Below are 72,089 nucleotides of genomic sequence, written 5' to 3' on the forward strand. Positions count from 1 at the left end.
ACAGTTTCATTGTATGGATGGAACTGAAATATATTTTACTGAATGAAGTAACCCAAACCTAGAAAGACAAATGCCAAATGCCATATGTTTTCTCATAGTTGTGGAATGCTGTTGGTCAGGGGGCCCAGGGCACCCCCCAACAATATAGGCTATTGCCATTGTTCTTGGTTGCTTCCCAGAACTTGAATAGAAGAGCCTATTGCTGAAGACACTGTATATTTTGGACACAGGACTTGGAGAAATCGAGATGAAACTGACCTGGAAACCGTATGCAGGCTGCCATGGGAGAGAGGCAATTAACAATCCTACCTGGTTATAAACCTATAGGTTGTCACCTACAGGTTATAAAACTGTAACAGTGACCATCTGGCAAGGTGAGATATCCTCATAGCAGGTCAATATAGCAGAGAATTAGCGACTGTGGGGTGCTTGGCCCTAGTTTGTGTGTCTATGTTAGAATCTTTCTACCTAAGGCTTAGGGAGCACCTTGGAAGAGAGGGTGAAAGAGCTGTAAGATCCAGAGGACCCAGATGGCCAGTGAAAGACAGTGACTTTGAGACACAACAGGTTTGCCTACACAAGATCTGTATGTAACCACACCAGGCAACATGTCAACATGGATGGGGCAAATTTTACAAGACCAACTAGATAAAGACCCATAAGACACCCATAACTACTAGAGGTAATCAGTTAGGTTATATAGTCCCATGTGGTAGTTCTAAACACAAGAAAATATGCCAACATTGAGTAGGGGTGTGCTTGTGTGTGCATCACTAATAAGGATAATAAGTATAGACGATAAAGTCATAAACCCCAAGGATGTAGACAAAACACAGGAAAAGTTGGACAATAGACAGAGAGGGTTGGAAATGATGGAAATATAGTATGCTTATGTATGAAATCCACCCTCCAAAATCTCAAAGATATTAAAAATTTTCTGAAGATTTCAAGGTTACCCAAACTCTGACTATGAAACGTAGATGGATATTTGCCCAGGACTTACTCATAGTGCATTTTATGTTGTTCCAAGGTAGACCGGAGAGTCCACGATTCCTTCTCACTAATTCGGAAATCCACTGTCGCGTTCGCAGCGATATCATGGGCAGCATCTGGATACCAGAAGTCAAGCTACAGAGACAAGACCATTGTGAGATGTTGCTTGCTTGTCTGCCAAACATGTGTATATTTAAAATGCTGAGTGTGGCCATGCACACCTGTAACATCAGAAATTTGGGGGATTAAAAACAGGAGGACTTCTGGGGCTCGCTGGTTGCTGGGTTCGCTGAGAAATCCTTTCTCAAAGGAATAAGGTAAAGTGATAAGACATTTGATGATTTCTGTTTTCATATGGGTTTCTCTATGCTCCTCACACACAGGAGGGCATGCACTAAAGCACATATAGATACTACACACACACACTGACCATGTATTATGCACCATAAAGGGATGTAGGGTTCTGTGTAACTAATAAGCGAATGAGATTTTTTTTTTTTTTTGACAAATGTGTGTAAGAGCTGTTGAATATCACGTAGTGGGAAAATAATTTCTACTAATATTTTAGGACAATGCATTTATCAGAGCAAATAGAAGAGGCAACTTTTGGTTAATCTCTCTTCATGTCTATCATTTTGGATGTGAACAGGATTATTTAATAATTGATTTGGCCAAAGTTGGTTGTAATTCCGCTTTTACAACTTTCTGTCTCCATCCATGGATTTCTCTGTGAATTCTGGAACTCCTGGAGGGTTTGTGTCTGAAAAGAAGGTGAAGTTTATTAATCATGTCTTTTAATTTTACTATTTTAGTAACACATTCTTGATGAAACCACTGAAAATGATTATTTTTCAGTGTGCTTTAATGAAAAAATGTGGTTACTGGGCTTCCCTGGTGAGTACTGTGGACACAGTGAGATGAATCCACCTCATTATATACATCCTGAGATTTCATAAGTGATGGTTTTCTGTTTAATATGTGCCTGTAGCTGAACAAATTTCAACAAATTTGATGAATGAGCTCATAAGAAAATCATTCAGGTTAAAATAGTTTGAGGAGATTCCAGTTCTTGGGTTTCTTTAAAATTGCAGTCAATTCTGAAGCCAAGTGAAGTACAAATTCTCAGGCTGCCAGATACAAAGAAGGTGCCCAGTCTCCACTATCACACCATGACTGAGGCAGGTCCGGTCTTGGGTGTCTTTTAGTTGCACCACACTTTAACTCTTGGACAGACTATTATGGGACAGCATGAAGTTTTTATGAACCAACCAACTCATTTGTTCACTTTGCAACATTATAGCATAAGTTGAACACATCAGGAGTTAGTTTATCGGCTAGACTTCACAATAACTATCTGTGTTATAACAACAAAATGTGGAGAAAGAACTTCGAGCTCAAAGAACTGCTGTGAACGTTCATTAAGTAGCAGGCACAGAGGTCGGAGCCACAGAGGCGTCTCACTGGGAAGTTGTTAAGTGAAGATTTTGTGTGCCACACAAAGCCATACACAAGTATTTCCATCATGTTAGCCAACCGCAGAGGAAAGAGCAGGATGTCCTAAGAGAAAGAGCAAGGCAATTTCCTGCAGGAGATATTGGCCAATCAGAGTCTTACAGAAACAAGAAGACTCAGCCAGATAAAGAATTAGAAAATAACATGCCTCCTAAGAAGAGGTGGGAGATGTGATGTGTGCATCTCCAAGGCCAGGAAACAATAGAGGAGGGACTGGGGACTGAAGAGGTAGCCACGTGGCAATCCATGGAGGACTCTGCCCACTCCAGACCCCACAATAAATGCTTTATTTTCTTTTTTACAGAAGGCTGTAATATCCCTTACTGTGCCGACTTAGAGCTTCAGCTGCTGCTGCTGGAGAACAGCTAGTTGTCAGCTGCATGTCGACTAGTGAGCTTCTGTAACTTGCCTAAGGCCGCTGAGACAGAAGAGAACTAGGATTTGGACCCTCACATCTGCCTTGGTTGTAACCCTTGCACGCTGTCCTCACAGACATTTTTAAATGAGGAAGCTCAGTTGTCTGGTTGTAAGATTGCAGGGATCCTTTGGCTTTGTGGGAGGCGAGACTAAAACCCTAGACATGGGTGTGTTAGAAAAGGGATACTGAAACTGGTCCAGAGGCAGGATGGACTTGCCATCGGCAGCGCAGAGATGATGGTGCGGGTGTGAGGAAGACTTAGGAATTAGACTAGGCGGACCTTTTGAGTGGTTTGACTGAGCAGTGTGGCTAGAATGGAAGCCAAGCTTGGTTGTGGGTTTAAATCTGAAGTGTAACGTTGGAAGTTTCAGCTACTATGTTTTTACTTCAGGTTCTCTGTTTTAAAGGTGTTGCATTGTAAATCTGTTGGTTATTATGAAACAGGAGGAAGCTGACTGGGACAAAGTGCCCTGTGTAAAAGAAGCAGCTGAACCAATGATAGAACATGTTATCTTTTCTTTTTGGTTTTTAAGATACTGCTTTACAGTAAGAATCTCGTTTGAAAGTGTGTCCTCTCTTGGCAAGCGAACATCAGCCAGCACTTTACTTTCATCAGTTTGTACTTGAACAGAAGCAGTGGGTGTGGATGTTGGTGGTGGGGAGATTCAGAGTACAGACAGGAGGGAAAGCAGGCAATGAGAAAGGCGTGTTTCCGATTTGCTTAGAAGCTGTTGCTTGGAAAGCCATAAGGAAGAGCAGTGAACCATAGAAACAGAATTAAGTGAGGTGTTGGCTGCTGGCTGAGTTATCCCTGTCACTTTCACTTGCTTGTCAGCCTCTGGGAGCCTGGTGGGCACTGAATATAAAATAAAAGGGAATATCTTTTAGAGAATAAAAAAGAAAGCTATAATACCCCTCTGAATGCCTTACCTCAATGGTTTGGGTCAAGTCCTTCAAGATTCTTGCTTGCTTTTCATCCTGGAGCTTCACACGGAATACCTTTTCCCTTCAAGTAGACAAAATACAAAAACCAAAGAAACAAAAAAATCAGTGAATTGTAAAGATGTATTCCTTAATTCTCTTCTCACCTGGAGAATGGACCACAGGAAGGGAAATTTACCTGTCAAAGCGGACAGGAGCAATTGCAAGAGTGGTGGAGATGACACCCATAAGCAAAAAGAACCTCATGGCTCTTCTTTGGTTGACCTGACCCCTCTACTGGTTTTATACCTCAGCTTTTATCTCAAGGAACAGCTTATTTCCTCTGGGGTTCTGAGGGATGAACTGTCCACCCACCTCATGTTTTTACAGTTGGGGTGGGGGAGCAGGCATGTGATATCCAGGTTTCTCTCTATGCTCTCTCTCTGTCTGTCTCTTTTCTTTTTTGGTTCTTCAAGACAGGGTTTCTCTGTGAAGCCTTGGTTGTCCTGGGCTTGCTTGGTAGACCAAGTTGGCCTCAAACTCACAGCAATCCACCTACTTCTGCCTCTCTGAGTGCTGGGATTAAAGGCGTTCACCACCATGCCCAGCCTGTCTCTACTTTCTTAATAATAGGAAATATACATTTTGAAAAATATTTAGAAGAAAATTACTTTAGCAGGTAGTTTGTCCCCAGTGAAAGGATGGGTCTATTCACAGAGCTAGGACGGGAACTTAGTTCTGTTTGCACTGAAATACTAGCCTCCCAGTAATCTTGAATTAAACAGCAGACAGAATACATTCATATGTTTTAGATAGAAAAAATTATTAATATAGTTAATTTTTTATGTGTATGTGTGTGGAGTTTGTGCATGCCATGACTAATGTGTGGAGACAAGAGGACAACTTACATAGAGAACAGATCCTATCCTCCCATCATGGGGGTCCCTGAAGATTGGTGGCAAGTTGCTTTACCCACTAGTCCATTGCGCTGGCCTCTATATTATATTTTAAAACTTATATTTATGACCTCAAATGAATTTGGATAACTGCCGCAGAACTTTGGAGGATAGATTTAAGTAATGAAACTTTATAGAGCTGTGGCTATTTTCTTTTCTTTCTTTCTTTTGGGGGGTAGTGTGGGGGAACAAGTTATCACTATGTTCAAGTTTGGTTTCTGAGTTCAAGATTGGCCTTGAATTCAGAAACTCCCTGCCTCAGCCTTATCAGTTCAGGGATTGTAAGTGTGTGCTGTGATGGCAAGCCTGGTTACATATTATAATTATCAAAATAATGTTATGTCCTTATTATCTGAGTAATAATGGATACTCTATTCAAGACTTTCATGTATTCTCCCAAGAATCTTGTCTAAACTCTGAAGATAACAAAGACGAAGGTTTTTATAAAATACCATGTGTCTTCATCAGTTAAGGCTGCCAACACTAGAAACTCTCAGAGCAAAAGCTTTCTTCTGTTGCTTTTGCCTGAAGATGTGTTTGATAAGGGTAAACTGAACAGGACAGCTTGATTTTAGATTCAGACAGATACAGGTTCAGAACGGCTCCTCACCTTCAGCTGTGCCGTGGTGAGCAGTGTATTGTAAAGTAAGGGTGCTAAGAAGATGCTGATGAATGCTGCCGAGGGCTTACCTGACACAGTGTATGTAAGGGAATTAGCACCTGGAAAGAGGCTAGAGAGTAGGAGCTCACCTCTGTGTTCCACAAACAGAGACTTACGGCCGGCCACTGTCAGGGTGTAGAACTGATTGGTGGCACATGGATCAGGTGGTAGAGATCAAGTAGAGACAGTGACCCGTAGGGGTGAAAGCGCTCCCTGCCTTCATGTTGATGGCTCCTATGTCAAGAAACAGAATTATTTGTTTCTAAGCACTTTACCTTTGGGCTTTCAAGCTTCTAATTCACCACTGAAAATAATTTTATAAATTATAAGATAATAAAAAGAGAAAGCTCTTAATTCTGACAGTCTAAGGTATTTTCTTGAAGTTCTTTTTGTTTTTCTTTTCTGTTTTTTTTTTTAATTTTTGTTTGTTTGTTTTTGTATTATTTGTCTTAAAACTCTGACACCAAGCCTGATAGCATGGTTGGAGAGGACCAACTCACCTCATTTGTTCTGAGTGCCTGCTTTATTCCTTGTGTAAAGTTGGGAAAAGGCTTGATTTTCCTAGGGATCTAGATGATTTCAGGAGAGTGGTGACCTCATGATAGTATTCGGACAATAAACTATATCTTTGGACTTGGCAACATTCATTCCATGTTGATAACTTAGTGTTTCTGAATAATATCTTGACATGCCAAACATTCAGGGCCCTGAATAGTCAATTTACTTTTTGAAGCAGAAGACAATAGAATTAAAGGCTGTGCTGAATCTTTGTCTCTTATGGTTTAGCTAAAAACAAACAAACAAAAAATTACCAGTTATATTCTGGTTCCAACTGTGTAATCTCTGCATATCTAATGCCCAGCGCTATGTAGTCCTGTTTTGTAAATGAACCAAGGCTACCTGCTTTAGCCTTCAGGTCAATGAGGAGCGACTTTACGACTGTGGAAGATCTAGGCTGGAACAAAGCCTACAGCTTGCTGGCTCTCCTTTATGAGGAGGGATGTGAACCACCTTCTGGCAGCAGGAACCAATAGAGTGACTAATAATAACAATGATAAAAACAAAACAAAACAAAACTTTGTGGCAAGGTTTTTAGACAGAGTAGCAGGCCACTTGGTAAGTCAATTGTAAAACAATTCATCATTGTTCTACAGGGCTTCATTGGCTCAGGGACTTCCCGGGGTACCTATGACTTCCCTGTCCCTGTTTTTTTTTTTTTTTTTTTTTGGCTTTTAAAGACTTGTTTCACTTACTATTCCAGCAAACAGCCTTTTCTAGATACTTCATTTCGACCCACTAGTTACAGTGTCTGTTAGAGCCCTGCAGTAGCCTGCTGCACTATTGAGGGTCGCCTTTGACTTTTATTTACATCACCCCAGAATTTCTCGTATATCAAGGACAACTTACAATTGATGTCTATTTTTAATATTGGTAACAAAATTTAAATATCAAGATTTTTAGACCAAGAGGCACCTTTGGCACATTTTTTTTTTTTTTAAAGAAAAAAAGAAAGAATCTCTCAGTTCAAGTGATGATTCCCGAATCGCTTTGAAGACGATTGATGAGTTGCAGTGGTTGCAGAGCTGCCATCTTGTGGGAAATTGGGGCATCAGGCTGTTTTTGGCTTGATCGCTTCTTCCCAACCCCCAAATAACTGACTTCAAATGATTTTTGTATTAGAATATTGCTACATTTTAACATATTATGCTGATATTATATTGAATATTAAATCATATTTTTGGCATGTTTTTTCTATAAGATGCTTCCAAGTTACAGATTAGGTATATATCATTCCATTTGAACAATTGAACTTTTGATATACTAGCTCATTTTCTCCTCATTCCAGAAAATACCAATTCATGTGTGGTTTGTAAATCATAAAATGGCTTTTTTGACTCTTTTATTTGTCCAGCTGGTCTAGCCAGCGTCTTGTCTCACTTCCAATCCGCTTGCCACAATCTGCTGTTCCAAGAAGACATTGGAAATGTCGTTCAAAAACTCACCATCTTCCACGGTTTCCCATGGTTCTAGGACCATGCCCAAGCTGTAAGCATGGCGTGTTAGCTCTGCCTGTTGTGGTCCTTCTCTCCCTCCCCAAGCCTTCCCGTGCCCTCTTCAATAACTCGCTCAATTCCCTTTCACTGACTTTCTTCCATTACCATTTGATCGATCACAGGAAGTTCCGTTTTGTCACTTTGTACAGCGTATTGTGACTCATTTATTCATATCGTAACAAGTGTTAAAAGCCTTCTCCCATATCAGGAAGCACACTTCTTACAGAAGTGTTGTTTTTCAGAAGCTCAGAACTTATTTATTTAGCATAAAGCAAATAACTAATTATTTTATTAATTCTTATTATTTTATCATATATTACATATAATATATTTATTATAGAACACACTTATTATATTACATATAATCAACAAAATGTATTATTTATTTATTTATTTATTCATTTATTCATTTATTTATTTATTCACTCAAATCTTGGCCGGAGCCCCATCCCTCCTCACCTTCTGGTTGCACCCTCTCTCCCTCTCCGCAGCTCTCTGTACTATTCCTCAGAAAAGGGGAGACTCCCTTCCCATCCACCCCAGCCATACCAGGACTTTCTGTTTTTCCATTTGAAGTTGAGAATTGTTCTTCTGAGTTCTATAAAGAATTGTGTTGGTATTTTGATGGGAATTGCATTGAAACTTTTGGTAGGATGGCCATTTTTCTATGTTAATCCTACCAATCCGTAAGCATGGAAGATCTTTCCATCTTCTGATATCTTCTTCAATTTCTTTCATCAGAGACTTGTAGTTTTTTTTCATACAAGTCTTTGGCTTGCTTGATTAGAGTCACCCCAAGGTACTTTATGTCTTTGTGGCTATTGTGAAGAGTGTTGTTTCCCTAATTTCTTTCTCAGCCCATTTGTCTTTTGTAAACAGGAGGGCTACTGATTTTTTTGAGTTAATTTTGTATCCAGCCAGTTTGCTGAAGGTGTTTATCAGCTGTAGGAGTTCCCAGGTAGATTTTTTTGGGGTCACTCATGTATCCTATCACATCATCTGCAAATAGTGATACTTTGATGTCTTCTTTTCCAGTTTTTATCCCTTTGATCTCCTTTAGTTGTCTTATTGCTCTAGCTAGGGCTTCAAGCATTAAGTTGAAGAGATATAGAGAGAGTGGGCAGCCTTGCTATGTCCCTGATTTCAGTGGAATTGATTTAAATTTCTCTCCATTTAATTTGATGTTGGCTATAGGCTTCCTTTATATTGCCTTTACTATGTGTAGGTATGTGCCTTGTATCCTTGATCTCTCCAAGACTTTAAACATTAACAGGTGTTGGACTTTATCAAATGTTTTTTTTTTTCACATCTAAGGAGATGATTATGTGGTTTTTTTTCTTTCAGTTTGTTTATATGGTGGATTACATTGATGGATTTCCATATATTGAACCACTCCTGCATACCTGGGATGAAGCCTACTTGGTCATAGTGGATGATAGCTTTGATGTATTCTTGGATTCAGTTTGGAAGTATTTTATTGAATTTTTTTTTTTTTTTGGTGTCAATGTTCATAAGGGAAAGTGGTCTAAAATTTTCTTTCTTTGTTGGGTCTTTGTGAGTTTAGGCATCGAGGTGACTATGGCCTCATAGAATGGGTTTGGTAATGTTTCTTCTGTTTCTATGTTGTGGAATAGTTTGAAGATTATTGGTATTAGTTCTTTGAAGATCTTGTAGAACTCTACACTGAAACCATCTGGCCCTGGGCTTTTATTTTGGATGGGAGACTTGATGACTGCTTCTGTTTCCTTAGGGAACATAGGATTATTTAATTTATTTACCTGTTCTTGATTCAGCTTTGGTAAGTGGAATCTATCAAGAATATTGCCCATTTCATTTAGATTTTCAAATTTGATGGCATATAGTCTTTTGAAGTAAGACCTAATGATTGTTTGCATTTCCTCAGTGGTTGAGAAAGTGTCCTTGTCTGGTGGAGCATCTATTGGGTATATACCCAGGAGTTTTTACTCTTTTATTATATACTATACATATCTTATTATTTTATGATATATAATATATTCATTATATTGTATATTTATTACCTATAATACATAAAATATATTTATTGATATATTATTTTATTTATTATTTTAATTGATTACTTAGTCAATATCTGATTTATCTAATGGCCCATATCTATCTATCTATATATATATAGAATGAGAAAATGTGTAATTATTGTCTTTCATTGATCTGTCTTCAATTGCTTAGTGAAACCCTTGGCATACTGTAGATGCTTACTTATGTTACTCGAATGAGCTGAGATAAAACTTAAGCCAGGATGTCACTTGTTGCAGGGTATTTGATCACACTGTGAACCTTGAGTTTGTGTACTGGAAAACACCTTTTCCTAGTTGTGAGGTGGCTCAGCCCTAGCATACACCTTTAACCCAAAAACTTTCTGTTTATTGTAAATAAGTGGTTTTGTGTGGCTCAACTCTAGTACTCACCTTTTATTTAAGATTTTCTGTGAACAGGATTAACTAAAGTTGACCTTAGATCAAGAGCTGGAGCAAGAAGCCAGCTGACAGAGAGTAAATAGAAAGGAGGGACATTGAGTTGGGAGAAGGAGTAGGGACTTTTTCCTTCTAGGACATTAGCTGGGTAGGAAGGTCAGCTGGGTACTTTCTCTGCCTCTCTGAGCTAGTCAGCTTTTACACCTGTATCTGGTTCCTGAGTCTTACTGATAAATTCAAACATTTGGAATTTTGTATTTAAAACAGTCACCTTTTCAGTTGCACTATGTTTTACAATCATTACCTCCCACTGTATTTACCAGGGTTCTCTGCCAGTGTTGGCCAACCTCTGAAGGACCAGCTTCTCCACAGACCAGCATCTGCACACATCTGGCTTGCTCATTGTTCAGAGTCACTCTCCCTCCCAAAGCAGGCAATCTGCTTTCTTTTCCAATGATGATAGGATTTTATTAGGAATGTTTTTAGAGGATCGAGTGGGTTGATATGCCCAGAAAATTAAAAGAAAGATTATGATCTGGAAGCCTCTAAACAACAAACGAAGTCAAAACAGGCAAGAAATGAACAATAAGCATTTTGAAATAAGGTGATCTAGAGTCTTCATTAATATAGATGTTTTCGGACATAATTGGCTATGTACTTGACTGCAAGCATTGTCTCCTCACAAGTTTGGCGGATCTGAGACTCAGGAAGCAGAAAGCCATAGTAGCCTTTATCCCGGAGTTCAAAGGTGAAGGAATATTTGATTCCCTGATCATAAGCCCAGTCATCAGAGCCCCCCGCAGCGGGATCTGAAATTAGAAAACAACCGGAGAAAAACCTTTAAGTCGAGTAAGGAGGGTAAAATAAACCACCAGCTTCTGTTTCTAACTACAAATTTTTCACCGTGAAAAATATTACAGATAAGCTAACATTCTAGTCAATAGAAAAACAATTTACTTCAAAAAAAAAATAAGTCCAATTTTGCCCAAAAATTATTTTGTGAGAATGATTTCAGAAAGTATATTTTTAGTAATATGAAATTCTCGGTGCACTTATAAGGATGTAGTGGGAACATACTCTATGGATATCTCACTAAAGAATGGATGTCTCCCAGGAAAGCAGAGAAAACTGAGTACTAAGAGGACCGGACCCCAAGCTTGCAGAAACCTCAAAATCATGAAACTTGAAAGCTTGAGGGCACGGGTGCCCCTGTCTTCTTTTTCACTGTTAGAGATTGAACCTGGGGCCTTGTTCACATCAGGCAAACTCTTTCCTGAGCCACGCTACCCCTGGTCCCTTCTTTCTAGATATACAGGTTTTTGTTTTTTTTTTGAATTAATTGGTTTTGAATCCACGACTCACAGATTGTTGTAGCTCCTGGGCCATATGTGTACTTGGTGCCATGCAGAGAGGCAAGCTCCTTTGCTGCGCCTTTCACCAGGGCATTCTGAAGAAGAACCATCAGGAAGTGAATACATGAAAACCACCACGCCAAACAAACACACGTCCTGCACACTTGCTTAAAAACTAAAGACATTTATGCCGCAGTTGGGTTAATATTTTATGCTTTTCAATACCTATTGCAATTTTTCCAGCTGGGTCATATTAAAATTCATAAGTCTTGCGAGTGGAAGTTTCTTCAACGCCCCCTGCAAGCACTCACGCTGAACTTCTTTCTGTTTCATTGCTGCAGTGTTTAAGAGCAAAGCAAAAGCTAGGAAGTCCTAATGCTATGCACAGAGGCTGTTGATGTCACTGCACAAAAACAAAACATACCCGGAAAGGCAGACAAAACAACTATGACTTAGCAAGGTGGTAGGTAGAAAGACAAGACTGAGTCATTCCAGGATGGAGTGAATTAGGGCCGGAGCATTAGCAGATGAGCACAAAATGATTGTATAGCCAATGCAACTGCCTCTTTGAGGCAATGGCTCTGAGACGGATGCCAGCCTTTAAAGGGCTGTTATTTTATTGTTACTGTACTTTAAAGGAACATGTAGTTGGTGCCTTAGCCTCTGCTGTTCTTGTCCTTAGCTGCTCTCTCAAGTGGACATTCGTCTCCTTGCACAACTTTTAGGGTTACCTCATCACGTGTCTCCAATGTCTCCAACTTCTTCTTTTGGCAAAAAGACCCACTCTGAACCCACTGCAGCGGTCCACCTCAAGCCTTATCCCATAATCTCTCTGAGGTAGGAAACCCTGAAGGGATCTTTGTACCTCTCTTCCTCTCTCTACCTCTGTCTTTAGGCGCTCTTCTTTCTTCATTGGGATGCTCTTTCTTCTCTGCTTAAACAGAGAACTTCTTTCCTCTCTCAGGTTTACTTTCATGTTATCTCTCTTTTGCAGCAGCTCCCTTCAACCAGAATTCCCTCAGTCTATTGAAATCAATTGTCCCGGCACTTATTATTTTATATTATTTCTCTGCAGATTATGTGTGCTTTAAAAATTTTTGTTCTTTGTTCTCTTTCTATATATAGCTCAGGTTGGCTTTGAACTTGAGACTCTCATGCCATGGTCAGGCTATTCATTTCTATCCTTAGGATGTCACTCAGAATAGGTTGGCTGAGTGAGTCCTGTGCTGGGGCTCAGGGTCATTATAAATGAGTCATATCTGGGTTCACAGTTTCCAACTTCTCAAAAGTTGGATTGTGACCCCCTGAGAAGAGACTACAGATTGTATGGAGGTGGATAGTTATATCATGTATTTATGGCTGATGGCTGTCATATTTAGATTCTGGCTTTAATTACAAAAGAAGAAATCTATGGACCCTTTCTCCAATTCCACCTAAAGTTAATAATACACAGAAAAAAGTCATAATAAATATTCATCAGCTAAAATATATTTAAAATTCCAATTATCTTAATAAAATTTCTTGCAATCAGTATAGGACTTTCTTTTTTTAATTCAAATAATTTTGAAGCTTTGCTCTCAAGGGCCAACATGCCCTGTATCAATTATTTAGTTATCTTCCCAATCTCTTCCATCCACATTCACAGCCACAGGATTTTCTAGAAGAGTGGAATGCCATGTGGAACAGCACACTTTGTGGGACTCTTCCAAATAAGCTGAAGGACTGACCCCATTTGAGAACTGTAGATCAAAGTGTGAGTCGAACATTTTACAGTGTCAGGAAGTATTTATTAATATAAATAGGAAGGCAGAGGAGCCAAGGAACAACACAAAAGAGAGAAGAATTCACAACTCAAAACTCTAGTTAATGACACTTTCCTTTCTTTGGAAATTTCCACTTGAGGAACAGGCATCAAATAATGACTAACATGTACATAAACCTTCCTTTTAAAGAGTTCTTTAAGAGTTAGAAACAAAGTGCAGGCAGGCTAAAAGAAAACACAGGAGGGCCCGCATCCAGGCCTGGTCAGCTTGAGCTATGAAATCTGTCCGCTTATCCTTCTTTCCCACTTTTCTTAGCCTTTGAACAGTTCCAAAAGAAGTGTTGTTGGAGCTGGTTTACTGATTTCCAAGAGAAAGAGGAAGTTGAATATTCATCAGCCAAGATGAAGCTTTGCTTTCTGTAAAGGGCCAACATGTTCTGTATCAATCCTTTTCTATGAATTTCCTACCATATCTTATGCAGGGCTCACCTTTGTTTTCTTAAGAATGCTATAGCAAAAGACATCTAAAATGTCACACAAGAAAAAGCAGTGCACTATTCACAGGTCCCTGGGCTGCCAGGGCCCAGTTGAATGAATCAGTAGAGGTAGCTCTTCTCCTTCAATGACCTCTGCTCACAAGTAACAGGATAAAAAGCCCCCATTTCATGGCTGTGCACAAGGCACTCACTCAAATCTCCTGCACACAGCCAAAGGTGGCCCAGTGGGCTAATTGTCCAGAGTCAATTATTACAGTGTAGAAAAATAGGCCTCCAATCAAGCCTGAGGTATGAAATAATTCTAAAGAATTTAAATTAAAGACAAAAGTTTAGCTATCCCTGTGGTGATGGGAGAGTCAAATTATCTCTAACATGGGTTTACTTTCTCTTGCCCTGTGATAATCTTAAATTATACCATGGGACCAGGAAAAAATGTTACTCTCATAATTTTTGGTGTCTAAGGAGGTTCCAAGCTTCAAGTAGGCACCAAGGAGAAAGAATTTGGAACTGGAAAAAAAATCAATATGATTCTGAAGAAAAAGAGAATCCTGAGTGCAGTGAGGAAAGAAGTCAAAGAAACACCTGGTTTAGACCGCAGGGCCTGCTGCTTCCTCTAGAGCCCAGCAGTGATGCAGGGTAGAGGAACGCTGGCCCTGACACGAAGCAACTCTTTCCTTCAGTTAACCTGTATGTGCATTCCTCACTCTAATATTCAAGGAAAGCACCAAGTGGTTGAATTTGCAGCCCAGAGAATTTTTTGTTTGATTTAAATGGTGTTTCTCCCAAATATATTTTAAAAATAAACACATTATAACACAGAAAAAGGGCAATTTTTGGCAGTTGAGATTGGCAGAACACAATATATTATTTTTGAGGAGGATATAAGATCCTGTGAAAGGCAAGAGCCTTTGACCAAGAATGTGACTTTGCTCTTTGTTTAAAGCTGTTTCTCAATGTCTGCTCCTCTGGCATTGGCTGAATCATTCCGTGAGAGAGAGAGAGAGAGAGAGCGAGAGAGAGAGAGAGAGTGTGTGTGTGTGTGTGTGTGTGTGTGTATGTGTATGTGTGTGTGTTTATGTTTCCTGGTACACTGTAGGATGTTTATCAGCGTTCTCTGGCCTCCACCACGAGATGTCACTAAACTCCTATAGTATGTCAATTAAAATGTCTCACACCATTACCAAATGTCTTCTCTGGGCAGGAATGGGTAACAAAATTACTTCAAAGTGAAGCAAAATATCCAATTATAGCTAATGAAAATTTAGGAGAAAAGTTAAAAAGGAAGACAGATTTTAAAAGGTGTGTTTACTGATGACATTGGAGGTATGTCTTCAGTACCTTGGTTCTCCAAAAATGCCATTGTTAGCAGGACTTGTAAATTTACCAAAAATATTTGACTCCCAGTTAAGTGTAAATATAAGATAAACTAAGGACATTTTTCCCCAGTATGAGTCTACCTCATGAAGGATTTGAGACACAATTATAGAAAAAAAATAGAATTTTTAATGGAAATATAAATTAAATGAGAAGCCATGTAAACAGATTTACCACGTCACTGTCTCCAGTCTTCCACAAAATGTCCAGCTCACCACTCACCTTCTCTATCAAGAATTGTCCTTAGCTCTGTCTTTTAGTCTGATTTTTCTTGGTTTTATTCTATGCTTTCCATGTTCCATTCCTTCCTTGCTCATCGGAATCATGTCCATTCTTCAACTCTCAGAACAAATCATATCTCCTTTCTATTTTGCCTTTTCTTTTCCCTTTCTTCCTTCCTTTTTGCCTTCCTCCCTTCCTTTTTTTCTGACATATACTTAACTCTGGTTGTCTGAGTACTTACTGTTTAGATGAGGCTGGCCTTGAGCTCACATAGATCTCCACCTTCTTAGTGATGGAATGAAGGCATGCGTCACTGCTGCGTCCCCTTTCTTATTGAATGTCACACATGTGGCCATTTCCATCTCACGAATCCTTACAACTGTGAGCTCCCATTTAAGCACTTTTTGTTGCCTGCTTCTGAACTTCAGTCAGACCGTAAGTTCTCTTACATTTTTTTGGTTGTGAGCCTAGCCTTTAATGGCTGAGCCATCTCTCCATCCCAACCCTAAGTTCTCAACTGGTATGGGCCATAATTGTGGAAACTTAGTACATACTCAATAAAATGTCTCTTAAGTCATGGACTATCTAGGTCCAGGAGGAGAATTTCATCAAGCCAAGAAAGAAATCTTCTGAACTTTCTAATGGTGTAAAAGAAACAAACTTCTGTATTAAAATATATTTTATTGTTTCATTTTAAACCTATTGGTTTCTTTTTTTAAATTTGGAATGAGAAATTCTGAGAAAATACCTTAAGTGGATATTTTGTGCCCCAAGCTCTATATACCTTAGTGTATAAGAAACTTCTTGACTGTGGCACTGTAGCCCTGCTAGACTGGTCACGAGGCAGGGCTGTGATGACAGCTGTGATGGGGAAATGCAGTGCTGCGGCCGTCTACCTTCTAATCAATATTCCTTCTTTTTGAATGTTTACCTGTAAATGTGACCTTACATTGTGATCACATGCGTGAGCAAGGTGACAGGTTTCCTTCCTTCCTCCCTCCCTCCCTCCCTTCCTTCCTTCCTTCCTTCCTTCCTTCCTTCCTTCCTTCCTTCCTTCCTTTCTTTTCTTTTCTTTCTTTCTTCTCTTTCCTTTTCTTTTTTCTTCCTTCCTTCCTTTTTCTCTTTTCTTTTCCCTCCTCATCCTTCTCGAGACAAAGTCTCATTATGTAGCCCTGATTTGTACTGGAACTTGCTATATAGACCAGGCTGACCTTGAACTCACAGAGATCTGCTGCTTCTGACATCTAAGTGCTGGGATGAGGGGTGTGCCACCACACTCAGCTTGACAGGATTCTATTTTTGTAGCTCGGTAGCTAAAATTTTAATGAGGAGTAAGTGAATGACATGCCACTGAATTGGAAAGTGCTTTAAATCTGTGATCATATTCAATAGTTCTTCAGAGAACTATTATTATTATTTTTTTTTGGTGATTTTCATTTGTCTCCTCTTGGACAATGAATAAATACTCATCAAAAGAATAGTCAAGGATACAAGATTGTACTTTGAGAAGTCAACCATATCAGGCAATCTAAGTAAATCCTTTGTAATATCCAGGGTCAGATGGAATTACTAGTGAGATGCAAAACTTTTCTCATAAATTTCCTCAAAAAAGTTATTGGGGTACTATTTTAGAATGAATAGAAATATGAGAGTCTTACATTGGTCAGTATAATAAAGTTGAAGACCCAGACATAAATCCATGTACCTATGATCACTTGATTTCTTTTTGTTTATAAGTAAGTCAGGAATACACACCGAAAGTACTGTTAACAAATAGTGTTGGTCAAACCATTTGGCTGCATGTAGAAAAATCCAAGTAGATCCATACTTAACACTGTACAAAACTCAAGTCTAGCTGTATCAAAGAGCTCAACAGAAAACCAGATACATCAGGATAGAAGGAAAAGTAGAGAATAGCCTTGAATTCACTGGCACAGGGGAAGACTCTGAATAGAACATTGTTGTGCAGGTATTAGAATGAACAATTCATGAGTAGCCTCATGAAACGGAAAAGTTTTTGTCCATTAAAGGACACTATTAATAGGTCAAAGTGGCAGTCTACAGAAAGGAAAAAAGTTTATTTATTTATTTTTATCAATTTCACATTCGATAGAGGACTAATATACAAAATATATGAAGAACTCAAGAAACTAAATATCAAGAAAACAACCCTATTTAAAAATAGAATACGGGGGCGGGGCAAGATGGCAGCACCGGGAGGACTCTCATTCTGAGCAGCAGCACAGCAGGATTGGCACAGTGACCAGCAATCAGAACTTGCGGCCATAAAACACAAGTGATTGTGTTTCACAGGTGAGAGGATACCCCACGGTGGGGGATTCAATCAGCTTTAACTCACCCTACTAAACCACGGAAGAGATCCTGGTTCCGCCACATGCTTGGTCGCCAGCCCAGAGCTACTGGGCTGTCTGGTTACTGTCTCAGATTGAACTGTGGGCCCAGAACATCACAGATTGGATTTTCCAGTCGAGAGATAACCCCACGGAGCAGGAAACGATTGGGACCGACCTTAGGTCACCCAGACATCCCCTGGAAAAGACTCGGGTTCTGCGGGGGTCCCAGGAGCCAGCCTGGAGCCAGAGCTGGGGAACCAGGCGCCTGATTCGCTGCCTCATAGAACTGTGGCCCCCATGGCACCAGGGCACCAGAGACTGCATTTCACTGTCAGGTGCAAACCGACAGGGAGGGAAACGGCTGGTCTGATCTCAGAGCACTCAGCCGACACCCCCACCCCGAAAAGGTCTCGGGAAAATTATCCACTTTAGGCAGACGCCCAGGCTCCCAAAGGCCAGAAAGGCGGAGCCACGGGCTGGCGTCTGTGCCTGTGGGTCCTACTCACCACCCCAAACAGAACAGCGGTCCCCAAAGCAAAGACTGGGTGCCTCTGGCAGGAGGAAACCACCAGCGGGGGGGATCATCAGGTCTAACGCTCAGGACACCCAGCACCAAAAGACTTTCTGGATTCATGCAGACTCTTGGCTCTAGCTTTCTAATGCAGGCAGGAGCGCTGTGCTCAGCCGCCATTATTGAGTTCCCCTAGGGCACTGGGGCACACAGCTACATCCTCAGACCTACAAAAGCCAGAGAGCCATTATAGCAGCCCTCAGATACTGTGCCAAGGATCAACCAGTTATTCCTAGCTAGACTGTCAAAACTGTGGGAATCCCTGGTCCTTCAAGAGGGCTGCACCCACAGCGTCTGGACCAGAGCAGTGCCTGCAGCCGCCATCCCAGACAGGGACACACAGTTTCTGGTCCAGAGTGAGGCACCCAGCCTCCAGACCAGAGCAGCACCCCCAGGCACCAACTCAACCTAGGTGCACATTCTCCAGGCCCAGAGAGGAGCACTCAGCTTCTGGCCCAGAGACTTGCTTGGCGCACCTCTCACTTTCCCGGACAGAACTGTGCGCCCCAGGATAACAGACTGAGTTTCTCTGTTGGGAGAAAACCCCACAGCTAGGGAATCAGCAGGTTCTTCAAGAGGACTGTACCTGGAAAACTGTAACAGCAGCAGCTCACTAAATTTATAACGAGAAACCCATCAGTGGGGCAGCTGTCTTGAGAACTTCTATGGGTAAGAGGAGATCCCCCCTGCCTAACAAAGACCACAGCTACTCCTCAGGGTTATACACCTGAGATGAGCAGTGGCAATTCCTGAGAAACACTGGCCATACAGTGACCATAAGCAAAAAGCAGAGGAGGACTCCTTCAGGAAAAATCATCTTCCGGCCAAGGGGATTCTACCTACCTCAGGACTCCAGGAAGCACAGAAACTAAAAACCAACACCTAAAACAGCCCGATGGGTAGAGGTCAGCGTAGAAGCTCAACCAAAAAAAGACAGAACAATATGGCATCTCCAGAACCCAGCCATCCAGGGGCAAGCAGCCCTGGACAACGCAGCATAATAGAAAATCAAGAAGATGACCTTACATCTATGCTGATGAAGAGGATAATAGAGGAAACAAATACAATACGTAAAGAATTAGAGGAAGATAAAACCAAACAGATCATGGCTATCCGTGAAGAAATATGGGAAGATGCAGCCAAACAGCTTGCGACCTTCAGATAAGAAATAATTAATTCACTGAAAGAAATAAAAGAAACAGAGTTGAAGGAACTAAAAGAAAAAGAGGAAAATACAATCAGACAGGTGAAGGAAGTAAACAAAATGACTCAAGACCGGAAGATAGAACTGGAAAAATTAAAAAAAAATAAACACAAATGGAGGAAATAATGGAGAGGAAGAATTTAGGGAAGAAAACAGGAACTACAGAGGTAAGCATAACCAACAGACTACAAGAGATGGAAGAAGGAATCTCAAGTGTAGAAGATACAATGGAAGAAATCGATGTATCTGTCAAAGAAAATGTTAAATCCAAAAAATTCCTGACACAGACCATCCAAGAAATCCAAGACAATATGAAAAGACAAAACCTAAGAATAATAGGTATAGAGGAAAAAGAAGACTCCCTTCTCCAAGGTCCAGAAAATATTTTCAACAAAATCATTGAAGAAAATTTCCCCAAGTTAAAGGAGAAGCCAATAAGAATACATGAGGCCTACAGAACACCCAACAAATTTGACCAGAAAAGAAAATCCTCCCGCCACATAATAATCAAAACAGTAAGTATACAGAACAAAGAAAAAATACTAAAAGCTGCAAGGGGAAAAGGCCAAGTAACATATAATGGCAAACCCATCAGAATCACAACTGACTTTTCAACAGAGACTATGAAAGCCAGAAGGGCCTGGACAGATATCATGTAGACCCTAAGAGAACACAGATGTCAGCCCAGGCTACTATACCCTGCAAAACTCTCAGTCCTCATAGACGAAGAAAACAAGATATTCAATGACAAAAACAAATTTCAACAATACCTACACACAAATCCAGCATTACAGAAGACACTGGAAGGGAAAATACAACCCAAGAAAATTAGCTCCTGTCAAGAAAACACAGGAAATAATTAACCTTACTACACTAAAACAAAAAGCAACCAAGCACACAACCTTATGAACACAGCCAACATCAAAATCAAAGGATCTAACAGCCACTGGTCATTAATCTCTCTCAACATCAATGGACTCAACTCTCCAGTAAAAAGACACAGATTAACAGAATGGATACGTAAACAAAACCCAGCAATCTGTTGCATACAAGAAACACACCTAAGGCACAAAGATAGACATTACCTGAGGGTAAAAGGTTGGAAGACGACTTTCCAAGAAAATGGACCCAAGAAACAAGCAGGAGTAGCCATTCTAATATCTGATAAAATAGACTTTCAATCAAAATTAATAAAAAGAGATGGGGAAGGACACTTCATACCCATCAAGGGAAAATTCCACCAAGAAGACATCACAATCCTGAACATCTATGCCCTAAATACAAGAGCACCCACATTTGTAAAAGAAACATTGATAAAATTTAAACCACATATAGATCCCCACACATTAATAGTGGGAGACTTCAACATGCCACTCTCAACAAAGGACAGGTCAACAAAACAGAAATTAAACAAAAAAACAATGACTCTGACAGAGGTCATGAATCAAATGGACCTCACAGACATTTACAGAACATTACACCCAAACACAAAAGAATTTACCTTCTTCTCAGCACCTCATGGAACCTTCTCCAAAATAGACCATATAGTTGGTCACAAAGCAAGCCTCAACAGATACAAGAAGATTGAAATAATCCCTTGTATCCTGTCTGATCACCATGGAATAAAGCTGGACTTCAACAACAACAGAAATAGCAAAAAGCCTACACACACATGGAAACTGAACAACTTGTTATTAAATGACAGCTGGGTCAAGGAAGAAATAAAGAAAGAAATTAAAGTCTTCCTAGAACTCAATGAAAATGAAGACACAACATACCCAAACTTGTGGAACACAATGAAAGCAGTGCTAAGAGGAAAGTTCATAGCACTAAGTGCCTTCAAGAAGAAATTTGAGACAGCTCATTCAAGCAACTTAATGGCCCACTTAAAAACCCTAGAAAAAGAAGAATCAGACACACCAAAAAGGAGTAGACGGCTGGAAATAATCAAACTCAGGGCTGAAATCAATCAATTAGAAGCAAATAAAACAATTCAAAGGATCAATGAAACCAAGAGCTGGTTCTTTGAGAAAATCAACAAGATCGACAAACCCTTAGCCAAGCTAACTAAAAGGCAGAGAGACACCACCCAAATCAACAAAATCAGAAATGAAAAGGGGGACATAACTACAGACACTGAGGAAATCAAACAATCATTAGGACTTACTTCAAAAGTGTATATGCCACAAAATTTGAAAATCTAAATGAAATGGACAATTTTCTTGATCGATTTGACTTACCAAAGCTGAATCAGGACCAGGTAAATCAATTAAATAGTCCTATATCCCCCAAAGAAATAGAAGCAGTCATCAAAAGTCTCCCATCCAAAAAAAGCCCAGGACCAGATGGCTTCAGCGCAGAATTCTACCAGACCTTCAAAGAAGAGCTAACTCCAATTCTCTTCAAACTATTCCACAAAATAGAAACAGAAGGAACATTACCAAACTCATTCTATGAAGCCACAGTCACCTTGGTACCTAAACCTCACAAAGACTCAACAAAGAAAGAGAATTTCAGGCCAATCTCCCTTATGGACATTGATGCAAAATTACTTAACAAAATACTTGCAAACCAAATCCAAGAACACATCAAAGATATTATCCACTATGACCAAGTAGGCTTCATCCCAGGTATGCAGGGGTGGTTCAATATACGGAAATCCATCAATGTGATCCACCATATTAACAAACTGAAAGAAAAAAACCACATGATAATCTCCCTAGATGCTGAAAAAGCATTTGACAAAATCCAACATCCATTCATGTTTAAAGTATTGGAGAGATCAGGGATACAAGGCACATATCTAAACATAGTAAAGGCGATATACAGCAAGCCTATAGCCAACATCAAACTAAATGGAGAGAAACTTAAAGCAATCCCACTGAAATCAGGGACAAGACAAGGCTGCCCACTCTCTCCATATCTCTTCAACATAGTTCTGGAAGTCCTTGCTGGAGCAATAAGACAGTTGAAGGAGATCAAGGGGATAGAGATGGGAAAGGAAGAAGTCAAATTATCACTATTTGCAGATGATATGATAGTATACATGAGTGACCCCCAAAACTCTACCGGGAACTCCTACAGCTGATAAACACCTTCAGCGAAGTGGCCGGATACAAAATTAACTCAAAAAAATTAGTAGCACTCCTGTATACAAAAGACAAAAGGGCTGAGAAAGCAATTAGAGAAACAACACCATTCACAATAGCCACAAATGACATAAAGTTCCTTGGTGTAACCCTAACCAAGCAAGTCAAAGGCTTGTATGAAAAAAATTTCAAGTCTCTGAAGAAAGAATTAGAAGAAGATATAAGATAGAAAGATCTCCCATGCTCATGGCTTGGCAGGATTAACATAGTAAAAACAGCCATCTCACCAAAAGCAATCTACAGATTTAATGCAATTCCCATCAAATTGCCAACACAATTCTTTACAGACCTGGAAAGAAAAATTCTCAACTTTGTATGGAATAACAAGAAACAGAGAATTGCTAAAAGAATCCTCTACAATAAAAGATCTTCTGGAGGTATCTCCATCCCTGATCTCAAGCTGTACTATAGAGCAACAGTTATAAAAACTGCATGGTACTGGCATAGAAACAAAATGGTGTATCAATGGAACTGAACAGAAGACCCAGAAATAAACCCACATACTTATGGACACCTGATTTTTGACAAAGATGACAAAACCATACAATGGAAAAAAGATAGCATCTTCAACAGATGGTGCTGGTCCAACTGGATGTCTACATGTAGAAAAATGAAAATAGATCCATACTTATCACCCTGCACAAAACTGAAGTCCAAGTGGATCAAAGACCTCAACATAAAACCAGACACATTAAATTGGCTAGAAAAAAAAAGTGGGGAATACCCTAGAACTCATTGGTACAGGAGAAAACTTCCCGAACAGAACACCAACAGCACAGGCTCTAAGAGCAAAAATCAATAAATGGGACCTCATGAAATTGAAAAGCTTCTGTAAAGCAAAGGACACCGTCATCAAAACAAAGCGACTGCCTACAGATTGGGAAAGAATCATCACCAACCCTTTATCTGACAGAGGACTCATATCCAATATATATAAAGAACTAAACAAGCTGAAAAGCAACAAACCAAGTAATCCACTTAAAAAATGGGGAACAGAGCTAAAGAGAGAATTCTCTGTAGAGGAATATCGAATGGCAGAGAAGCACTTAAAGAAATGCTCAACGTCATTAGCCATTAGGGAAATGCAAATCAAAACAACCCTGAGATTTCACCTTACACCCATCAGAATGGCCAAGATCAAAACTCAAGTGACAACACATGCTGGAGAGGTTGTGGAGAAAGGGGAACCCTTCTCCACTGCTGGTGGGAATGTAAACTGGTTCAACCACTCTGGAAATCAATCTGGCGCTTTCTCAGACAACTAGGAATAGCGCTTCCTCAAGATCCAGCCATACCACTCCTAGGCATATACCCAAAAGAGGCTCAAGTACACAAAAAGGACATTTGCTCAACCATGTTTGTAGCAGTGTTATTTGTAATAGCCAGAAGCTGGAAACAGCCCAGATGTCCCTCAACTGAAAAATGGATGCAGAAACTGTGGTACATCTATACAATGGAGTATTACTCAGCAATGAAAAATAAGGAAATCATGAAATTTGCAGGTAAATGGTGGGACCTGGAAAGGATCATCCTGAGTGAGTTGTCCCAGAAACAAAAAGACACACATGGTATATACTCACTCATATAAACATACAACATAGAATAAACTCACTAAAATCTGTACATCTAAACAAACTAAGCAAAAGGGAGGACCCTAACTAAAATGTTCAATCCCCATCCTGAAAGGCAAAGAGGATGGACATCAGAAGAAAAAAAAGAGGAAACAACCTCGGAACCTGCTACAGAGGGGCTCTGAAAGCCAGAAGAAAACAGGAAACAACCTCGGAACCTGCCACAGAGGGCCTCTGAAAGCCTCTGCCGTGCAGACTGTCAAAGCAGATGCTGAGCCTAATGGCCAACCGATGGGCAGAGTGAATGGAATTTTATGTAAGAAGTGGGAAATAGTAAGAGCTGGAGAGGACAGGAACTCCACAAGGAAAGCAACAGAACAAGATAATTTGAACACAGGGAACTTCCCAGAGACTCATACTCCAACCAAGGACTATCTGTGGAGATAACCTAGAACCCTGACAATGCAGCCACTTCTGATGAGAACTGATAGACTAAGATCAGAAAGAAGGAGAGGCGGACCTCCCCTATCAGTGGACTTGGGAAGGAGCATGCATGTAGAAAGGGGTGGAGGGTGGGACCGGGAGGGGAGGAGGAAGGGGCTTATGGGGGGATACAAAATGAATAAAGTGTAATTAATAAAAGTTTAATAAAAAATTAAAAAAATAGAATACAGATCTAAACAGAAAAATTCTCAATAGAGAAAACTCAAATGATTAAGAAACACTTAAAGAAATGTTCAACATCCTTAGCCACCATATAAATGCAAATCAAAACTTCCTTGAGATTTTGTCTTCTTTTTTAAATTTTTTTATTATTATTAATTACACTTTATTCATTTTATACCCCCCATAAGCCCCTCCCTCCTCCCCTCCCGATCCCACCCTTCCTCACCTTTCTGCATGCATGCCCCTCCCCAAGTCCACTGATAGGGGAGGTCTTCCTCTCCTTCTTTCTGATCTTAAACTATCAGTTCTCATCAGAAGTGGCTGCATTGTCATCTTCTGTGGCCTGGTAAGGCTGCTCCCCCCTCAGGGGGAGGTGATCAAAGAGCAGGCCAATCAGATTATGTCAGAGGCAGTCCCTCTTCCCATTACTATGGAACCCACTTGGAAACTGAACTGCCATGGGCTACATCTGTGCAGGGGTTCTAGGTTCTACCTGTCAGAATGGCTAAGATCTAGAAAACAGGTGACAGCTCATGCTGTTGAGGATCTGGAGTAAGGGGAACACTCATCAATTGTGGTGAGAGTGCAAACTTGTGTAGACACTATGACAAACTGTGTGGAGGTTCCTTAGGAAGATGGAAGCTAATCTTCCTCAGAATCCAGCTATATATCTCCTATCATACACCAAAATGATGCTTCATCCTACCACAGACACTAGTTCAATTATGTTTATTGCCACTCTATTCATAATAGCCAGAAATTGGAAACAACCTAGATATCCCTTGACAGAAGAAGGGATAAAGAAAACGTAGTTCATTTACAATGGAGTATTACTCAGCCATTAAAAAAAAAAAACAAAAACCTGACATCATGAAATTTAAAGGTAGATGGATGGAACTAGAAAAAAATTATCCTGAGTGGAGAACCTCAGACCCATAAAGACACATACGGTATGAAATTGATTAGTTTTAGACATTAGCTCTCAAGTCAATGATAAATAAGCATCAATCCACAAAACCACAGAGATTATGTGTGGAGTGAGAGCATAGAGAGGACAAATAGGTCTTCCTAGGAAAAGGAAATAGAAGAGTTACGGGTGGATGGAGGAGGTGCTGGAATAATTTTTAATGCAGAAGGGTCTTTGTGTCTTAGACTGGCAGCTCTGGGTCCATTGTCTTTTTCTTTTTTTTTCTTCCTGGCTCAGTGTGTGTGGTGGGACAAGGTACTTAGCTCATATTCTTTTAGCATCTTGCTTTTCATTTTGAAGTAGTGTATTGTTACTGTTAACAATACACTTTTAGCATATTCTTTTAGCATATTCTAAACAATATTCTTTTAGCATCTTGCTTTTCATTTTGAAGTAGTGTATTGTTACTGTTAACTAGCCTGTGTGTGTCACCCAACGATTGTGACATTTTTCGTAACTGGTAAATACAGCCATATGTGGCTGTGCAGCCTGGCCACACTTGTCTCTTTCTCTGTCTCCCATGTGTGGGTGAAATGTGAGAGCTTTCTGTTTCCTGACTGCAAGACCAGTATTATTTTCCCATCCTGCCTCCCCCGACAGGATGGACTTTATCTTCTCTGGAACTGTAAAGCAAAATAAATTACCCTTTTCTTAACTTGCTTTTTGTCAGGGCATTTCATCACAGCAACAGAAAGTAACTAATACAATCATTACTGTGGTAAAGCTAAATGGAACTACTGTCATTTTGAATATTAGTAAAGAAATCACATTCAAAGGAGATTGTTCTCTGTATCAAAATTCCATTTCTTTCATCTAGTTTGTTCAGAATTAAGTTCCTTAATATATACTATATACGCATATACATGCAAACATAATACCCCACCCCCACACTTTCTACTCCTGAAACGAACATGAAATTGTTCTGACAACTGTTTTCAGTTTCAACACTGAAATCACCTCCTTTCCACTGCACCCACTCACCAATTCCTCGTGGTTCTCAGGCAGCTTGTAGTCATAGGAGTAAGGGTAGAGCATCATCTGGGAGTAGGAGTGGACTGTCAGATAGGCCTTGATGGAGGAGAGGTTTTTGCGGATAAAGTCTGCCAGGGCCTTTGTCTCTTTTTCAGACTCTGGGGCTGGTCCACAGTAAGTGTCAGAGCAGGGACTCCGAGAAGCTCCCACTTCTGCAAAAACATGTATCGCTTTTAGTGGCCAGTGGTCACCTACTGAAGTTCTCATGGGAGATGTTAGATGCGTCAGATTTTCAGGTTAGGAAGCTAAATAATACAAGCTATTTTCTCAGGAGTTTTTACAATTCATGATTCTTTATCTGTCTGACATCTCTCTATCTATGAATCTATGTATCATCTATGTATCTATGTATCTATCTATGTATCTATCTGTCTATCTATTTATCTATCTATCTATCTATCTATCTATCTATCTATCTATCTATCTATCTATCTATCTATCCTATCATTTATCTATATCTATATTCTGTCTTCTTATCTATCTATCTATGTACCTATCTATCATCTATCCATCTGTCTATGCATATATTACATTGGCATACACATGAAATCACCAATATCTATCATTGTACCTATCTATCTATGTACCTATCTATCATCTACCAATTTCTATCACAGGCCTTTAAAAACATCAGTATTTATGAAGACAAGTAGTATACCTGTGTTCTGGCTGGACTACTTATTAATCGTGACCATGAAAAAAAATCCTATGTTGCTGTAATCACTTAATTGCATCACGATTTTCTTTAAAAGACTACTTACTTAATATTGTGTCTAAGTGGTCATTATATTAGATCCTGTAGCTACATCACACACATGGATACATTGTCTCAAGTGTGTCAACTGCACAATTCTAGAATTTAATGTATCTAGGAACACAATACAGAGCTTTGCTCCATACAGTATCATATGAGTCAATAAACTTTTCTGTGCTTTGAGAAAGTTAGAATGCTAAAACATTATAGTTTTTCTGTTTTTTTAAAAGATATAATTTCCCTTTTACTTTCACTGTTATTTTATTGATATATGGAGTAGAAAGCATAGTGAAGAGGAAACACATGCCAGGTTAAAGACAATAGCCATCATCAAAATTAAGTGAACTTATTTTAATACATAACTGCTTGCCACAGAGACAGAACTTTGAGACAATCAAAAGGTCCATCTCCACTTTGCATTGAAACTTTATTTTCTGAAAATTACAGTGGTCCATGTACCTAGTTAGAACCTTTACAGTTCCAGGGCACTGGGTATTATAATTTTGCTATGTACCATGGTCACAGGCTGTGCTACTCAGCTAACTACTGGTCACAGTGATGATGTCAAACTTTCACCATCTGAATTCAGTAATTAATCTTAGCAATAATGCCGTGGCAGCAAGAGAGCATGACTGGGCAGAGGCTGTTAAGCACACTTGTTGTTTTCAATATTGACCTATTGTTTTCTTAGGCTACTTTACCCCTTACGCTTTTTAATGTTGTGCACAAAATGGTTAGCCAGTATTTACTCACCACACCAACCGGCGTTAAAATTTCTGTTGGGGTCTACACCCACGCAGGAACTTCCCGCCTTGGTGGAGCGGGTCTTTCTCCACATCCGGCTCTGAAAGTAGATTATACAGTTAGATCAAAACACACACACACACACACACACACACACACACACACACGAAGTAACAGTATGAATTTCACAAGTCCCTTTGAGCTCATGTACCTTAGTCCAGGTGTAGACATAGCCATCAATGTTGACCACAGGCAGAACATAAAAGTCCAGTTCATCAAGAAGCTGGGTCATGTGGATCTCTTTTCCATAGGTACGGGTGGCCTGTATGTGAGTGACAATGTGGGATTTCATGGGAGAATGAAATAGAACGAGGCACTCCTTCCAAACTGTTCAACAATGTGAAAATCACAAAAGATGAGGGAATGGGCCATTACTTGGTCTGGATGCATGTTGATTTTGGTAACAGAAGCAGGGTTCTTTGCCTCATGGCCAGCCTGCATTTAAATCCAACCTTTTTCTGGGCTTTCTTGGATAAAACATTGCAAATTAATACAGAAGTCCTTTGAAGAAAAGAAATTAGATTTCATATAATAAATTCTTATAGTTTAAGAACATATCAATGTAAGGTTTTATATTTAGAAAAGAGCTGTAAAAATAATACAGGGAGTTTCCAAATATTCTTTATTTAGCTTTCCCTAATGTTATCAGCTTTTGTAATCACAGTAGAGGTATTGAAGTAAAGACATTGACATGGAAACACTATTATAAACTAAACTTTAGACTTTATTTAGATTTCATCAGTGTTTCTACTAATATCCCTTTCTGGTTATAGGGCTTTCCTTGCCTCCCCCACTGTCTCTCTCTCTTTTGGGTCTCATGTTGCCCAGACTGCCTTAAACTTGCTATGTAATTGAACCTGTCCCTGAGTTTCTTAGACTTCTGTCTCTATTTTCCACACCCTGGAATTACAGGCGTGTACCCAAATAGACAGCTGTCATACTTCCTCAGTCTCTATTGGTGTATGTTAATTTTCAGTCTCTCCTCATCTTTTATGACTTTCACATCCTTGAAAAGCACTGGTCTAGTTGTTTGGTGGATGGCCTGAAGTTTGAACTTGTTTGTTTGTTTTGTTATTTCTTATGATTATGGGGAGATTATATACTTAGAGAAGGCTACAAAGGTGACCTGACTTACATGTTATTAGTATTTTATTTAATACTGGTGATATTATTCTTAAAAACTCAGTTAAAATAGTTTAAATTTTTTTTTCATTGTAAGTTTTCACTTTGGGAGTAATATATTTTGGATGGAACATACTTTATGGCTTTGAAAATATCTTGTATCTCCTTAAAATTTTATACACTAACTTCTGCACCCTTCAGTGAGTTTGCTAAAATCGTTATAACTGTGATACTCTAAGTGTGATTTTGTTCATTATTTGTGCCCATATTGCTGTAATTATCCTGTAAGAAATGGTTATTTCTTCTTCCTTTTTTTATGTATGAAGTATCTATTTGTATCAATATTACTGCATGGATATTTGAAAACTTGAACATTTCATTTCATCAAGAGAATTCAATGGTCAGCTGATGATTTATCTATACTTATTCAATTTTAAAGGACAGATTACTATTTTTGCTGTCAGTCAGTCCACCAAAGACACGTGAGAAAGTATAATTTAGTGAAATTGAAATAAAACCAATTTTTAACTTAAAAATGCATGTCTTACAAAGGTGTGTTGACAAATATTAAAACTAATTTCCCTCAACAGAAACTTGGAATTATGGTTTGTTTTTTTTTGTGCGTGTGTATGTATATTTTCTCATATTAGGAATTCCATGGAAAAGAATTAATTGAAATTAATACTTTCTATTTCTTTTACCAAAAATCATTCTGTCAACCCACCTCTCTCACAAACCACTGACAGAATGCAGGAGAAATCCACTCTCTTGCGTGGAAACCACAATCCATGAAGAAGGCAGGCTTATTAGGTTTAGCTTTGCCAACCTATTGTGAACAAAAGGAAAAGGAGAAATGTCATTTACTGCATGGCAATCAGGGGTTAACATCCTCTCCCTTTGGCCTCAATAGGTGAATCCTGACATCAGCTGGTGATGCCCAGTACTCAAACTGGGTTTGAGCTGAAATCTTGCACTATTATTAGGCTACATTGCCACAAGAAGCTTGATTCCCTGCTTACCTGTACCCTGAAGCACTTATATTCAGCCTGTTATTAGGAGACCCGACTACGATACTGGATGACTAATTGTAAGTGATTATGATCATCGCAAATTTTATAAACATTTTCCCCTCTCCACCTATTTCTCGTCTTTTCATTTTATTGCTGGAATTGCATGACAAAAGTAGCATTGAGGATGATGGAAACAAACTATTGGTGTTCCTTGTAATGTGGTCTGATAAATGAGAACAGCCTGACAGATGACTTCTCAACGAAAGCTTGCAACCCGCAACCATATTTGGATACCTCATTTGGGAGAGGGGACTTTCATCAGGTCGACCATCACCTAGAGTGCCTAGCAATGTGGTAAAATTTATAAGACTTCTCATATTTTACTGGATTTTCTTTTTGAATAAATCAAAAGTAATTATTTGAAAATGCATATAGAATCAAAGAATCCAAGGAATCTGAGCTATAGTTTTTTTTTTAGGGGATAAGCATGTCTGTGGAACAGATGCTAATGAATTCATTGATTCAGAATTCAGAATTCAGAATTCGTTGATTTAAAGAGCTCAGGCTACATTTAAAAATTGTTACCTTGAGGAGATACATGTTACGTCCTTCAAATGTGGTTCCAATGACTTTCAGAGAGACGAGGTTTGGATTCTTCGTGGCGACTTGTTGAACCCAAGCCTCTATCTACCAAAAGAAATTACTATTGGATTAATGTGATATTGTTGGTTCAGCCCAAACCTTCCCCAAAGTATCAGAACGAGGGGCGCCCCCTACCGTCTCCCACTTGTTGTACTTGGTGTAGCTGTGTCCACTGGCGCGGGTGTGGCTATCAAACTGGGCTTCCAGAACGTTTTTCACGTTGCTAATCAATACCCTGTGTGAGTGAAAACGGGTGTTTCTGAGTGTGAAACACATGAAGCCAAGAACCCCAGCTTTAGTAGATGCTGCAGCACCTCCTACTGACTTCTGACCTTTATTAAGGCTCTTCAAGCTGAGCTACTTAAGGGAGATTCCGGTATCAGTCAGAAACTGTGAGCCACTGAGGACACTGAGAGACATGAGACTCTTCCAGGGCCCATATTTCACATGCTTTAGTGACCCTAAACACAGAAATGGTTTTCTTTGATACTCAGGCATTTGCCCCAGGGCCTTGGGTATCCACACAATGGTACATATTTGAGGCATATTTATTTTATTTTGTTTTTTAAACCTCAAGTGTTTTCCTGTTTTTAGCACTGAACAAATGCCTCATGTCCCAGAGACCTACTCATTCCTAGCAATGTGCTATGAAAGTTGGCCACCGAGGGCCAGTCTTCAGGATTTTAGGAAAACAACTTGCTGGTTGAAAGTTCAGAAATATTAACAGTATTAAATATTTATTAGGCAAGTGACACTGGGTTTAAAGAACTAGTGTCTATCATGGGTAGGTGACTGCTCTCTGATCACTCTTGTCCCTGATAATGCAGCCTTGCCAGGCCATGGAGGAAGAGGATCCAAGCAGTCCTGATGAGATTTAACAAGCTATGGGCAGATGGCAATAGTGGAGAACTCCCCCTTTCAGTGAACTAGGGGGAGGGGATGGGGGAAGAGAGGGATGGAGCATGGTGCTGGGGGAGTTGAGGGAGGGGGCTTCAATCGGAATATATAATGAATAAACTGTAAAGAAAAAAATTTAAAAAGTTGAGTAAAATAAAAATAAATAAATAAAAACAACAAAAAAACCAAACTAGTGTCTTCTTTGCTGTTTGTCTAGCCTAATAATCTAATGATTTTATAGCAAGGCAATATTAAAACTGAAGAGAAAGAAGCTTAAAGTCCTGCTTATTCTTATAAATAAATTCAGTTGAACATTTCTACATTAGGGGTATGTGTGCTCATGTATTTATTTTTATTTCCCATTACTACTTTGAGTGCAAAGTATGCTGGGAAGGGAAAAAAAAGACCTCAATGTCCTTAATCACTGAATATTCCAGAACAAGGTCAGTTTGCAAAAACTTCTGTCATTCACAGTTAAGCCTTCCAGTGATTTTATCTGACACAAGAGAATAGTAGGCACCCGTAAAAATCTTCTTTCATTCTGTTAGACTTAAGGGCACCTATCAGGAACACCCTCTGAACCTCTCACGCAGTCCCCCTCCATTTGGTGAATTTGGGTATGAGCTTGTCCCTGTTTGTGGAAATGCAATAAGGTAATACTAAGTGACTTATGTGAGTTCTTAGCAAGTTCTTTCTTATGACTTAACTCTTAATATTTAAAAGATGAAAAAGAGCCAATGTTAGAGTTTTACCGAACAAAGAAATTTTTTCTTTGGAACAGTTATGAAAACATTTTTAGTGAGTTAGTCTCCTGCAATTCATCTCAAACTTAGTGCTTTAAAGCAAGATAGGTCTATCAGTATATAGTTCTGATGATGAAGAGTCCCACATAGGTCTCCCTGGGCTGAGAGAGAAATATCAATGTGGAAATGTTCTTGTCTGACCTACTACAGGAGAACCTGATCCTCACGAGCGTTTTGCAGCTCCTGAAGGCTTCCTGAATTCCTTGGCTAAGGCTGCCTCCTCCATCTCCAAAGCCAGCAATAACAAATTGAGTTCTTGCTTTCAGTCACTTGGGGATGAGGATGAGACCTTTGAGGGCCCATCCCATTTAGAAGGGCTTTCTTTGTATTCAGTGTCCAAACTAGAAGGCTAAAAATTTGAACAGGAAGTAGAAAGAATCATGAATTGGGAATAAAGAGGTCAAGGTAATGGTGTAGTTCAATGTATGTATGGAGTTGAGAAAAATCATGCACTGCCTGGCCTTAATTTCATGACTTGAGAATGGGGCCTTGATTAGAGGATACTCAATGTCCTTTTCAGTCCTGAGATGAAATAAAAGCCACCGTTCTTGGTCATTTACATAGACGCCTTCAAAACTAGATGCAAAAACTATTTACAACCTCTATAAACTAAGAAAACAGAGAGATACTAAACCCTGGGCTAGAAAAAAGATTGGGAAAATGATCTTCAAGATAATTAATAATAAAAAGCCATTGAGCCAAAACAGAACAAGCAAAACAGAATCTAAAAACCAAAACAATCAGCTGGCAGAAAACTTTAAGAAAACAATTCCATTTCAATACCACCCGATAGAAAGAACAAATACTGCCAAGCCCAGACGGACTTCTCTGAATGAAAGAAGGATCCAATAGAAATGGCAAGTAATTCATACTTTAACCTTTTATTTTCTCAGTTCTTAAGCCTGAGCCCAGGGCTTTGCACAGGCAAGTTGAACATACAGTTGAGCTGTATCCCTAGTTTTTATATTCTAAGATGTGCTACAGAATATGTAAGTTACATGGCTTCTCACTTCATGCCCAGGAAAAATATATCCTAAGTTAATGGCTCCTTAACACTCCACAGACTTAAGGCTTTCAGGAGACATCTCTTCTATAAAGCCATAATCATGGTCGGTGCTGATATCCAGCAATCAGCGTTGGGTGAAGGCAACAGCAAAGCTCACAGAAAGGATGTAGCTATTCTTTCAAAACAGTCAATGTCCAGTTCAAATGACTTGAAGAAGACTTAGTAAGTATGAAAAGTTACTGGTGGTGTTTTCTTTCAGGAAGAGACATTTAAACAATTTTTATTGTGTTAGTCAAGAGTTTAATCAAGAATCATGACAATGAAATATTAAAAACAGTTTAAATTAAAGATCATACTAGTAAAGATATCCTTTTGCATCTTGGGAAAGAGCATCAGAAGACTTGTATCATTTAGCAATTTTTAGCAGATCATGAATTAGCATGGAGCAAATTTAAAAAATCTGTAAACTGTAGTTTTACATCCAAGTTTCTATAGAATTCTCCCAGAAACAAAGAATGAGTAGTGACAGCAAAGTATACCACTAGAGACCAAAGGATAATAATAAATAAGTCCCCACGAATCCTGGAAGATCACTCCAGCAATAACTATAGTAGTCACAAACAGTCTCTACATAACTTGTTATTGCTCAACAGATAATTAATTTGTATCAGCTAGTTTATCACTGGTAAGAACTTGCAGTTAAACAGGCCTAGATAAAAGGGGAGAGAATTTTAATAACTATAAAATGTACAAGCATAAACTTACTCATAGTAAAATTCATTCTCTTCCAAAAAGTTCTCCACAGTGGCGACATCTTCCGCCTTAACATGAAAGTCAACTGTAGTGAGAGGTTTCACTTGTGTAGCAGAGTCTGGTTTCCAGAAATCAATCTGAATAAAAACATATATGTAATAAATATCTACAGTTCAGTGGCAAGTTAGGATTTGAGAGCACATGAATGCTCTATTTCATACAATTATCTTAAAACTTAAATCATTCAGAAAATCTGTTATAAACATCTCCTTTGAATTAATAAGGACCAATCAGTTAGATGACAATAAAAAATGTCTACAAGGCTGGGGATTGATGGCTTCGTGGGTAAGAATGCTTGTTCTATAAACATGAGGAGCTGAGTTCAAATGCTGCCAGGACAAGCTGAGTGTGGTTGTATGTGCCTATAAACCCAGTGTTTGGTGGGGGACACAGAGGGGCAGAGACAAGAGGATGACTGGGGCTTGCTGTCCACCAGCCTCACTCCGGCTTCAGTGTAAAAACCCTCTCTCAGCAGAACAAGGTATGGAATGACAGAGCAGATACCTGCATCCCCCTCTGGCCTCTGTGTGCACAGATGGGTGTGTGTGCTAGCACACACTGCATTATCACAAACACACACATACTCACACACAAATACAGACTTATACAAGGCTAAGACGTTGATTAGCAAGAAGCATGAAGAACACGATTATTTCTATTAACACTAGTTAATTGCAGTATTCTCTAGCTCCTCTGATTTTCAATTTTACGGAACACTTGTTTATTACGATAGCATCTTCTCTAGGAATGGATAAAGCTGCCAAGTAATAATAAATCCATTACAGACCACAAAGGTAGGGGAGAGAAACTGAGCCTTCCTTCACTTTAATAGATTTATTTTTATAGTCTTTGAACTTATTTCTATAAAACACACTAATATGAGCCCAAGAGAATCTTCCTGACATGTTCTCTACTGTGGCTGCAAACAAAATAATATTGGGGATCTAAGACTATGCTGAGATTCCTATCTAGTTCATTAACTTTTATTAATGTTACTGAGGCTTATTACATAATGGGCTTCAGGTTGGTGACACAGTAGTGGGTGACTGAAACCTAGTATTTATCTTCCTGAGGGAGACTTTAGAGAACATGGAAATAAGTGTGTGACTGACACCTTTGGCTATTATAATGCTTTTATTTAGTCATACATCGTCACAGATATCCATTTTCATGGGAAAACATGAACTAGGTTCTACTGCTTTTTGTAGGTATGTTTTTCTATTTCTTCTTTGCATTGAGCAGAGGCCTGGGAGTCTGAGATAAATTTGACACTGTGTCTTGATTTCCTATTGTGTCTCACTCAATACCTGTTTAGATGTTTGCAAGCTAGGCTCAGGGTGAAAATGTGAATTCTGGTGATACTTGGGACCATTTTTGGGAACCTTGTCGGGAAAAACTGAGCAGATCTGAAGACTGTACAGCAGAAACTGAGGGGGAAAGGTTTTAAGGTGACCAACTTTCTGGTGTGCATTTACGGAGTTCAGTAACCATAGCTGGCCCTGCTGAACTTGAAACCACTGTATTAGTCCACTGGATGCTGAGCCATGCTGGGGACTATACAGGAAACCAGGGCGACAGAGGGCAGGGATACATAATTCCAACAAGAAGGATTCCAGAAGAGTGTCAGTACGGCTATAAAAGATGCTTGAAAGAATAGTATATCAATGTGTAGAAAAGGACTGAAAGAAAAAAGCTGAATCAAGAGGATTGCAGCTAAACTGCTAGTGGTGACAGTGTAAACATAGCCCCCCAAAAACGGAAGAAGCTGGGGTCTAGCGACAAAGGCAGCACTGCAAAGAGAAAAGCTATGACAATAGAAGAGAAAGGTTTTTGTTTTGTTTTTTATTTTTTTTTATTTGAGACAGGGTTTCTCTGTGTAATAGGCCTGTTCTGGAACTCACTTTGCAGACCAGGCTGGCCTCAAACTCATAGAGATCTGCCTGCCTCTGCCTCCTGAGAGCTGGGATTAAAGGCATGTGCCACCACGCCCGGCTTAGAAAGTCCAGTTTGAATACTAGCTGTCAATTTATGTTCCTGCTCTTTCATTGTCACTTGTGTCTCTGTCCTTTCTCTGTCTACATCCCTGTGTTGTAGACTCAGGGACTTAGCATTGGTGTTCTCAAAGTGTCTGCAGTCGACATTGACAGAGCCCGTCTCACTCATAATTCCTGGGGCCTTTTAGTGTGTTCAGAAGCCCACTCTCAAGAGCCATGTCTCTCCTGGGGCTCTTTCCCCAGAAGTAGGAAAAGCCAAATACATGCTCCAGGTTGACAGGAGGCACTGAGAAAATAACTCAGGACACTGAGTAACTGAACACATGACACCAGAGAATAACTGTCTAGGTTTCCAACCCTCACAGGTGAGATAATTTTGAAATATGTGGCTTATAGAATTTCCTGTGAATTAAACTCCAGTTATCTTTTGTGAAAGTGGTTTAATAATGCTGTGTTTGACTATGTTCTTTTCTCTCTGTCACCACTCCCCCATGTTTCCTTGGTGCTCAGTGCACTTTTTAAATAAACTTTTTTTAAAAATCTTGAATCAGGATCTATTCTGGAAGAGTATTTATCAAGATGTTAATTTTCCACTCAGAACAACAAATGCCTGAATGATATGTTTGATGATGGTTCTAAGATAACCTTCCTTTATGTTGCGAACCTGAAAATTACTTTTTTCTGACTTCATCACTTCTTACTAATTTTTCTAGCTTTGTCAAATATTAGAACATTATAGAGTCTGTGTAACTTTCCCCCGAATCTCTGCCTTAAGAATAATGTATTCTGTAAGGGTAGTTATTACAGTGTCTGACAAAACTTGTAAACCTGTTGAGGCTGATCAACATTTTCAGTTTGAAGAGTGAAACATAACTTGAGTGCTTGCCTCCCATAGGGAAAACTCTGGGCTCGATCTGATCCCTAGCCCTGAAAAACAAAACAAAACAAGACAACACAAGACAAAACCAAAAAGTTCCCTTTGATGTAGAGAAGATTGTTGTGGTCAGCAGATGTGTCAACATCTGTCCATGAAGAGCACTGCACCTTTGGCGCAGATATCCTGGAGACAGACACATTGCTTCCTATACAATGGAGCCAGGAGCAAGTCTGCATTCCCACAGCGCTCAGCAATCACCACAGCCAGTGGCTACGGATGAGCAGCTCAAATAATGCCATAAGGAAAGAATGTGAATTTCTAGGGAAATGAGGTGAAATGTATTAAAAAACGTGGGAAACTGATCTATACGGGCAATTGTTGTAAAACTGAAATGATAAAATTTTATTACAGAGCGGGGAGTGACAGAGATTGACACAAAATATTTTTTTGGATGATAAAGGGCTGTCTTTAAGTGATAATCTTGTGAGATTATTGTGATGCTAGTCAGTCAGATGGCAGGTAACTTGAGTCCTTACCAAAATATGGTACTGCACTAGCACAAGGCAAGATAAACTAAGGTAAAGATAAACAAAGATAAACTAAAATTCAGTCTGGGTATGTTCATTAGTTGGTACGGTGCTTGCCTGGACACGAAGCTCTGGATCTGGTCTCCAGAACAGCATAAAAACATATATGACTCCAAATGCCTGAAATCTCAGTACTTGGAAGATGAAGCCACTCTCTCCTACGTAACATGGTTGAGGTCAGCCTGGACTCTATGAGTCTCTGTCTCTCCTTTTTGAATCCTTGTAGGGTAAGTTCTATAGATATTGGTACTAGGAACATTTGGATTTTCATAGATATGCACAGATTTGTTTCACACTGTGTGTGTTTGGGAGTCAGACACATTGTAGGTCTCTCACTTGTCTTGAGAATTTTGTTTTCTTGTGTGGTAGTAAAAACAATTTCTACTATAGGCCTAATTCAGAGAGCAGGAAGAAACTTTCTGATATGTCAACAATAAAGCAGATAGTGATAATGCTGCTCTAGACAGAGAAAAATAGACTTAAAACCCCAGAAACAGAGACTAGGAAAATTCATAGGACACAGAGTAAGTTTTACTACAAATACCTTGATTTCTCAAGAGGACCAATATAATGTCAGTGCAAAGAGTAAAATAAAGCCCTCACTCTGAAATTACAAATGAAGAGAGAAAGTACAGTGTGGCTCTGATCCTTCAACACACTGCGTTCTTAAAAGGACACGTTCAAAAGCTGGGAGGAAGGACACACTGGGCCAAGGATACACAAAAAGACTAGATGTCTTTTTGATGATCTTATCAGGAAGGCTACTTCCCAGAATACACCACACCCACATGATCAGTAAAGAGGATTTAAATCTTTTGAAAATTTATGTTAGAAATAAAGAAAAATATAAGAAAGAAACATGTCCCTTCCTGTGTTGAGCTAGACTGGGCTACTGCAGCTGGAGGAGAGGTGGACTGTTTAACACTCTTGGCTTCTACCTAAAGGTAGAAACCAAGATTTTTCAACTTCCAAAGAGAACACTGAGGTTCAAGGCAGATGAGAATAGAAGTGATTATACTGTCTTAGAAACTGTATCCCAAAGAAGTTCAAAGCCATTTCTGCTATGTAACATGATCGAGACCAGCCTGAGCTACATGAGTCTCTGTCTGTCCTTTTAGAAACCTTGTAGGATAAGTTCTGCAGTCTCTCTCTGTCTCTCCTTTTAGAAACCTTGTAGGGTAAGTTCTGCAGATATTGGTACTAGGAACCTTTGGGTTCATTCAATGACAGCAGCCATTAGCAGTTACATGGTCCTTCCTCATTATTTCCAAGTGGCATCCTTATACTCCAATTTAAGTTCTTACAACAAATCTCAAAGGAAGAGAGTGTTAACCCCAGCACAAATGAGAAAGCTGAGGTACAGAGAGGAGCACAAGACTAGCTACAAGTGATATGGCCACAAACTAAGTCTGGTGAATCTGAAATCACTCCCTGTGCTTGACCACAACAAAATGGGATAATTCAGGTGACTAAAACAATATGGCAGACAGCATTAAAGTACTGAGGGGTCAAAACATTCCAGAGGCTCACTGGGGAATGAAGGCATTCCTTGGGAAATAAAGAAGCAGTAGTGGTAGCTCCTAGGACCTGTCACTGACTTCAATAAGCTGCAGAGCCAACTGGAAGCTGATGGACCGTGAATGCTCAGAAAAACAAGGGTGATCCCTGGGAGGTAGCATGGGTGGAAGCAAGGGTCAGGCTCAGCTGACTTCCTCTGATAACTGGAAGAGCCCACGGCTAGCCTGGTAGAATCTTGATCTCAGGAAAACATTTGATAAAGTATCTGTCCTGATATGTCTTTTTACAAGTCAGAAGGCCACACAGTGCTGTATCTAGAGAATACCTCACTCACGCTAGGCAGTTTGAACATACTTTTCCTCAGGAGAGCAAGCTAATGAATCACTTTCATTATTTAATGCCTTACATGGTACATTGGAGACTGATGATAAATACATTTTGACTAAATGAACTGCAGTGAACGTCTCTTTGTGTGGACCCCTTACTCAACGTTTCCTTCACCTGTGAAATACATAAAGAAAGCATGCTTGAGGAGGTGGAGAGGAAGCTTAGAGCACTGAATGCCCTCCAGAGGACCACCTGTAACTCCAGTCCTGGAGGATCTGGTCTCATTCAAACAAGTTCAGTGTGTTGAAACAGGCTACCGAATTTAGCAGAACAAGTCTAAAATCCTGAAATTACATTAAAAAATAGATAAGCACAGAAAAAAGGGGGGGGGTAATTTGTTTGAGAGTGATTTGAGTAATTTGTTTGTGTGAGAAAAAAAATGGTTCGTATAGGACCCAAGTTTAGTAGAAGCAGAAGTATGTTATTCACTAGTTAAGTGTTGGCTATACACAAGAAGGCAGGAAATAGCCCTGTGGCTCTAATGCAGACCCCTGCCACTTCTGAAAGACACATTTGCAAGACAAAATACAAAGACTGAACTGTCTCCAGATGTGACCATAATGCTCCAGACTCTAAGCTAATCCTAGGAGAAATGATAGAAAGACACAAAAAAGAGAAATTTTAGAGGCAACCGATATCTGACTCAGTTGGATCTAGTGAGTCAAAGTTAGAAGGAAGGCACCTTCCACCTTGACATATTAAAGAAATCCTGTGGGGTGGGGTGTAAGGTGTTGCCGTTGTTCATGGAAGCAACTCAGCTAATTTCGATTAAGGCAGGCAGTCAGGGGTGCTACTTGCTAGGAGGAAATTCCAGATTTGAAAGAAGGTTAGAATAGGTGACTTTATGTTTTTTCTTTTTAACCAAAACTTCACATTTTATGATTATGACACTTTCTACCTTTTGCTTCATTTTTCCACATCTGCCTTAAAAGCTAAAACAGAGATACACAGAGATGATAGATAGACATTATGTATATATATATATATGGATACATAGATGAATGGATGGATGGATGGATGAATGGGTGGGTGGGTGGATGGATGGATGGATGGGTGAGTGGATGGATGGATGAATGGGTGGGTGGATGGATGGATGGATGGATGGGTGAGTGGATGGATGGATGCATGGATAGATGGATGAATGGGTGGGTGGGTGGGTGGATGGATGGATGGATGGATGGATGGATGAATGGGTGGGTGGGTGGGTGGATGGATGGATGCATGGATGGATGGGTGGGTGGGTGATGGATGGATGGATGGATGGATGGATAGATGGGAATGTGGATGGGCAGAATGACACCTAGGAGCTAGGACATTGTTTTAGTTCATATGCTCAAGGAAAACCAGCATTGACCCAAGTGGTGCTACCTGTATTAAGGAGTAGATTTTTTTGCCACATTATACATGTAATTAAAATATATATCCTAACCCATAGATATTTTTGGTAGCATAATTTCACTTTTTTTTTTAAAGCAAAAGAGTAATATGAAAATTACTTGTGCTTTTTGCCTTCTTTTTCTCCCTCATGTCATATCATGAAGGCAGCCAGAATCAAGGTTAGGAAAATTCAAGTTGTGTGATTATAAATGAAAGAAAATCAAAGGGAAAGGATTACACATGGAGTACGGAAATGAATTTGAAGTTGGACCAAAGCCCAGTTTTTCAGTCCGTTCCAAATTGATCATTTTTCTCTTTTGTCGTGGAAGGGAAGTGACTTGCATGTTAGATGTTCTGTGACCTTCAAGACAGATCCAACTCATCTAACTGCCCCTGTCAGTTCTTCTAAAAGGTTGTATAGATTTATAACACTACAGGGCTTGTCACAGTCTAATTTAAGCACCAAAGGAAAGCAATGTGGCATTAAGTATTTCCAAGTTTTATTTCTTCTGAAAATCCTGCAGAGAATATTTCATGTCGTTGCTCTTTGATACAACCAGACTAAATCAGACTTTAAAGTAAGTATAAAGCAAAGAACTGAGCTGTTTCTTTACCTCTTTGGTGTTGGCCAGCTCCCGGATTAAGTTGACGTGATCTTCATCAGATACACTGACACGGAACACCCGGTTGCTAAGTGATCAGAAGAATGAATAGAAAGTTACATTTCAATAACATGTCCAAAAGCTAACTAATCTAACTTTGTAAGGAACTATGGACTTACCCATCAAGGTGTTCCTCAGAAGAATGAGCCAGAGTCACACTCGCCAGAACCAGTAGCAGCAACATTGTGCTTGACTAGGACTATCTTGGTGACAGAGTCCTGCTTTTATAATCTACAGTGTTCCTTCTGTGCCTCTCCTGCCTGAAAAAAAAAATGGCATTATCAGATCTTGATTAATAATTTTCCTGGCACAGTTACTAGCAGGCATTTAGAGTCTAGGAAGTTATCTTTTTGAACACCTGTAAAAACAGTAAATGCTCTCACATTTAATTAGTTTAATTTGTACTTTAAAGCTAGAATCATTTGGAGGGGGGATTTTAAATAAAACCACTGTTGTGGCCTTTTATTTTCATTTTTGAATTGAGATCTACATGCCGGAAGTGAGACAGATTTAAGTATGCTTGGTGGACTTTGGCAAATGTAAGCCCCATATTAATTAACCTCCACAAAAGGCAGACAATTTCTTAGCTTAAGAAGTTCCATTAGCACCTTTCCTTGAATATACTTAAACTTTCTTCAAGCAATTACTATTGATGTTTTGATTTTTATATTAATTTTGCCCATTCAAGCTTCACACAAATGAGATTGTAGATACTGCTTACATTCTTTTGGACAATGACTTCTATTATTGGAGTAATCATGTTTTTCTTTATAACACTCATATCTTTTTACTCACAAGTACCATTTCACTGTAGGAGCATACTCCAATTTTTCTGTTTCCTTCTTAGTAAATACTTAAAGCACTTGCAACTTTGTGCTACTATAAATAATACTTTAACAAATATTTTGTACAAGACTTTTTGTTGGCATAAGCTTTCATTTGCACAGCATGTAGCTCTCTGAGTGGAATTCATGAATAATAATTTAGAATCAGGGTTAACATGATCCTATCAAGCATTTTCCACGGTGTTTACAAGACTTTAATCTTTAACTAGTTTCTCTGAATCCTTTAATTTGTAACTGTGAAGGGACTTCAAAATGGTTGTAGGTTGCATCTTCCCAGTGCTTGACAATGCTCAACACCTTTTCATATGGTTAATTGCAATTTGTAAAATCTGGTTTTATGAAGTATCTACTGAACTATTTTGAAAAGAAATTAATATTTTGCTTCTTCTCTTCATTTTTTATTTTAATTTTTTTCACAATTTATTCATTATATATTCTAATTAAAGCCCCCTCCCTCAATTCCCCTCCTTTCCTCTCTCTTTTCTCTAGTCCCCTTCCCCTAGTCCACTGAGAGAGGGAGTTTTCTATCATTGCCATCTGCCCACAGCTTGTTAAGTCTCATCAGGACTGCCTGGATCCTCTTCCACTGTGGCTTGGGAAGGTCACATCAGCAGGGGTGAGTGATCAAAGGGCACCAACTGAATTCATGATAGAGGCTTTCCCTTCTCCCCTCACTTGGAGATACACATGGAGACTGAACTGCCAATAGGCCACAACTGAGCAGGAAGTCTAGGTACTTTCCATGCATGGTCCTCAGCTGGTGCATCATCTCTGCAGGACCCCCTGGGCTCAGATCCTTTTAGCTTTGTTGGTCTCCTTGTGGGGGTTCTGTCCCCTACATGTCCCTCTATCCCCACCCCTCTCTTCTTCCATTAGACTCCATGCATTCAGCACAAAGTTTGGCCGTGGGTCTTAGCATCTGCCTCTATCCCCTGTTGAGTGGATCCTTTCAAAGGACCCTTTATAGTAGGCTTCCATCCTGTTTCCTCTCTTCCACTGCTTCTTCTGTTTGCCATTCTGAATGAGATTTAAGCACCCCCCCCCCCACTAGGGCCCTCCTCAGTGTTTTAGCTTCTTTAAGTCTGTGGATGGCTATCCTATATTATACTGCTAATATCCGCTTATAAGTGAGTGTCTGCCGTGCCTGTCTTTCTGCTTCTGGGTTACCTCACTCAGGATGATCTTTTATAGTTCCATCCATTTGCCAGCAAGTTTCATGATTTCCTTCTTTTTAATAGCTGAATAGCATTCCATTGTATAAATGTACCATGATTTCTGTATCCATTCTTTGACTGAGGGACATCTAGGTTGTTTCCAGATTCTGCTATGAAAACAGTTGAGCAAACGTCCTTATAGAATGGTGGGGCATCCTTTGGGTATATGCCCAGGAGTGGTATAGCTGGATATTGAGGTAGTGCTATTCCCAATTTTCCAATAAAGTGCCAGATTGATTTCCAAAGTAGTTGTACAAGCTTGCCAGCAACAGGGGAGGGTTTCCCTTTCTCCACAACCTCTCCAGCATGTGTTGTCACTTGAGTTTTTGATCTTAGCCATTCTGATTGGTGTAAGATGGAATCTCAGAGTTGTTATGAGTTGCATTTCCCTGATGACTAAAGATGTTGAACATTTCTTTAAGTGTTTCTCCACCATTCGATATTCCTTTACTGTGAATTCTCTGCTTCTGTACCCCATTAAAAAAAACTGTATTATTTGGTCTGTTGGTGTTTAACTCCTTTAGTTCTTGATATATTCTGGATATTAGCCCTCTGCAGGGTTGGTGAACATCCTTTCCCAGCTTGTAGCCTGTCGTTTTGTTCTAATGATAGTGTCCTTTGCTGTACAGAAGCTTTTTTCTGTTTCATGAGGTCCCATTTACTGATTATTGATATTACAGCCTGTGCTGTTGGTTTTCTGTTCAGGAAATTGTCTCCTGTGCCAATGAGGTCAAGACTCTTCCCCACTTCCAATAGATTTAGTGTGTCTAGTATTATGTTGAGATCTTTGATTCACTTGGACTTTACTTTTCTGCAGGGTGATAGATATAGGTCTATTTGCATTTTTGTATATGTGGACTTACAGTTAGACCAGCACCATTTGTTGAAGATGCTATCTTTTTTCTATTGTATGGTTTTGGCATCTTTGTCAAAAATCAGATGTCCATAGTGTGTGGGTTTATTATTTCTGAGTCTTCAGTTTGATTCCATTGACCCATGAGTATGTTTCTATGCCAGTACCATGTAGGTTTTTTTTTTTTTAACTGTTGTTCTATAGTACAGCTTGAGATCAGGGATGGAGATACCTCCAGATGATCTTTTATTGTAGAGGACTGTTTTAACAATTCTGGGTTTCTTGTGATTCCATATGAAGTTGAGAATTTTTCTTTCAAGGTCTGTAAAGAATTGTGTTGGTATTTTGATGGGAATTGCATTGAATCTGTAGATTGCTTTTGGTAAGATGACCATTTTTACTATGTTACTTCTACTGAGCTATGAGCATGGGAGATCTTTCAATCTTCTGATATCTTCTTCAATTTCTTTCTTCAGAGACTTGAAGTTTTTTTCGTGCAAGTCTTTAGCTTGCTTGGTTAGAGTTACACTGGTGGAATTTCCTTTGATGAGTATGAAGTGACCTTCCCCATCTCTTTTGATTAATTTTGGTTGAAAGTCTATTTTATTAAATATTAGAATGGCTACTCCTGCTTGCTTCTTGTGTCTGTTAGCCCTTTACTTTCAGGTAATGTCTATCCTTGTGACTTAGGTGTGTTTCTTGTATGCAACAGATTGTTGGATCTTGTTTATGAATCCATTCTGTTGGTCTGTGTCTTTTTTATTGGAGAGTTGAGCCCATTGATGTTGAGGGATATTAATGACCAGTGGCTGTTAGATCCTTTTATTTTGATGTTGGTTGTGGTACTGTGTTTGTGTGCTTGGCTACTTTTAGTTTTGCTGTAGTGAGGTTATTTATTTCTTGTGTTTTCTTGGATGTAGTTAGCTTTCTTGGGTTGTATTTTTTCTTCTAGTACCTTCTGTAAGGCTGGATTTTTGGGTAGGTGCTGTTTGAATTTGTTTTTGTAGTTGAATATCTTGTTTTCTCTATCTATGCTGATTGTGAGTTTTTCTGGGTATAGTAGCCTGGGCTGACATCTGTGTTCGCTTAGGGCCTGCATGATATCTGTCCAGGCCCTTCTGACTTTCATAGTCTTTGTTGAGAAGTCAGGTGTGATTCTGATGGGTTTGCTATTATATGTTACTTGGCCTTTTTCTCCTGCAGCTTTTAGTATTTGTTTGAACTTATATTAGGTTATCCAGGGCTCCTTGCCCCTGGATAACTGGATTCTGGAGATGCAATATTGTTTTGGCCTTTGTTGATTATACTTTTATGCTGGCTTCTACTTACCTGAATGTCTCAGGTGTTGGCTGTTAATTTCTGGTGCCTCTGGAATCCTGGGGTGGGGAGAATCCCCTTGGCAGGAAGATGGTTGTTCCTGAAGAAGCCCTCCTCAGACTTTTGGGTATGATCACCCAATGGCCAGTGCTTCTCAAGGAATTGCCACAGCTCTCCTCAGGTGTATGGTCCTGTGGGGTAACTGGGCTCATTTGGGAGTCCAGGGGCTCTCCTCTCACCAGAAGTCCTGGAGACAACTGCCCTTTCACTAGGTTTCTTGCTCTGAATTTAGTGAACTGCTGGTGTTCATACACTGTGTTTGCTGGGTGCAGCCCTCTTGAAGAACCAGGGAGCTCCAAGGTTTTGTCAGTTTATCTAGGGTGACAGGTTGTGCTTTAGAGCAGTGTGTGTGGGACCCAGGCTTCTGTAGATCTGAGGTTGGAGCTCTGTGTCCCAGTACCCAAGTGGTAATCAGTGGCAGGTGAGGGCAGCATACAGGTGTGTGACTGGAGGCTAGAGCTCAGAGCCTTGGGGAACCCAAGAACTTTTTAGGGGATTAGCTGGGTATCCTGAGGTCAGACCTGATGCTTTGTGCTGGGGACTGAGCACCTGCAGGAGCCCAGGAACTTTTCCAGGGGGGGAGAGGAAGGATTGGCTGGGTGCCCTGAGGTTGAACCTGATTCCTCCAGACAGGGAAACCCAGTCTCTGGTGTTTGGGGGCCCACAGTTCTGTCTGAAATGGCGAGTCACAGGCGCAGGCATGTGTCTCTGGGCTGGCGGCTGAGTGCCTGTTGGAGTGACACCTTTTCCAGGGATTTCTGAGTGACCTGAGCTCAGTCCTGATTGCTTCCTCCACTGTGGTGTTTTCTCTCGACTGGAAATCTCAGTCTCTGCTGTTGTGGGGCCCACAGTTCAGTCTGGGGTGGTGATCAGAGCACGCAGGCATGTGGCTAGCTTGGACCCAGGAACTCTTCTGGGGTTTAGCTGGGTGGCCTTACAATGGGCCCAATTGTTTCCCTCACCATGGGGTTTCCTCTCACAGGTCCACACTTCGGCCTGTTGGTCACTGTGCAGTCACTGATGTCCTGCTGGTCAGACACAGTATGGTCTCAGCGCCACCATCTTGGATCCTCTCTTCATTTTTTTATAGGACTTCTTTCCATACATGTACTTTAAAAATTATCTGTTTACTTATTTATTTATATGTGTGTGTGTGTGTGTGTGTGTGTGTGTGCTCATGCACGCGTGCACACCAACAGGGCTTCTTTATATAGCTCGAATGCATATTCTTTAAAATTTTTATTTGCGTGTGAGCACACATAATGTGCATGCAATGGCATGTGCATGCCAAAACATGCATGAGGTCAGAGGGCAACTTTCAAGAGTCTGTCATCTCCTTCCACTGTTTGTTCTGAAGTATTAATCTTGGGTCGTTAAGCTATTGCAGCAGGTGATTTTTATCTTCTGAGCCATGTAATGGGCCCTGGGCACATGCTTGTTGCTGAAAATATTTCTTCCCTGTACATAGTTCATATTTTCATTTCCTGAATGTTTTCTTTAGAAGAATCAAAATTTTATGGTTTTTTTTCTTCCAATTCTTATAGTTGTAGTTGGAGTCTGCGTGTTTTTTTTTTTTCTGTATGAAATTGTCTATTCCAGAGTCTCAAAACATGTTCACCTGTTTCTTATAGAAGCTTTTTTTTTTTTTTTTTTTGGTAAGGTGTTATCTAATTTTAAAAGATTTGGATGTTCAGTAGATCCAGTTTTCTTTCTTTCCTTGCTGAATTACTTTGGATTCTTTGTAAAATGTATTTACCATGTGAGCATGAGCTCACTTCTGGGCTTTCTTGGACTTCCTGTTATGTTGCATGGACCTGTTGGTCTAATGTGAGACACTGCCTGAAATGTCTTGATTACTACTTTTTAAAGCATGCCATAAGAGCAGACAATAGAGTCCTGTAACTTTTTTCTTTTGTAATATTGTTTTTGTTATAAGAATATATATTTTAATTTTATTTTTCTATTTTCGTGAAAATCCTTACTTTCACTGGGATTTGAACCCACTTTACAGGCAAGTTTGAGGATAAATTAAATTTTTTTTACTGGGTCTTTTATCTCATAAAATAGACACTTGCTGGCATTAGTTCAGTCTTTGTCAAAATCTTTTTTTTTTGTTTGTTTGTTTTCTATCCACAAGATAGCAGGTTAGTTGTCTTGGCTAGTCACAAACGTGTTGGCAGAGGACATGAAACTCAAGTCAGAAACAAAGGAGTTACTCTTGAAAAGCCTGAAACACAGGAGTTACATTTGTATCAGTTCTATTTCTTCTGGGTGGTTTGGGAATTGAATGGACCCAGCTCAATTAGATACTCTGTATATAGGCTTGCACCTACTGAGTTTAGTAAACCTTCTCAGGAAGGGGATGCTTGCAAATTTGAGACAGCGTTGTTGCAAAGGAGATAGTAGTCTTTTTATCTTGGCTATCAAATATCCTTTCCTTTGTGTTGGAGTAAGGGCAAAGAAAGGGCAAAAGAAAGGACAACATCTCTGTCTTCTGCTCTCCAAAATACAGGGACAATGCAGAATAAAGCTGTTCTAAAAACGGGGAATGAGTGTGACTCACACTGGATTGGCTCTTAACAATACTAAAGCATTCTGTATTTTCTATAACAAACGTCCCCATTAATGTGTCACTCCGTTATTCACTCTGATCAATCTGGCTGATGAAAACTGGAACTAAGTCCATGCAGTCTGTCTAACATGCTAACAATTAGGCCTAATATTGATAGTACTCAAAGTGATGTAGAGAAGCTAGTTTACAACACCAACCTCAGAGCTGCCTCTCCAAAGCACTGGGCCCAATGGGTGACATTTTCTTCCTTTAAAAATGGGCAGCTTTCTCAAGTTTCAGACTTTACATCATGTTCATGCTGGGTACTAGGTCTATTAAAGTACACTAAACTGTATTACAGTCTTTCAGAAAAAAGCCTAGATCTCTTTTGTGCCCAGTGAGAAGGAACTGACTATTGTCTTCCAGAGCTAAGATGTTCAATGAACTGTGTGTGTAAATGAGTTAGGGTTCAATCAAGGTTTGATTGTTGATTCTCTTTTCAGTCTTCTTTAACATGGACTAGAATGTCAACATTTATCTTCCATATCACTGATGTTTTAAAAGAGTACAACTCAGTTTTCCTTTGTTTTATTTATCCCCTTATTTGTAATTTATTTTTATAATTTATTCACTTTATATTCTGATTTGGCCCCTCCCTCATCTTCTCCCAGTTCCAACCTCCTTCCCTCCTACCTCCTATCCCCCTCCCTTACCCCTCAGAAAGGGAGATCTCTGGCCCCAGCCTATCAAGTCTCATCAGCACTGCCTGCATCATCTTCCTCTGTGGCCTGGCAAAGCCTCCCTGCAAGGGAAAAGTGATCAAAGAGCAGGCAACAGAGTCCATGTCAGAGACAGCTCCTACTCCCTATACAAGGAGACCCATATGGAGACTGAGCTGCCAATCAGCTTACATCGGCTACATCTGAGCAGGGGGCCTAGGTCCTCTTTTTGCATGGTCCTTGGCTGGTGCATCAGTCTTTGCAGCCCACCCTGGACTCTGATTTGTTGGCTTTGTGGTCTCCTTGTGGGGCTAGTTTCCTCTCTGGGTCCTTCTGTCTTCCCACTCTTCCATAAAACTCCCCCTGCTCTGCCCAGTGTTTGACTGTGAGTCTCAGTATCTGCTTTGATCTGCTGCTGGGTGGAGGTCTTTCAGAAGACCTCTTTGTTAAGCTTCAGTCCTGTTCCCTCTCTTCAATTCCTTCCTGTGTCTGTTCTGTTTGCCCTTCTGAATGAGACTTAAACATCCTCCCTAGGGTCCTCCTCGTCATTTATCTTTTTTAGATATGTGAATTATAATAGGATTATCCTGCATTATGTGGTTAATATATGCTTGATTTGTCTCCTTATTTACCATAATTTTATTGAGAAATTAAAAACAATTAAATCTCAACTACATCGTGAATATGAAGCTATCAGCAGTTCATGTACAAAACTAAGTAGCAGTTTCAACAGTTGGCCTCTTTTGAGACATTATTTCCTCCTCTACACCATCTTTGAACGTTTTGCTTGTGTCTATGCATGCTATTTATATTGCTTGGATCTTGGTTGACTATTTCTAAATCTTTTCCTCTCATTAGGATGGCAGGCTCCCAGGTAGGTTGAGTTGAGCTTTATTGAATTGGATCTTATTCAGCTTTTGGTGGCTTTATTTTTACTACGCTTCAATGTGTGCTTGTGCACACATGTGCGTGGATACGTGCCCCAGCGTTTTAGTTAGGGTTACTGTTGCTAGGCCTAGCATATTTTTAGCCTCTGAGCCTTAATGCTGAATAAGCTCATCCTTTCTAGCTCATTAGCTGGCTGACTGGTTCAACTGGCTCAAATTCTTTTTCAAAATGACTGACTCAATCTGGCTTCTCTTGTTTTCTCACTGCATTTCTCCACTTGACCTCAAACTAACTGTAGCAACATGTCGGAATGATCTGTCTCCTTCCCATTCTCTGGCTTGTTCTGTCTTTACCGCCATCTAACTTGTTCTTTCTTCAACCTGTTTCCGTAGAACTCTCCCGGTAAGATTGCCGCTGAATTTCATGAACTGAAGTGCTATGAACTCAACTCTACTGCATAGCTTCTTAATGTACTGATGCAACAGAACTGACTGAACAGCACTGACTAGAACTCAGAGATCTGCATGCCTCTGTCTCCTGAGTGCTGGGATTAAAGGCATGTACCACCACAGCTGGGCCTAAACTTTTCTTTACCTGGAACTTGTTCTATACTAAGCTGGCTTTGAACTCAGAGATCTGCTTGCTTCTGTCTCCTGGGATTAAAGGCATGTCTGTATTCCAGCCGGATCAAACAGACCCAGAAGGTCTTTGAATAAGATCTCTTGCCAGAATAGCCATGTTCTGAATTAAAATTCCTTTACAGTGTGATTTGTTCATTATTCATTAATTTATTCTGAATTATTCTAACCCAACATGGCATGTACATTCATTTCATACTATTGCAGAATTTTCCAGATTCTGATTTTACCCATTTCTATTCAGATCTTGAGAAGTTCTTTCTGTGTGTCAGTATTTCCCAAGTGAAAATTAAACTCAGATCAACGCCTTTACTGTAAGGAAGGTTGGAAGTATTAAAAATCTACCAACTTTGTTTCCTATGGTAACTTATCTGGAGAATTCTCTAGATTCAGGTAATGAGCTCAGATCCAGATGGCTGAGAATCACAGAGATTCCCTCAGGAAGGACATATCATCTATTTCTGACTTGTGTTTTGAACTTGAGAGTTTGTTTTGAACTTGAGTGAAAAATACTTGTCTATCTCAAATTAGTGATTTGTAAATCTAAGTAGAGGAAATTAAGTTCCATAATTTTTTCACAGATACTGACATTTCTGTTTCCTGTCTCATGTTTTTATTTTAAATTATCCTTCTGTATGTATAGTTTTGGTGATTGTTAAAGCAGAAGACACCTTTGTGTTTGTGTTTTGTATAATTGTGTGAAATATATTAAAAAATTCTGACAAGCAACAGATGAGCAAGACTTTGATGAATTTGTGTTTTTCCTGTGTTGTTGAAGGAAGGTGCTCAGAGATGGTTGCTCTCAATGTGTGTCTCAGCTCCTCAGTAGAGTGCTGGGTCTCTGCTCTGTAGCCTGTGTAGACTGAATTAGCTTTAATAAAGCAGACAGCATTCCGAACACGTCAAGAGTGATCCATTTCATTGGATAATTATTTGATGTTTTATTGCTTTTCATAGTGTAGAAAGTCCTGCTTCATCTCTCAAATGTCAAACTTATTTTGAAAACAAATAGATTAGCCTTAAAATTTAAGCAGAAAAGGCTGACTAAATTGCCATTCTGAGTCTTCACACAATCGAGCCAGGACCTTGTTATTTTTCAATTAAGTTTTACCAAGTCTCAATGTTCATTTTCCATGCTTGGCACTCAAAATCACAGAAACTCATGAACAGGTAGGACAAATGGTCCAAGGTGTGTGGGGTGGGGTAGGAGGGAGGGGGAAGTGATTTTTTTGTGAGCGCCGCTATGTACTGAATGCTGGGCTAGGACCCTGTATATGCTTCAGCCTGTGACATGAAACTGTGTGTTTGGAAAGCATATTGCTCTTCAGCCATCATGAAACGACAGAGTAGGAGGCTGTGGAGATATTCCTGAAGGTCAGTGAAAGACTTCTGGAAACTGCAAGTCAGAGAGGTTGAGCAGCATTCTCATGATTCAGGTATCACAAAATTACCATACTTCTGTCCTGACTGCAAGTCTTCTAAGCGTTACTGGAGTGCTGTGTGAATGGTCTTTCCCAGGCCTTAGATCTTGGTGATGATGGATTTTCTTACAGGTTTTTATTATTTTCAATCTACCTGTAGACTCAGTGCCTCCCATTTCTTCTGGGGCTTTTGGGGTTCTGCAAATGTTTTACTAAAGTCATGTTAGGACTGGGTGGTTCTTAGAAATCAAACCGGAAGTTTGTTGTTATGCTGATTGTGTGACAGGAAATTAAGATTTATGGAAACGTACACTTAGAAGCTCAGTCATAGAACTCTGGGAGCAGATTACTGAAGCTATTTTAAGACAGTTTTTTTAGTTTTCGAGGAGTTCTGCTGTGCTGCTGTCTGACGGAGTGATTATGTAGAATATCAATGTGCAGGCATTTAAAAATGCCAGAAAGAAGTGTGTAAATGAGCAGAGCTGTAAGTTTAGCCCAACTTAAAAGTTTTAAAATGTATATGTATCAGTCACATATTATTCTATCAATATAAACAATTTTTAAAATATATTTGTACCTGTTTAAGGTAACTTGCATTACAGAAAGGGATAGCGTCCTTTAAGATCTTTGTTGGGAGAGGGGAGGTGGATCATTGGTCAAGTGCTTGCTGAGCAAGCATGAGGACATGAGGATTCTGAACCCCTGAGTAAAAGTTGGTAGCACTTGGCAAAGATATCTTGATGTTAACTTCGAGCCTCCACATGCACGTAAACAGAAGACAGTATCTCTCTATACACATGTATACTATACCCACACCCACACAGAAGACAGCACCCTTCCCCTGACAAACTGTACACACACCCAAACAAGAGACAACTCTGTACAACACACTACACCCACTGCTACACAAAAGAAATCAGCCCCCACATACACTACCCACACATACCCACCCACACATGCATACACACACACTCACACACATGCACCCACACTGAAACATCTCCCACCCAAGTTAAAAGCAACAAAGTATTTCTCTAACAAATACACACAGTCTTTGTGGCTCCTAGCTTTCATTCATGGCATTTTTGTTTGGTGTCCTCTGGCACAAGTTTGTGTCCTATCTGAGTTATGTGTTTACTAATTTATGCCTTTATGCTATACAGCAGGGGGATTAGGTTTTCCTCAGTATGCATCACCTCGTTTGGAGGTTTTTTTGTTTTGTTTTTTTAACTAACATGGACTTATTAGAAATATAAATTGTTACAGGATTCTTCCATTCTTCATTGGGAGCTACAGTGTCGACATTGGCTAATCAATAGACTTATGGCTGCCATTTTTTGTTTGTTTGTTTTCCTAAAACAAAAAATAATGGTTAGAACTGTCTGAACATAAGCACAGCTCTTGTGGGTGAATTGTTGTGATTATAGCATAAATTCTGCTTCCATAAGGGGCAAGCATACTTAAGAAAGAGCCCAATGCCTCTGTGAAATGGCTTTGTAAAGATCCACTTATAGATGTCCTTTGATGGAATTATTTTTCAATTCCTGGAATTGCTACAAATTCTAGATTTGAAAAACAAAAACAAATCTCCTCTTATTAAATTCTGCTGACAAGTATAAAAAGGAAATTGTGACACCAAACAAGAAAGAAGTTTATATATATATAATTTCTTTACAAAGAAGCTTAGTGCTATGGACTTTCCTTTTAGAGCTGCTTTCATTGTGTCCCATAAGTTTGGGTATGTTGTGCCTCCATTATTTCATTGAATTTTAGAAAGTTTCCAATTTCTTCATTTCTTTCCTCCCTTACCCAGTTGTCACTTGGTAGAGAGTTGTCCTGTTTCCATGAGTTTGTAGGCTTTCAGTTGTTTCTGTTGTTGAAGACCAGCCTTAATCCATGGTGATCTGATAGAATACTAGGTGTTATTTTAATTTTCTTGTATCTGTGAGCCTTTGCTTTGTGACCAATTATGTTGTCAGCTTAGGAGAAGGTTCTGTGTGGTGCTGAGTTGAAGGTACACTCTTTTAAGTTTGGATGTAATTTTATGTAGATCTGTTAGGTCCATTTGATTCATCACATCAATTAGTTTTATTATGTTTCTGTTTAGTTTCTGTCTCGATGACCTGTCCATCAGTGAGAGAGGGATGTTAAAGTCTTCTACTATTAATGTGTGTGTATGATATGTGATTTAAGCTTCAGTAATGTTTCTTTTACAAATACGGATGCCCTTGTAATTGAGACATATGTATTTGAATGGCTACTCCAGCTTTCTTCTTGTGTCCATTTGGTTGAAAACCCTTTTTCAGCCCTTTACGCTAAGGTAATATCTATCTTTGTGGCTGAGGTGTGTTTCTTGTATGCAGCAGAATGATGGATCCTATTTTCACAACCATTCTGTTAGCCTGTGTCTTTTTGTTGATGTGTTGAATCCTTTGAGGTTGAGACAAATTAATGAGAATGGTTGTCCTGTTGTTTTGATTTTGGTGGTGTTAGTGTGTCTGTGCTTTCCTTCTCTTGCTTTTGCGAGTGTGAAATTATTTCCTGTGTTTTCTTGGATATAGTTTCCCTCCTTGGGATGGAGTTTTCCTCTAGTATATTCTGTAGGGGTGGATTTGTGGATAGATATTGTTTAAATTTCATCTTTCCTGGAATATCCTGTTTTATTCTCCATTTATAGTAACTGAGAGTTTTACTGAGCAGAGTAGTCTAGGCTGGAATCTATGTGGAATCTTAGAGGCTGTAAGACATCTCTCCATTCATTCTGGATTTTAGAGTCTTTGTTGAGAAGTCAGGTGTAATTCTGATATGTCTGCCTTTGTAAGTTTCTTGACCTTCCTCCTTCGCAGCTTTTAATATTCTTTTTTTATTCTGTAGATCTAGTGTTTTGATTATTATGTTGTGGGAAGATTTTTTTTCTTGTCCAATCTGATTTGGTATTTTGTATGCTTCTAGTATGTTTATAGACATCTTTTTCTTACGGTTGGCAAAAGTTTCTCCAATGATTCTGTGGAAAATATTTTCTGGTCCTTGAATCTTGGACTCTTCAACTTTCTACTATTCCTATTATTTGTAGGTTAGGTCTTTTCATAGTATCCCTGATTTTTCTGAATGTTTTCTGGATGTTTTAGATTTAACATTTTCTTTGACTGATGTATCAATCTTCTACTGTATTTTCTGTTCCTGAGAGTCTCTCTTGCATCTCTTGAATTCTGTTGGTGATGTTTGTGTCTGTTTTTCCTGTCCTGTTCCCTAGGTATTCCATCTCCAGGATTCCCTCAGATTCTGTTTCTTTATTGCTTCTACTTTTATTTTCAGGTCTTGCATGGTTTTATTCATTTCTTTACCTGTTTAATTTTTTTTTCTGCATTTCTTTAAGAAATTTAGTCTTTTTCTCTTTAAAGGTCTCTACCTGTTTGGTTGCATTTTCCTGTATTTGTTTAAAGGAGTTATTAATTTCTTCTTTAAAAGTTTCTCTCATCTTCATAAGATTGAATTTAAGTTTTATCTATCTATCTATCTATCTATCTATCTATCTATCTATCTATCTATCTATTTATTTTTGTGTTTCAGCTGTGTTAAGATAGTCTGGGCTTTTTGTAGTACAATAGCTGGGTTCTTGTGTTGCTATATTGCCCTGGCTCTTATTAATGTTACTATGCTTGCCCCCAGCCATCTGGTTGTCTCTGATATTGGCAGGCCTTAGGTGATGCAAGCCGAGCTGTGGGCCAGAAAATGGAGCTTGTGGTCTCTGATGACCTCAGGCCCCTGGGAATGCAGGTATGGCTGTTATCTGGGAGGTGGAGCTGACGGGGGTGGGGGCATAGCTCACTGCTGCTCTGCTTGCCCTGGGGCACAAGCAGTAAGGGGGGTGGCACATGGACAGCACCCTTTTCTGTCCTGGGTGACTACGAGCCCCTGGAGATGGAGGGTGAGCTGTGTGCGGGGAATAGGGTACACAGAGGATGGAGTGCAGCCACTAACTCTAAGTCTGGTAGAATTCTGCACTAAACCCATCAAGCCCTGGGCTTTTCTTGGTTGGGAGAGTTTTAATGAAGGCGTCTATTTCACCAGGAGTTATACACCTGTTTAAATTATTTAACTGATACTGATTTAAATTTGGTAAGTGCTGTGTACTGAGAAAATTATCCATTTCTTTTAGGCTTTCCCATTTGATGGAGTAGAGGTTTTTAAAGTATGTCCTTATAATTATCTTGGATTCCTTAATGTCTATTGTTATGTCCCCCTTTTCATTTTTAATTCTGTCAATTGGATTTTTTCCCGATTTTTAATTAACTTGTATAAGAATTTGTCAATATTATAGATTTTTTCACAGAATTAGCTCTTTGTTTTATCGATTCTTTGTATTTTTTTTTTCTACTTTAATTTCACCCCTGAGTTTTATTGTTTCTTGCCATCTACTCTTTTTGGGTGTGATTTCTTCTTCTGGTTCTAGAAATTTCAGGTGTGCTACTAAATTGCTCATATGAGATCGCTCCATCTTTTGTTTTTTTTAGGCCCGTAGATCCTGAGTGCCATGAACTTGACTCTTAGAACAACCTTCATTGTGTATCATAAGTTTGGGTATGTTGTACATTCATTTTCATTAAATTTTAGAAAGTATTTACCTCCCCCCCCCTTAATTTCTGTCTGGACATATTTTTCCTTCAGTAGTGAATTTTTCGGTTTCCATGAGTTTGTAAGCTTTCTGTTGGTTCTGTTATTGATATCCAGCCTTAATTCATGGTGGTCACAAATTATTTTAATTTTCTTGTATTTATTGAGACTTGCTTTGTGTCTGAGTATGTGGTCAGTTTGTGAGAAAGTTTCATGAGCTACCGAGAAACAGGTATGCTAGTTTGTGTTTGGCGGAAGTGTTTTGTAAATATTGTTTAGTCTATTTGGTTTATAATGTCGGTTAACTCCACTCCAGCCTTTCTCTATTAGTTTTTGTCCGGATGACTTGCCTGTTGGTGAGAGTGCTACATTGAATTCTCCCACCACAATTCTCTCAGTGTGTGAAAGACAATACGTGACTAGTGGTAGTGTTTCTTTTATAAACTTGAGTGCCCGTGTGTTTGGTGCATAGGTGTTAGAATCTCTCAGTGGATTTTTTCCTTTGATGAGAATGTAGTGTCCTCTCCTCTTTCTTCTGATTATTTCTGGTTTGAAGTCTATTTTTTCAGATATTGAAATGCCATTAGAATAGCTTGTTTCTTAGTCCACTTGCTTGAAATAACTTTTCACCCTTTCATTCAAGGTGATGTCTATTTTTGATAAGATGTGTTTTGCATCCATTCTGTTATTCTTTGTTATTTTATTAGGGGATTGAGACCACTGATGTTGAGAGATATCCATGAGCAGTGTTTGTTGATTTTGTTGTTGTTGTTATTGTTAGTGGTGGTGATCTTGTGTTTATGTGCTCCCCTTCTTTTGATTTGCTGGTCTGGGATCATTTATTCCCTGTGGATGCTTTGGTTGCAGTTTACCTCTAGGTTGAATTTATTTCCTTTAGCACCTCTGTATGGCTGCATTTATAGATATTGCTTAAATTTGATTTTATCATAGACTGTCTTATTTTCCCATCTATAGTGATAAAAAGTTTTTCTTAGAATAGTATTCTTTGCTGGCATGTGTGTTCTCTTAGAGTCTGCAGCACAGCTCTCCAGACCTTTCTGGCTCTTAGAGCCTCTGTTAAGAAGTCATGTGTAAATCCTAATCTGTCTTCCTTTAGATGTTAGTTGGTCTTCTTCCCTTGTAGATGTTAATACTATTTCTTCTCTACATGCAGTGTTTTGATTATCATGTGCTGAGGGTACTTTCTTTTCTGATCCATGATCTGGTGTTTTGCATGCTTCTTATGCCTTGATAGACATCACTTTCTTTAGGTTAGACATTTTTCTTTCCATGATTCCATTGAAAGTATTTTTAATTAACTTGTATAAGAATTTGTCAATATTATAGATTTTTTTCTGTGCCTTTTTCCCATGTTTTCCTTCCTTTCTCTATTCCTATTATCCTTAGATTTGGTCTTTTCACAATGTCCCAGATTTCCTGGATGTTTTTGTGCAAGGAGATTTTTTAATTTAATATTTTATTTGACTGAGTTATTCTTCTATCATGTCTTTAATACCCAAGATTCTCCTATACTCTTATTTGTAATGTTTGTCTCTGAGGTTCCTGTTTGAATTCCTGTATTTTTTTTGTTTCTAGATTTACTTAGTTTGGGTTTTCTCTTTTGCTTCTGTTTTCACTTCCATGCTTTGAATTGTTTTATTAATTTTCTTCTAATGTTTGTGTTTTCATAGATGTCTTTAAGGAATAATCATTTGCTTTTTAAGCAACACTATCATATTCAGAGAGGCTATTTTATGTCTTTCCCCACTGTGCTTCTGTTGGTTTAATCAGGGCCTGGTGTGGGGAGGTTGCTGGCCTTTAGTGAAGACATATTGTCCTGGCAGCTATTAATTGTGTTTTTATGCTGTTATCTGTCCATATGGGATTGGGAACATTGTAATTCTAGCTGTCAATATGTGTTCTTGTCTTTGTTGGGTGGGTGTTTTGTTCTTTGTTTCCTTTCTTTGCTACCCTCTGTGATTCTTAGGACAGTATGGTGGCTGTGTGTTAGCAATTCACCTGGAGTCCTGATAGGTGTGGCCACTGGGGGCTTCTGGTAAAATGTGCTTCTGGGTATTGGAGCTTCTGGGTATTTAAGAATGGGGATGGGCTAGGATGTGGTGCAGAAGACCTTCACATTATGGAGAAATGCAGGGTGTTCTACCAGAATCTGCTTAGTCCATTGAAAATGAGGACAAAGAATGAGGAAAGGCCATAGTAGCAGGTCTGCTGCATAGCTGGGTCTGAGCTGGGGATTGAACTTGCGGGAATGGAAGGAGAAGTGAAGATCTGCCATCAGCCTACTTGCTTTCTTTGTCAGCATGGCATATGTGTTCCAGGGAGTACCTGATGGAGTTGGGGACTGAGATGAAGCATTGAGTTAGAGAATAGGGTTTAGGAGGTGGTGGAGATCTGTGTGATCCACTGGAGACAGATGCAGGGGACAGGGAGGCTGAAGTAGGTGTTCTACTGCAAAACTGAGGATGAAACTGAAGCTTTAGATATGGAGAAGAAGAGGGAGAGATAAAGGTCTGCTATTAGCCTACCATTTTCCAGGTAATTTGTTAAAAATAAAACAAAAGTGAGGCGTATAACATTACATTCATACCTGTTAATAAGGAGATAAGGGATTATATATATATTTTTTTTTCCTTCAAGAAATATTATCAAATATTAAATATAGCAGGTTAGCAAACATGAACTGCCTCTGATTCCTTGTGGCATAATAACAATTGAAAAATGATAACATAGTATTAAATTGACTAAAGGGTATGTCAAGTAGTAGTAAGTCTACACTATAATTTGGGGTTAAGCAGAATTTAATAGAATTTAATAGATGTGATTATTTTTTATTACAATTTATTCACTTTGTATTCTGGCTGAAGCCCCCTCTCATAGTCTCCCAGAACCACCCTACCTTTCATTTTTCCCCCTATGTACTACTCCTAGTCCACTGATAGTAGAGGTCCTCCTCCCCTACTATCTGACCCTAGACTTGTCAGGTCTCATCAGGACTGGCTGCATCCTCTTTCTCTGTGGCCTGGTAAGACTGTCCCCCAATCAGGGGGAGGTGATCAAAGAGCTGGCCACTGAGTCCATATCAGAGAAAGCCCTTGCTCCTCTTACTAGGGAACCCACATGAAGACTAAGCTGCTACATCTTCTTCAGCATTTGTTGTCACTTTAATTTTTGATCTTAGCCATTCTGATGGGTGTGAGGTGAAATCTCAGGGTCATTTTATTGGCATTTCCCTGATGATTAAGGACGTTGAACATTTCTTTAAGTGTTTCTCTGCCTTTCGATATTCCTTTATTGATAAATCTCTGTTTAGCTCTGTACCCCATTTTTAAAATTGTATTATTTGGTTTGTTGATGTTTAACTTCTTGAGTTCTTTGTATATTCTGGATATCAGCCCTCTGTCAGATGTAGGGTTGGTGAAGAGCCTTTCCCAGTCTGTAGGCTGTAGTTTTGTTTTGTTGACAGTATCCTTTGCTTTACAGAAACTTTTCAGTTTCATGAGGTCCCATTTATTGATTGTTGCTCTTAGAGCCTGTGCTGTTGGTGGTCTGTTCAGGAAGTTGTCTCCTGTGCCAATGAGTTCTAGGTCCTTCCCCACTCTTTCTTCTAACAGGTTTAGTGTCTGGTTTTATATTGAGATCTTTGATCCACTTGGACTTTAGTTTTGTGCAGGGTGGTAAATATGGATCTATTTGAATTTTCTACATGTAGACATCTAGTTAGACCAGCACCATTTGTTGAAGATGCTATCTTTTTTCTATTGTATGGTTTTAGCTTCTTTATCAAAAATCAAGTGACCGTAGGTGTGTGAGTTTATTTCTGGATCTTCAATTTGATTCCATTGATCCTCCAGTCTATTTCAATGCCAGTGTCATGCAGTTTTAATTACTGTTGCTCTATAGTACAACTTGAGATCAGGAATGGAGATACCTCCAGAAGATCTTTTATTGTACAGGGTTGTTTTAGCTATTCTGGGTTTTCTGTTTTTCCATATGAAAATTCCATGTTGAGAATTTTTCTTTCAAGGTCTGTAAAGAATTGTGTTAGTATTTTGATGGGAATTGCATTGAATCTGTAGATTGCTTTTGGCAGAATGGCCATTTTCACTATGTTAATCCTACAGATCTGTGAGCATGGAAGACCTTTCCATCTTCTGATATCTTCGTCAATTTCCTTCTTCAGAGACTTGAAATTTTTTTTTTTTTCAAACATGTCTTTCACTTGCTTGGTTAGAGTCACACCAAGGTATTTTGTGTTATTTGTGGCTATTGTTAAGGCTGTTGTTTTTCTAATTTCTCTCTCATCCTGTTTATCTTTTGTACACAGGAGGGCTTCTGACTTTTTGAGTTAATTTTGTAGCCAGCCACTTTGCTGAAAGTGTTTTTCTCCTTAGATGCTGAAAAAGGATTTGGCAAAATCTAGATCAAGTATACAAAGATACAAGGCACATACCTAAACATAATAAAGTCAATATACAGCAAACCTATAGCCGACATCAAACTGAAAGGACAGAAACTTAAATAAATTGCACTGAAATCAGGGACAAGGCAAGGCAACCCACTGTCTTTATAACTCTTCAACATAGTACTTGAAATCCTAGCTTGAGCAATAAGACAACCAAAAGAGATCAAGTGGATACAAATTGGAAAGGAAGAGGTCAAAGTATCACTATTTGCAGATGATATGATTGTATACATGAGTGACCCCCAAAACTCCACCAGGGAACTCCTTCACCGGGTGTGATTCCTTGTGGAAATAAAAGAACACTGGTAAGTGGCAGGCACTGTATTAGATAAATTTTAAATAATCCAATAAAGATAACATGAGGCATATGCAAGCACCTAATCAGAAAATAACACTTTATGCAATGAGGATGAACACAAGGGGCTGTTTTTGAAGATTCTGCCTTGTTCACCAGAGCCTCTCTGAAGGAGTTTTTTCACAGCTCTCATCAACTAGTTTATATTCATTAAATATTTTGGTCAAGCTTTTTTGGACAAGAGTGGGCATCTTAGCCTTGTGTAGGTGGACCTCATAAACAGTTGAGACCTCTAGGTTGAGGAATGATGCAACTACCAGGTAGAAACATCATGTTACAGCAGGTTCTTCAGATGTAGTTTGGTCCTAACCCTTGCATGTGGCATGTGGATTCTTACAATCAATTCCTTCCTGATAAAATTTTATAAATTTCTCATGTTGTTGAGTCCAACAGTTGGCAATATTATAAATTGTTTTATGTATTTTAGAAAACATTTAGTAATGTTTACAACCGTATACTCTTTATACTCACTTATACTAGTTAGAGAATGAAATCTGTCATATCCATGTGTTTGAAAGCTCATCTCAATGAAACTTACAATACTGAAACAATACAAAAATTCCAAATTGGTGATTCGCTAACTACATGAAGGTATGTCTTTGTTTGATAACAACCAAATATTACAATGCTTGAGAAAAATATTATTAGGGTAGGAAGCAACTGCTCTATGAAAAATAAATTTCAATGCATATATGATTCATGTAATAATTTGTGTGTATATCTGAGCACAAAATATCGAGAAGCAAATGGATTAAAATTTTAATGTACATTGGGACACTGAATAAGACTTTTATAATTTTATCATTTTTATATGTCATAAATTTTCTACAGTGTTCATGTACATAATTAGACAAATCCCAACATTACAAATTATAGGTAAAATGCTGTTATTATTTTGAGTTATAAAGAACTGATGTTTTTGCTGTTATATAGGGTAACATTGAAATTTTAAAAGGATGTGATTATTTCATGTTGTTCATTAGAATGAGGTGTTTTCTTCTATATCCTTTCAAAAGCAAGACTCAAAAATGTATAGCATCCACTGAAATAGCTCAGTAGATAAAGGAGCTTGCCTCCAAGTATAATGACTTAAGTTGGGACCTGGGAACCCACATGGCAGACAGAGAGAACTGACTCCCACAGCTATTCCCTGACCTGCATGTGTGTGCTGTGGTGTGTGTGCACCACAAAAAATAAAGGCACTAAAAATTAAAAACTATAACTACCCATTTACATTATAATTAAATCAAGCTTAAAATATCTTCATGTTTACTCATGGTTTAAATAAATCAGTATATGTTTTAAGTAGTGAAGATTAAGTATATTTTGATAAATTTTTATTTCAAGATAAATATAACTTGGCTAAACTTTAATCAAACAGTAGCTTAGAGATATAGCTATTCATATACACATAGAATATATACATCTTTAAGTATGTAAGACATACTTCATGGGAAAGCTGCTTATCAAAGACTATGCATTTATTAGATATGAAATAAAACTGATCCATCTAGGAAGACACAATTGCCTTGGACAGAGTCACAGCTTTACAAGCAGTTTAGCTTTGCTACAGATAAGCCGTTCGGTGGGCATTGTTTTGACAGCGTAAATTCTTAAGACACTGGCCAAACTTCACAAAGAGTTTTGAAACTTCATGACTACTGCCTAGTAAATTTGGCACAAAATGTAGAGTGACGGCAACGGTGGTGTCGTAGTCACTAGTAGTAGTTGCTTCCTCGCCCCTTGGAAGCTGGTGAGCTCCCATCTCGCTTTTGTTAGTCTGCAGCTCTAACGAATTCCAAATACGTTTAATGCATTCTAAATGTGGAAATCAAAAATAACACAGTTGAGAGGGGGACTGGAGAGGTTGCATTTCTGCCGGTACATTTTTTTCCAAAATCAATTCAGTCCCTCAATTTCTGACGTTGTCTTTGGAGCAGCTATTATTTAGTTAGCGAAAAGGGTGGGGAACAGTGGCTTTGCTCCAATTTGTTTTGAAGAACGAGAAGAGCTTTTGTTTAGTGCTTTAGAAAACATGTACCGAATCCCTCTCTGCTTTAATCCAGAAGAGGTGGAAGTTGAACGATCTTTTGGTAGTGAGCAGTGCAGCCAAATGTTGCTCTGTCTTCTGTCGGGGAACCCTGTCACTACCAGGCTTTGAACCCCCTCACTCCACCTCAAGACAAGACGCAAGCTTCTTGGCTGATGAGCTCATGTTATCTGAAGGGCGGTAGGAAAGAGTGCTCATTTTTGTTGACAAGCCTGCGTGGGACTTGGCCTTTGGGGGAATGTATTTCAGAAGCTGGAGGAAATATTTTTTGAATTTTTTCCCCAGAAAGCCATAAAACAGAGGGTTCAGGCAGTTGTTAAAATAGGCTATGCAGATGGTGATGGGCATGGCAGTGTCCACGACGTCAGCGATTTTACAGTCTCGGATGACGCCCAGCTGAATGAGCACGTCCAGAAAAGTGAAGATCTGGTGGGGAATCCAGGAGAAGAAAAAGAAAAGCACAATCGCCATAATTATCCTAAAAATGTCATCATTTCTTGGCTTGTTCTTCTGAATTTCATAGGCCTTCTTTAGGGCTTTCCAAATAAGAGTATAGCTAGTGAGAATGATCAGAAAAGGGAACACAAAGCCCAGGATATTCTTGGTCAGGCCCATTCCGACAGGGAGGGTTGAGTTCTGAGATTCATAATGGAAGGCACAAACTGTGATATTGGTGTTCTCGATGAAAAATACATTTCGGTGTATGACGGCTGGCAGACTGGCCAGCCCAGCCAGCAGCCAGATGATGATGCAAGCGACTTTGGCAACCAGCATCGTGCGGCGGAGGCGAGACTTCATTGGGTGGACGATGGCCAGGTAGCGGTCAATGCTGAGACAAGTGAGCAGGAACACGCTGGCGTAGAGGTTGAAACTGACGCCGGCCGAAGCGATCTTACACAGGTGATTGCCAAAGGGCCAGCGGTACTCCATGGCGGTATAGACTGCCCAGAGCGGCAAAGTCAGCAAAAAGCATAAATCAGCCAGGGCGAGATTCAGAAGGAAAACACTGGCCACGGTCTTGAGCTTCATGTAAAAGTAAATAACAATCACCACCAAGCTGTTTCCAAATATTCCCATCACGAAGATGATGCTGTAGAGAGTAGGAATCATGACAAATATGTAATTGTGCCTGCCAGCCTTGGGGCAGTCATCTTGAATTCTCCTAATCCCGTCTTCAGTAGAGGAGTTAAAGATCATGTCGCTCTTTTGGGGTGAATTGGTCTCCAACCCTATTCAAAACGCACCTGGAGAAAACAGAGATTTGTTTTGTTTTGTTTAAGAGTGTAAGTTGCTGTTGTAAATAAGCAATTTTAATTCACAATCACAAGTCTAGTAATTCAACTTTAGTCTTTGGTAAAAAAATCATAAGTCTGTGTAGGTTGGCAAATCCTAGCTTCCGAGTTGATTGATAACGATCTAAGTCTTGGAAAATACTCAACTAAAGTACAAACTAAATTAGCTAATCTGAATGACTTGAGAACTATTCCTGGTATAAACAGGGCTAATGAACAGATCTTTAACCTTAAAAGTGTGATGTGTACATATGTTATTTTTCAACCAATTATTTCATCTCTCAGCCTTTGTTTGGGTGTAGAAATCCTTAGCATTCTCCCTTAAGCAGGGAGCTGCAGTTGGTTACTGAGCGATTGGTCACTGTGAATAGATTTAAGAGGGGTAGGAAGGAGCGCTCAATGCTTTGTGGAATAATACTCCTTCCATGATTGTTCAGGCTGCTTCAGGATGAAACTGTTTATTTTTTAATCCCCAACTCAGTATCCCAAAAGGTCATTTTGGACTTTCATTCCTATTGGACTTACTGCTGAGGTTAACTATTTAACTAATAGTTTGCAATTTGGGTAGGAAGGATGTGAAGTGAACAGGTTAACCTAGGATGATTATTTCCAGGACAGACAGTTATCTAATTAGGCCTGGAGAACAGGAGCAATTTTTTTTTTATGGCATTTAGATGGTCAGATGCTTGGAAAGGAGTTCCACAGAGACTTTTGTGGCTATTTCTCTAACATTGCACACAATCAACACTTAAGCTGTTCACTTATGTGATTCCGAAAAGCCACACGCTCTGTACAGGGTAAATCCATCAGGAAGCCCTGGGAGGAAGCCCTGGGAGGAAGGTAAGAGTAGCATGGCAGGGTGTGGCGCTGGAGTGCTCTAAGATGAGGGTAGCCTGTCAACTACACGGATTCGGTTATGATGCCCTGGTCAAATTCCTGCATGCGTGCGGCTGTGAGCTCCAACGTGAAGACATGCCCTGCGGAACAAAAGGAACAGGCAGGAAAACCATAGAAATGTGTGGTTTACAAAACAGTCCAAGTCACAAGGAAAAGAAAATAACCCGACAGAACCTATGGTTTTTTTGTGAGATAGGCTTATTTCTTTCTCAATCGGCAGGATTTCCCTTGGCGTTGTTTACTTTTTCGTTGCTTTCACGACAGTTATGGCACTTATGCCAATATAACAGTACCGTTTCCTTAGATAAATATTCTTTATAAAAGTTAATTATCATAAAACGTTTATTGGTTAGTAGTCATTCACACCTTAGTAAAGATTAATTTGCTTGTTTGCTGTTTCTCTCATATGTAGTTGTAAGTAGCTGGATTTCCTTCAGGAAAATATTTAGAAATGTCAAGGTTAAAGAATGTTTTAAAAAATAAAACAGGCCTGAGTGAACTCTATACTAAGAGTAGGAATGTTTGGCTTGGTTTGGGAATAAGGACACCAAAAAAACAGAACGAAATTTATTTAAAGTATGACAATCCCTTGGGTCCTCTGAGCTGGCTAGAGCAAGGAAGAAATTCTCCTCTCTTATCTCTTCCCCTCTTGACTTCACACAAATCAGTTGGTTGCATTAGTTTTGTTTGAAGTGAGTAAAATTGTACTAAGTAGTCTCAGACTAGCCTGGAACAAAAAGAGAAAACATCTGCATTTGAAAGGACAGATTTATAAACTTGAATTTGAAATCCAATTTACAAGCTGAGATCGGCTTTTCCTGTACTTCAATAGATTGACACTAGGGGAGTGTTGTTGCTGTTATTTCAACACAAGCTGGGGTTATCTGAGAAGAGGGAACTAAAACTGAGGAAATGTTTTTTATGAGACTGGCCTACAGGCAAGCCTGTAGGGCATTTTCTTAATTAGTGATTGAAGCGGCCCATTGTGCGTGGTGCCATCCCTGGGATAGTGACCTTGGCTTCTATAAGAAAGCAGGCTGAGAAAGCTATGAGGAGCAAGCCAGTAAACAACATCCCTCCAATGCATCTGCATCAGTTCCTGCCATCAGGTCCCTGCTCTGACTTCCTTTGGATGATAGACTACAAGCTGTAAGAGGAAATAGACCCTTTCCATCCCTAGGTTGCTTTGGCCATGACACTTTATCTCAGCAATAAAACCCTAAGACAGAGCTCATCCTTGGAAATTTTAAGAAATTCTTGATTAAATAATCAATGTATTACTTGAAAGAGTCTAGACAAAGCACTGAATATGCTAATACATACAGGAATTTTTGAATAATGCCCAAGATTTGTCACCTAACAAGGAAACACATATCTCATACTTAAGACTAGAAAACAAGGAGGAAAGTGGAATTTTAGGGGACAAGAACAAATAAACACAAATGTGGATAGATATAGTTTGTTGACACTTACTTATCTATCAAAATCCCAAACACCTGCTATGTCCACGTGTGTCAAATTTGCAAATGAGTAAGGCAGAGTCTTCTTCCTTTAGGAGGAAGAAGTCGTAGAGATCCCATTATCTCCACTGTGTTCCAGGATATGTGGGATATTCTCTGTTTATAGTTGGCCCAGCTTAGTGAGAAGTGTAGAATAGGAAAAGGACAGAGGAACTTAGAAAAAGCATTTAGGTTTTGGACGGTGTGTATTTTAGTTCTTGATACTGCCTTTATCCAGGCTCTGCAGCATACAGGAATTTTATGCACCATTTTCCCATAGGCCAGGGAAGCAGGGTTTGCAGTAGAAATACTTCAAATGGATCAACCTGTGTCACTTCTAGAACAGTGTGACTGTGGTTGTGTCATGTCATTTCTCTGATGTTATCCTTAGTCTTGTTATCCATAAGATGGAAAGTTTCATGTTCACATGAAATGAGAGTAAATGAGATTATGTGAAAGTACTGGGCATTAATTTTAAACAGGATTTAATAAATTAAAACTTTACTTTTTTTCAATGCAAGGCAAGCATTGACTCAGAACACCTATCAGTAAGGAAAGCATTAGATAATACAAACAAACCTGTGGTAAATTTCTCACATTGCCATCAAAAGGCTTATAACTTCAAACTGTTTTTCTGGGAGTATGGGTAAAAAGGAAATAGGAAACAGCTGAACAAATTTGCCATTCTGCAGGTGGGACCTTCTGTCCACTTGCTCTTACAGACATTACTTTGTCTTTCTTTACATTTTACTTGGTTACCTGAAGCAAGCAGAAGATCAAACATTGTTCTTTCTTCTTTAGAATTAAAAAGTCCTGGGACTTCTTCTTAGACTGTTAATACTTTTAAGCTTTTAGGCCACCGAACACCTATCTAAATTGTGTGCTGCCTTATTTTTAATGAGTTTGCAATCTAAAAAAGAAACATGCTCCATATTTCCCTATGTTAATAAAGATAGAGCCCAAAGACCAAACAAGGTGTATTTTCAATTTATCATCTATAGAAGTAGCTCTTGTATAGAAGGAATACACCTGTCATTTGCTTCAGGTTTGGGCAGCTCAATAAACTATCTAATTCAAAACCCACATTCTTGTGACGGTTTTACACATCAGACATTAGACAGCAACCCCTTCTTTTCCTGTTTGTCCATCTTCCCCAGCAGTATTTCAGAGAGCAGCTGCCAGCAGGTATTCACTGCAGACGTTGGCACTGAAACTGTAGTCTCTATGATTTCTTAAAACCAACCGACCAACAACAAAAACCCGAACAAATGCCCCGGTGTTCTTATCTCTTAACTATTTATGCCTATCTTATGGCTGCTGTGTGTTCCTTTAGTTACTCAATTATTTTGATTGTCTCTGTATTAAAAACTCCTACCTGTTTCATGTTGTGTGTGTGTGTGTGTGTGTGTGTGTGTGTATGTGTGTGTAGTTGCCACAACACACATGTGGAGTTAAGAGGACAAGTTAAGAGACTCAGCTCTCTTTTTCTACTATGTGGGTCCTCATGATCGAACTTGGGTCATCAGGCTTGGTGCCAACTGCCTTTACCCACCAAGCCCACTGGTCCAGATTCTGGCTTTATGAAAGGAAACGTAGAAGTTCTTTTCAACCTGGGATATGAATGTTGATAAAATTAAAATGTCAATCTCACATTTTAGTTTCTCAGACCTAGTTCAAGATAAGCCTCTTTCTCTAGAAAACCCTATTCACTTAAAATTATAGTCAGAATAACACATGTCCCAAGCATGTCCTCCTAATCCTATCAAATTTTTGGTTGCGTTTTGATTTTTTTATTTCAAAATTTAAAAAAAGAACCAATTAGTAGGGATCAAAGATATGAGATCAAATCTAATTATTATGCTTTAGAAAAATCTCCCTGTGACACTATGATGTTAACAGAAAATATTGTTTATATTACATAAAGAGTCCAAGGGTGGGGACAGCTCAAGGATTGAGGAGAGGTGAGAGTTCTGGAGGCTAGGAAAGGAAGAAAACAAAAAAAAGAAGACAAAAGCCTGAAGCAAACAGAGTGCTGTTTTTTTTGCTCTCAAATTTTTCAGGCTTATGGGGTCACAGAATTTTTCCACTGTAATCACCACATTTCACCATATCAGCAGCCTGGCCATGGGGAACAAAACACGGTTCCGATAATGTGGTCTTGGAGCCTGCACACGGCAGTCCTAGTCGTTGAATGGAAAAGCAATAACCATTGTGGGCATCTCAGTAATGTCTATGCTATTCTACATGTGAACCCTCCCCACCCCAGATTAAAGAGCAAGTTCATTTTGTTTTAAATTATGTATATATTTGTGTGTTGAGATGTGCATGTGAATGCAGGTGTCCATAGGTGGGGAGCAAAAGGATCTGAGCTGAAGTTAAAGGCAGTTGTGAGTTGCCTGCTTTGGTACTGGGAACAGAACTCAGGTCCTCTGCAAGAAGAGTCTATTCTTTTCAGCCACAACCCCTCAGATTTTGTGTGTGTGTGTGTGTGTGTGTGTGTGTGTGTGAATCCTGGTTCAATTGCTGAAACTGTTTTATTTCATTCAAAACCATCATTTTAAAGGGAAGAGGAGTGACTAGTCAGGCAAGGCAGTGCAGTTTAGACCCTTCTGAAACTGGAATTTATATGCATCTTGAATTTTATGTTAGGAATTGTATTCTACTTAACAAAATTTTAGATTACATTTCTAAATACGTAGAGTAGATACCTATAAAACTTAAATCTGAGAGCAGAAAATGTACATCACACTGCACACATATTCCCCAAATCCTCAGTGTTCTTATTACCGTAGGAGTATTCTTTGAACTACAGTCTGAAAACTACCCCTGGACAAAGTGAAAACTGTGATTATGATAGCTTTCCAGTGTTCCGGCTTGGTGAAGTTGACCCAGGCACTCAACTTCTTCAGGCTTCTGCATCCTTGGGGGAAGTTATATACTTAAGAAAATCTCCTGAGCCACCAAAATAACATAGTATTTGTTCTGAAGGGCTGTGCATCTTTTGAAGATGAAGGCAACATGTGTTGACAAGCAGAATATATCAAGTCATTTTTTTATGTATAAGTATACACGTTAGTATATAGTAATAAAATGCTGTAGTGAGCACAAGCAGTCTTTTAATTAAAACAAAATTAAGCAACGTTCAGGGTAAATAAAGAAACAGCACATATAATTTGTATAGGAGCAGTTTCATTCTTTCTTTATAAAGTGAACGCTCAGGGAAATGGTTTCCATGTATCCTGGTAAATCTTGCCTGGGTCAGCTTGTTTGATTCCATTTATAGCCAAAAAGTTGTGAGCATCTCTGGGATCCATATTTACTTAATGTTGTTGCAGAATGAAATGCTATAAAAAAGAATGGTTTGTGGTTGGTAAACAGAATTAAAAGCATGCCCTGCAATGAGGGAGTCAAGATTATGTTATCCTACCAAAGCCAGGCACGGTGTGATATTATTAAAGTAACTCACAGGAAAATAAACACAGTCATGGATTCTTTACAGAAAAGTATTACTTATTAGTTTTACAATTAGTTAATGTGGTTCAGCAACCCAGATAAAAAGAGAGAGTGAGGAGTAAAGTTCTTCACAACATCATTTAGCATTTGAAGGATTCAGTCAGCAGCATTTTGAGAACTTTAGGCCTTTCTGTCCTGAGAATGAACGTCATAAAGGACAAGTTTTCTGGTTTTGTCCTAGTTAGTTTTTTTTTTTTTTTTTTTTTTATGACTGTGGACTTTTCTTTTTTTTCTCTCTCTTTTTTTTAATTTTATTTTTTTCTTATCAGTTACATTTTATTAACTCTGTATCCCAGCCGTGTCCTGCTCCCTCATTCCCTCCCAATCCCACCCTCCCTCCCTCATCTCCACCGTCTAGTTAGTTCTTGAGACCATGTTCTTGTATGCATTATACTTTTAATGAGTATAATTATATTCTATAGGAATACTTATAAGTATATTATACTTTCAATATTTTAAATTTATTTTATTTTATGCGTATAAGTGTTCTGCCCGCATGAATATATATGCACCACATGTGTGCAGTGCCCTCATAGGTCACATGAAGGTGTTGGATCCTCCAGGACTGGAGTCATAGCTGTTTGTGAGGTGTGTTGTAGGCGCTGGGAATAGGGCCAGGTCCTCTGCAAGAGCAGTAAGTACTCTTATCCGCTGAGCCACCTCTATCCCCAAGTTTTATTTTTGTTTTTAAATACTAAAATGTGAAGAAATTGTGGGACCTGAGTAAGGTCTGACAGATGTGAGCTCCAGAGCGGAGTGCCTCCAGCCAGTCATCCTGCGTTGCTATTGCTTAAACATTTCAAGGTGTGTAGACTGGGAATGCAGCCACCTGTTTCTGCTTCTGTTTCATATTTGCCACAGGTATAAGGTGAGAGGGTTGGAATACAAATACACATTTAAAAATATAACCTTTTATAAGGTTATTCAAGGGCAAGTCA

General features: G+C 39.3%; 3 protein-coding genes across 3 annotated transcripts in view; all 3 read right to left on the minus strand.

Moving 5' to 3' along the window:
• The window catches only part of Cpa3 (carboxypeptidase A3), a 27,243-nt gene extending 22,682 nt beyond the window's left edge, over window positions 1–4,561 (minus strand). Inside the window, exons 1-3 of the mRNA XM_055626082.1 lie at window positions 4,044–4,561; window positions 3,854–3,929; window positions 1,004–1,128 (exon numbers count right to left, since the gene is read on the minus strand). Coding sequence (XP_055482057.1) covers window positions 1,004–1,128; window positions 3,854–3,929; window positions 4,044–4,111 — 269 coding nt within the window. The 5' untranslated portion in view covers window positions 4,112–4,561. The remainder of the gene's footprint in view (window positions 1–1,003; window positions 1,129–3,853; window positions 3,930–4,043) is intronic.
• A 5,849-nt stretch (window positions 4,562–10,410) lies between these two features.
• Cpb1 (carboxypeptidase B1) lies at window positions 10,411–42,152 on the minus strand. The gene is made up of 11 exons (XM_055626226.1): window positions 42,062–42,152; window positions 41,895–41,970; window positions 34,493–34,617; window positions 31,157–31,256; window positions 30,965–31,066; window positions 30,094–30,195; window positions 28,399–28,509; window positions 28,197–28,287; window positions 26,639–26,841; window positions 11,331–11,415; window positions 10,411–10,777 (listed from the first exon to the last, which is right to left on the minus strand). The coding sequence occupies exons 1-11, from the start codon at window positions 42,124–42,126 to the stop codon at window positions 10,590–10,592; spliced, it is 1,248 nt and encodes a 415-aa protein (XP_055482201.1). The 5' UTR covers window positions 42,127–42,152; the 3' UTR covers window positions 10,411–10,589.
• Window positions 42,153–64,067: 21,915 nt separating this feature from the next.
• Window positions 64,068–65,147, minus strand: Agtr1 (angiotensin II receptor type 1). The gene has a single exon (XM_055626148.1). The coding sequence runs from the start codon at window positions 65,145–65,147 to the stop codon at window positions 64,068–64,070; it is 1,080 nt and encodes a 359-aa protein (XP_055482123.1).
• Window positions 65,148–72,089: the final 6,942 nt, after the last annotated feature.

The sequence above is a fragment of the Psammomys obesus genome, unplaced genomic scaffold (assembly GCF_907164565.1).
Source record: "Psammomys obesus unplaced genomic scaffold, mPsaObe1.curated_primary_1811, whole genome shotgun sequence".
NCBI lineage: Eukaryota > Metazoa > Chordata > Mammalia > Rodentia > Muridae > Psammomys > Psammomys obesus.

Excerpts from the sequence above, each read along its gene's own strand:
- Cpb1 (XM_055626226.1), bottom strand. The coding sequence starts at position 42,126 with ATGTTGCTGCTACTGGTTCTGGCGAGTGTGACTCTGGCTCATTCTTCT. Across the intron at positions 31,067-31,156 it reads AGTACAACAAGTGGGAGACG|ATAGAGGCTTGGGTTCAACA; the intron begins GTAGGGGGCGCC and ends TTCTTTTGGTAG. Across the intron at positions 28,288-28,398 it reads ATGTCTACACCTGGACTAAG|AGCCGGATGTGGAGAAAGAC; the intron begins GTACATGAGCTC and ends ATCTACTTTCAG.
- Agtr1 (XM_055626148.1), bottom strand. The coding sequence starts at position 65,147 with ATGATCTTTAACTCCTCTACTGAAGACGGGATTAGGAGAATTCAAGAT.